Here is a 72,089-nt window from a genome sequence, read left to right as displayed (position 1 = left end):
ATTCAATACGAATCAATTCTCCAATCAACCACAATGTTCCCCTCCTGTCCAACCCTCATCGTCATCCTTGTTCTCTTTTTTAGAGAAAGGGACACACCGAGATTGAGAATAGGTTACTGAGACGGGGCCCCTCAGTTGTTCCTACCACGAGGTTTGACCTATTTCGTTGGGTCAAGGATCTCCACCTGTTTGCTCGGAAGCTTAAGTGGCATAAGCACTTTAGGCTAAAAGATCATAAAGAAAGCCGTGATCTGGGCATTCCGGTGGAGATCCTTGGTGATGTCCATTTACTGTACAACTTGGACACCATACCCCCCAACTCGAAAGGGAGAGGCCCTTTCACATATATTAAAAAGAAGAGCACTAAAATGCCTCCAGTGGGGGTGGTCTCATGCATAGATGTGTTTGTGAAACAAACCATAGCAGAACTCTACACACTGGAACCTTCCTCCACTAGATACAATTGCAGCAGAGAAGAGAGGGGTATAATTAAGTCACTTGAGGGGGACAAAAGTATAACTATCAAACCCTCAGACAAAGGAGGAAATATTGTCCTGATGGATACCTCAGCATATAAGGAGATATGCCTAGCTATCCTGAGTGATAGACAGGGTTACGAAATTCTGCCGAATAATCCAACCTTGAGATATCAAAGTGAACTACGTGCAATACTAATGAGTGCTAAGACCACCCAAATCATCAATGGCGAGGAGTTTGAATTTTTATACCCCTCCCATCCAGTGGTAGCAACTTTCTACTGTCTGCCAAAAGTCCACAAGGACACCCTACCTGTGAGGCGACGTCCCATTGTCTCAGGGGTGGGAAGCCTCTCGCAGAATGTGAGCATTTATGTGGACCGCGTCCTTAGTCCCTTTGTACAAGCCTTACCATCATATGTGAGGGATACAGGGGATTTATTAACTAAACTGGAGAACATCTGTGTGGAACCTGACTGGTTCCTGGCGTCAATTGATGTGGAGGCACTGTACTCCTCGATCCCCCATGACAAGGGCCTGGAGGCAGCTGCCCATTTCTTGAAAGCGAAGGGCTGCCAGTTCTCTGCACACAGTGACCTTGTCTTGGAGTTGCTACAATTTGTTCTCACCAAGAATTACTTTCTGTTTGATGGTCGTGTCTTCCACCAACTCAGGGGCACTGCCATGGGCAGTTTATGCGCGCCCTCGTATGCAAACTTGCTCCTGGGTTGGTGGGAGGAGACAGTGGTATTTGGGGACACGCCTAGCTGGTTTACTGGACATGTTGCCCTTTGGTCCCACTACATAGATGATATCTTCATTCTGTGGAACAGGACCGAAGGGCAGTTCGCTAGCTTGGTCCATGAGCTTACAATAACTCATTTGGTCTCAGATTCACTTCCATTATTATGAAGGATAATCTTCCCTTCCTGGATATCTCCATTTCCAGGGATAATGTTGGCGGTTTGCGGACAACCATCTACCGCAAGTCTACGGCAACAAACTCCTTGCTTAGGTGGGATAGTTGCCACCCTGCCCCACTTAAGCAGGGAATCCCCTTCGGGCAATATATACGTCTGAGACGTAATTGTTCTGAACAAAGTGAATTTAAGCATCAGGCGGATTTAATGAGGGTCAGGTTTCGGGAACGGGGATTCCCCGATATGACGCTTAGACAAGCCAACCAAAGGGCTTTTGGACGCACACGGACCACCCTCTTACAACCTTCGACTCAGCACCAACTCGAGTGAAGGGTATCTTGCGTCGCAATTAAGAGACTTTGCTAATGGACCCAGACCTGGCAGAAGTATTGAGCCCATACCCATCGGTGACATTTAGAAGGGGGACTAATTTAAGAGATAAACTTGCACATAGTCACTTTAGCCCCCTCACAAACCAAGGGACGTGGCTGGACAGAGTGACCACAGGCTGCTATAAGTGTGGCCGCTGTAGTTTCTGTGGGTGGCTGGTCCAGGCAAAATCCTTTGCGGTGGACCCGGTGGGCAATGCCTACATGATACGGCACTTCATCAATTGCCATAGCGTAGGGGTCATCTACCTCCTCACTTGTGAGTGCGGCAAGCGCTATGTGGCCAAAACCCGAAGGGAACTCTGCAAAAGGATGAGCGAACATATAGGAGATATTCGCAACGGGAGGGACACCCCAGTAGCTAGACATGTTCTCGCTGCACATGGAGGTCGTACATCAGCTATTAACTTTATGGGCATTGAGCGCATCACAAAGCCACTTCGGGGGGGCTGATTGGGATAGATGTATCCTCCAGCAGGAGTGTTGGTGGATCTTCAAACTCAACACCTCCCACCTCCATGGCCTGAATGAACAGTTACATTTTGGATGCTTTTTGTGACGTCAACACTCCCTCCATTGAAATAATCAGGTCATCCCCATCTGAACCATTGAGGACACGTTATCCCTCCCTAAGGTTATCTCCCTTTCGGAGCATTATGACATTATTCATTTCACTATAATTTGGGTCGATTGTTTTCCCTATCCTGGCAGGTATGTTTTGATCCCTGCCATAAATGTCCCTTCTTGTCTACATTAGGGGTTACTCTAATTGGTTTCCCCATCAAATTAGGGAGGGAGTGTAGTAGCCGTGGGTCCTGGAATCTAATTCATCCCAACCGCTCCACCTTCCCCTATATCAGCTCAGTGCCTCATAGGCAAAATATACTGTGGTTGTTTAAGCTGTTGTGTTTGTTTATATTCTCCCAGCAGCTCTTCAAACTACCTACTAGCCTGGCGTTCTTCAGTCAGCCCTGGCAGCGCAGTAACGCGTTTACGTCCTTGAGGCTGCGATCACCATGGGCAGACCGGGCATCTCCGGCCGCATGCGCAGTCCGGGCACCTCCGGCCGCAAGCGCAGACCGGGTACCTTCGGCCGTATGCGCCTGCACTCTTGTTCTGAACGCCACACCCCCAATGGAACGCCGCACCCCCGATGGCCTGATCATGTGATTTGGTCTGGTCACGTGGGCCGGCGTCATACAGAGCGCACGCGCACGGGCCAACTCTCCTCCCCTTCCCCCTTTCAAAATATAGCGCGCCTGTCAGTGTTTGTCAGGCAGGCCTGCACGTGTGATGGTGGCACAGGATACCCCTGTGTCCACGACCCTGGACATCTGCATTACGCCGCTCCAGGATATTTGTGAGTACCAGCCCTCACAGTGGGCATTGTGGGCACCTATATTCTAACGGGTCGTCCATTTGTTTGCATGTTTTGCAGGTGTATCAGACTACATGCCTCATTTGAATATCCATCTGCCTTGCACTACATTGAGGGGCTCTGTTTTAAGTATCCCTTCCTCCCTTTGATTTGTAGCAGGTAGATAGGTAGGAGCTATGTAATACCAAGCTCTGTGTCCCCTGACGATTCATGGGGTCGTATGGTTATAATTAGCAGCCTTAGGATATGTAATACCAATCCCCGTGTCCCCTGACGATTCATGGGGCCTTATGGTTATAATTAGCAGCCTGTTCTGCCCATTTTGTGCATAATAAATGTGTGTAATGTGCTGTAAAAAGTATACTAAAATGTTATGTTTGACGTTGCTGCCACTAGAGGTCAAAGTTAGTTTTCTACTTCGCCAGAACTTTACAGGAAGTGTATTGTCAGAGGCAGTAACCTTTAAACCTGGAACTGTATTTCCTCCATTTCATCACTGCTCCTGGATCTTGCAGGCTGCATGCAGAGGAGCTCTTGATCTATTCCTGGACTAATGATGGAATTGTCTGTTAGTAATCTTACTGATCGAGTGAGGCTGCTGTATTATGTGTAATGTATTGACACATATGTTTTGTTTATGTTTATATTGTAGTTTTACAAAGTTATTCAGAAAAAAGAATACATACAGATCTGATGTCTCACGTTTCTTGACTTCTGAATTATTGTTAAGCTGTCTGACTAGTGTTATACAACAGTTCAATAACGCGAAGCAGAACAGTAAAAAGACAACCCACGTGGCGGTCTGGAATAAACTGAGACGCCATTACTGCAGCATGAGTCTAAGATCAGGAACAAAGTACCAGGCTGATGCCACGCTACAGCCGACACAGCAAGGCAGGGAAAACATTCCCAGTGCCCAGCAAGACGATACACGGTCGCATGTGTCCAGAACTTCACGGGCTAGCAAGATGTCCTCAGCAAGTTCCTCAGCAATTAGAGCTCGTGCTAAGGCAGAAGCTGCCCGCGTCCAGCTACAGTACGCAGAAAAAGAAGCCATGATGATGCAGGAGTTAGCAGCAAAGAAAGCTGCCCTGGCACAAGAGACAGCTAGGGAAGCTGCCATAGCACAAGAGAAGGCAGCGAGGGAAGCTGCCCTAGCTCAAGAGAGAGCAGCTAGGCAAGCTGCCATAGCACAAGAAGAAGCGGTTTTAGAATCAAAATTGCTTATCCTGAAGCGACAGACTGCAGTTGCTGAAGCAGAGGCCGCTGCCTACATGGGAACAAGTCGGTCAGGAAGTGAAAAATCATATAAAGACTCAGAGGTTCCAGAAAAACCTCTATTCTCTGCAGATCGTACAAGTAAATACGTCCAGAACCTTACTGATGCGCATACAAAGGAACAGTCTCTTAAACCTGAAGCAAAGGAATTCAATCCGATATCAACATACCCCCTGAGCAGGCCCAATCAACCACATGAGGTCAGCGGTTGCCAGCAAACCAAGAAGGAAGCACCAGAAACCCCTAAGAACAAAAAACAAGTGTTCCCATCACCTCAACCTATAGATTACATACGCGAACAACAATGTGCAGTGGATGTCACCAAATATCTCATCCGCAAAGAAATGGTTAGCTCAGGCTTTCTCCAATTTGATGACTGTCCTGAAAACTATTGGGCATGGAAATCTTCCTTTCTGAATGCCACTGAAGGTCTGAACTTATCACCAGCAGAAATGCTTAATTTAATGATAAAATGGTTTGGCACCGAGTCAGCAGAGCATGCTAAGAGGATGAGAAGAGCAAACCTGTTCAACCCTGCAGCAGGACTCAACATGACCTGGAGAAGACTAGAAGAAACGTATGGATCCCCAGAGGTAATAGAAGGAGCACTGTTGAAAAAACTTGAAGTCTTTCCCAAGGTGGGCTACAGAGACAATGTGCGGCTACAAGAACTAAGTGATCTTCTACTAGAGATAGAATATGCCAAAGAGGATGGCTACTTGCAAGGACTTTCGTATCTAGATACAACTAGAGGCACTAATCCCATAGTAGAGAAACTACCCTCAAATCTGCAAGACAAGTGGATGTCTGTAGGAGGTAGATTCAAAGAAGATTATGGAGTCGCTTTTCCCCCTCTGTGTTTTCTAGGTTTGTCCGACAGCAAGCGAAAATCCAAAGTGATCCCAGTTTCGCCTTCACCACAAGCGGCAATCAATCACGCAGACCTGAGAGACCTCACAGACCTCACGGTAGGACCTATGTATCCACACACAAAACAGCTGTACCTTCAGAAGTCACAGACTGCCAAAGCACCCACAAGGTACACACCATAGAAAACCCTGATAGACATTGTCCAATACACAAAAAAAACACATTCACTAAAGAAATGCAAAGGCTTTAGAAGCAAACCCATTGCAGAGCGGATGTCCTTCCTTAAACAAAACGCTCTCCTCTGTAATGTCAAATTGCACAGAAGTATGTGGACAAGGCAAGAGTGCACGATCATGCTCTAAAATCTGTTTAGTGACTGTGTATCCCACTGGCAAGAGAGAAAGGGCAGTGAAAATGTATGCAGTGCTAGATGAACAGAGCAACAGATCCCTTGCAAAGTCAGATTTCTTTGATATCTTTAACATTAAGGCAAGTGCAGTTCCATACACTCTAAGGACATGTGCAGGGACAATTGAAACCACAGGGAGAAGAGCTACTGACTTTACCATTGAATCCTTCAATAAGAAAGTGCAGTTCCCACTTCCTACCCTAATAGAGTGTGGCATGATACCTGACGACAAAACTGAGATTCCATCTCCAGAAGTGGCTCATCACCACCCTCACCTCCGCTCAATTGCTCACCTTATCCCAGTCGTTGAGCCAGATGTTTCTATCCTTCTACTTCTTGGAAGAGATATCCTTCAGGTACACAAGGTACACCAGAAAATCAATGGACCTTATAATGCCCCCTATGCACAGAGACTGGACCTGGGGTGGGTCATTGTAGGAGAAGTTTGCCTGGGGACAGTGCACCAGCCTGACAACATTAGCACTTTGAAGACGTCTGTGTTAACAAATGGACGCACATCCCTTCTCAGTCCCTGTCACAACAACTTCATTGTCAAGGAAAGCTTTGGCAGGTCAACACAACACTCTGACTCTTCTACACTATATAGTGTGAGAGAAGGATTTATTGTTTTATCCATATATAATTAAAACATTCTATAGTACACATTTTTGTCCACTAGATGGCCGCAAACCATATGTATGAGAAGGTCAATAAGGGAGGGGGAAGAGGGGATTCTGAAACCACTCCTATCAGGTTAAGGAGCCAATAGTCTCTTCTTAAGGAACACCCCTTTTGTGATGTCATGTCTGCTATTTAAGTGAATGTACTGTGAATAAAAGGCGCTCTCGCCTGCTCTCTTCCACCAGGGCTCAAGGAAGATGAGAAGATGCTTTCATGAAACCACCTAGTGTCTGGTCTCATTATAAAGCAGTATGCTGTACACATACTTATTCTTCTAATTGATTTGGCACCACACAAAGAAGAAGGAGAGTCGCATAAATTGCGACGACAATAGTAAAGAAGAAGTCAATTACAACATTGAGGCAGACAATCTAGGGATAACAGTATTTCAGAAAACTAAAGATGATGATAACAGGCCCTCTCTATAAAGGATCAGATCTTCTTGCAGATTATGGATAAAGAGGCTTACCAAGATGACAATCACAGTTGGGTGGCTCCTCTCCCCTTTCGCACACCCAGACGTTTTCTGCCTAGTAACAGGGAGCAAGCCTTGAAGCGTTTGCATTCACTCAGCAAAACACTGCAGAGAAAGCCAGAAGTGAAAAGAGATTTCACTGAATTCATTAAGGCTACTTTCACACTAGCGTTGTTTTAATCCGGCGTTCAATTCCGACACCGGAATTGCCCGCCGGATCCGGAAAAATGTGTGAAAACGGATTACATTTGAATCCTGATCAGGATTTTGATCACAATGAAAAAATGCATTGGAAAAAACGGATCCGCCATTTATGGACTTTAACTTTTTTTTCACATTTTTCGGGTTTAACATGCAAAAGCCGGATCCGTTTTGACTGAACACACAGTGCCAGATCCGGCGTTAATGCAAGTCAATGGGAAAAAAGCCTGATCCGGCGTTCAGTCAAAGTGTTCAGGCTTTTTGGCCGGAGGTAAAAATACTGCATGCTACGTTTTTCTGAAAAGCCTGATCAGTCAAAAAGACTGAACTGGAGACATCCTGATGCATCCTGAAGGACTGACTCTCCATTCAGAATGCATGGGGATAAAACTGATCAGTTCTTTTCCGGATTTGAGCCCCTAGGACGGAACTCAGCGCCGGAAAAGAAAAACGCTAGTGTGAAAGTACCCTAAGGGGATGCTAGACAATGATCACGCTGAAGTTGCAGGACCACTTGAGACAGACAGGGAACACTGGTATCTACCAATTTTTGGTGTTTACCATCCGCACAAACCTAACCAAATCAGAATAGTTTTTGATTCCAGCGCAGAGTATAAAGGAGTGTCTTTAAAGGGAACCTGTCACCGGGATTTTGTGTATAGAGCTGAGGACATGGGTTGCTAGATGGCCACTAGCACATCCGCAATATCCAGTCCCCATAGTTCTGTGTGCTTTTATTGTGTAAAAAAAACGATTTGATACATATGCAAATTAACCTGAGATGAGTCCTGTCCCTGACTCATGTCACGTACAGGACACATCTCAGGTTAATTTGCATATGTATCAAATCGTTTTTTTGACACAATAAAAGCACACAGAGCTATGGGGACTGGGTATTGCGGATGTGCTAGCGGCCATCTAGCAACCCATGTCCTCAGCTCTATACACAAAATCCCGGTGACAGGTTCCCTTTAAATGACGTACTGTTGAGTGGCCCTGACCTAAACAATACTTTGATAGGTGTCCTCATGCGCTTAAGAAAAGAGCCCGTTGCTTTCACAGCAGATGTGCAACAAATGTTTTATTGCTTTCTTGTCAGAGAAGACCACAGAGACTTTCTATGTTTTCTCTGGTACAAAGACAATGACATAGACAAAGAAATTGTCGAGTACAGAATGAAAGTGCACGTATTTGGCAATAGCCCCTCTCCTGCCGTCGCTATATACTGCATGCAAAAGGCTGCCCAGAAAAATGCAGAGTGCTATGGACAAGAAGCCAAACACTTTGTATTGAGACATTTCTATGTAGATGATGCACTTGCTTCTGCTAGCACACCTGAAGATGCAATATCCATCCTTAGTAAAGCAAAACAAATGCTGGCAGAATCCAATCTGCGTCTTCATAAAATTGCTTCCAACAGCCAAAAAGTAATGGAAGCCTTCCCTGTAGCAGACAGAGCTAAGGACCTTAAAGATCTTTGCCTAGGTTCAGACACCCTTCCCTTGCAGAAAAGCCTAGGCCTAAGTTGGGATCTAGAAAATGATAGTTTTGCTTTCAGAGTTTCCTCAGAGGAAAAGCCTTTTACACGTAGAGGTATTCTATCCACCGTAAATAGCCTCTATGATCCCCTAGGGTTTGTATCACCTGTGACTATAAGAGGTAAGGCCTTAGTTCGTGAACTGTCATCTGGGAAAAGTGAATGGGATGCATTGCTTCCACAGGAGAGACTATGTGAGTGGGTTCAATGGACAGAATCCTTGCAAGCGTTAGAGCACCTAAAGATAGACAGATGCTATGTGCCCATATCTCTATCATCAGCTTGCAGGAAAGAACTATGCATATTCTCAGACGCATCCACCCCAGCTATAGGTGCAGTAGCTTACTTGAAAGTAATTCATGCAGAAAATGTGTGTCATGTTGGATTTGTCATGGGAAAGTCCAAATTAAGCCCAAAACCAGCCCACAATATTCCTCGTTTAGAGTTGTGTGCTGCCGTACTTGCAGTCGAAATGTCTGAGCTAATTACAGATCAACTAGACACTGATTTTGATGCTGTGAAATTCTTCACTGATAGCAAGACTGTCCTAGGGTACATTTTCAACACCACTAGGAGGTTCTATCTGTATGTCTCCAACAGAGTGAATAGAATCAGGCAGTCTACACACCCAGATCAGTGGTTCTATGTATCTACAGAGCAAAACCCTGCAGATTATGCCACTAGGCCTACTCAAGCAGCATGCCTTCAGAACTCTATATGGTTCTCAGGCCCATCATTTTTGTACCAACCACACTGTGAGGATATAGACACTGCTAATGTTTATCCATTCGTAGAGCCTGAAGCTGACCCTGAAATCAGATTTGAAATTACAAGCTTCAGTACTAGAGCTTATGAAGCCACACTTCACTCACATTGCTTTTTTAGATTTTCTTGCTGGAAGATATTAGTTAAGACCCTAGCCAGACTCATCCATGTCGCTAAAAACTTCCAGAGGGAAACCAGTAGCAATCAGGTCAGGAGGTGGGAAAGTTTCCATGAACAGGTCAATCTAGAAGAACTTGCTCAGGCAAAGTCTGTTATAATCTCTTCTGTTCAAAACAAACATTTCCAGAAGGAAATTGACTGCATCAAAAAACAAAAGACATTCCCAAAACTAAGCCGTCTTAGGAAGCTTAGCCCCTTTTTAGACGAAAATGGGTTGTTGAGAGTAGGTGGACGTTTGTCTCTTGCAGAACTTTCAGAGGAAGAGAAACAGCCTGTCATTATACCTTATGATCACCACATTGCGGCACTGCTTGTTAGGTACTATCATGAAAAAGTAGTTCACCAAGGGCGACACATCACAGAGGGTGCAATTAGATCCGCAGGTTTCTGGATTCTTGGTGGCAAACGCTTGGTATCAGCTGTTATACACAAATGCGTAATCTGTCGCAAGCTGCGAGGAAGGTTACAAAGTCAAAAGATGGCAGAGCTACCAGAGGACAGAGTAATTGCTCAACCACCTTTCACCAATGTGGGCTTAGATGTATTTGGTCCGTGGTCTGTTTTAACCCGCCGCACTAGAGGAGGCAGCGCGGACAGTAAACGATGGGCAGTCCTTTTCACTTGTTTGTCCACCCGAGCTGTTCACATAGAGCTATTTGAAACCATGTCAACATCAAGCTTTATTAATGCCTTGAGGAGATTCTTCTCAATTCGTGACCCAGGAAAACTGCTCCGTTCTGACAGAGGAACAAACTTTGTAGGAGCCTGCAAGGAACTTAACATTTGTGCCAGTGAATCACAATTGCAAGACTTTCTCCAAGACAGAGGATGTACATGGGTCTTTAATCCTCCATACTCCTCACACATGGGTGGTGTCTGGGAGAGACTTATAGGTATTGCCAGGCGAATCTTGGACGCTATGTTGCTACAAACCAAAACTGCTCACTTGACCCATGAGACTTTAAGCACCTTTATGGCAGAGGTTACAGCTATTATGAATGCCAGGCCTATAGTTCCTGTGTCCTCAGACCCAGATACACCTACAGGGAGTGCAGAATTATTAGGCAAGTTGTATTTTTGAGGATTCATTTTATTATTGAACAACAACCATGTTCTCAATGAACCCCAAAAACTCATTAATATCAAAGCTGAATATTTTTGGAAGTAGTTTTTAGTTTGTTTTTAGTTTTAGCTATTTTAGGGGGATATCTGTGTGTGCAGGTGACTATTACTGTGCATAATTATTAGGCAACTTAACAAAAAACAAATATATACCCATTTCAATTATTTATTTTTACCAGTGAAACCAATATAACATCTCAACATTCACAAATATACATTTCTGACATTCAAAAACAAAACAAAAACAAATCAGTGACCAATATAGCCACCTTTCTTTGCAAGGACACTCAAAAGCCTGCCATTGTCACGGCTGTATGTGAGCAACAATAGTATACACAGTAAAAGAGCTACTGACCGGACCCAAACTAGGGAGGATAAAGGGTGACCCCTGTCAGGCCCTCAAAGCTCTCCCTATTCTGCTAAAGCACATGCCCGGATCCAAATGGCGGAACGAGGCATGCCCACGTGCCTAAGACTGATGACCACTGTAACCCCTACAATAGTGGAAGGGGCACGGCCACCGGTGCCCTACTCAGTATATGGAGGGAACCGTGGCCACCTCAGATCCAGTCAGAAAATAATCAGGTACACAACAATGTCTGTACACTTAGCTGAAGGTGTTGCAGCCGCAGAGAAGACGGATCCAAGGACAGCTGGCAATATCCGGAGTGCTTGCTGCGGCAGAACACAGGTCCAGTGAACTGATAGCTACAAGTGAAGATACTAAAGCAAGAGCTACAACTGAAATGAGAACTATAATCCACGCCCTACAATAGGAGGAGGGGTGATATAAAGAGAGGGAAATCAAACGCATGAGGAACAGCTGGGAGGAAGGAAACCAAAAGTAAACAGAGCAGTGAGAACTCCTCCCAGCTCTAGTAGTGACATCACAGGGGTGGAGAAACAGAGCTGTGAGAACGTCCCAAAGCTCTGGTAGTGACAGTACCCCCCCCTCTACGGGTGGACTCCGGACACCCAGGACCCACCTTCTCAGGATGAGCCCTATGAAATGCCCTGATGAGGCGAGTGGCTTTAATGTCCGACACCGGAACCCACATCCTCTCCTCAGGACCATAACCCTTCCAATGAACGAGGTACTGAAGAGAACCGCGGACAATGCGAGAGTCCACAATTCTGGAAACCTCAAACTCCAGATTGCCATCAACCAAAATCGGAGGAGGAGGCAAAGAGGAGGGTACTGTGGGCTGGACATATGGTTTTAAGAGAGATCTGTGAAATACATTATGTATCTTCCAAACCCGTGGAAGATCAAGACGGAAGGCAACAGGATTGATGACTGACAAGATTTTATAAGGCCCAATAAACTTGGGACCCAATTTCCAGGAGGGAACCTTCAGTTTAATATTTCTTGTAGACAACCACACCAGATCACCCACATTCAGGTCCGGACCAGGCACACGTCTCTTATCAGCCACACGCCTATACCTCTCACTCATCTTTTTAAGATTACTCTGAATCTTTTGCCAAATGGTAGACAAAGAGGAGGAAAATCTCTCCTCCTCAGGTAAACCAGAAAGAGTCCCTCCCGAGAATGTCCCAAACTGCGGATGGAACCCATATGCACCAAAGAATGGTGACTTACCAGAAGATTCCTGACGACGGTTGTTCAGAGCAAACTCAGCAAGAGGGAGAAATGAACACCAATCCTCCTGGTTCTCTGCCACAAGACAGCGCAAATATGTCTCCAGATTCTGATTGAGGCGCTCAGTCTGACCATTCGACTGCGGGTGAAAAGCAGAAGAGAAGGACAGCCGAACCCCCAGGCGAGAACAGAAAGCCTTCCAGAACCTGGACACAAACTGCGTGCCTCTATCGGAAACAATATCAGAGGGAATGCTGTGCAATTTAACAATATGGTCGACAAAAGCTTGCGCCAACGTTTTAGCATTGGGTAAACCAGGGAAAGGTACGAAATTAGCCATCTTGCTAAAACGGTCCACCACCACCAGGATCACCGACTTCCCCGAGGAACGAGGAAGATCCGTGATAAAGTCCATGGACAGGTGTGTCCAAGGACGGGAAGGTATGGGTAACGGGAGAAGGGAACCTGAAGGCCGTGAACGAGGGACCTTAGCGTGAGCGCACGTCTCACAAGCAGCCACAAAACCCTCCACCGACTTACGAAGAGCCGGCCACCAAAATCTCCGAGCAATGAGATCTACCGTGGCTCTACTCCCGGGGTGACCAGCAAGAACCGTATCATGATGCTCCTTAAAGAGTTTGTGACGTAGCTCAGGATGCACGAATAACTTCCCAGAAGGACAACGGGCAGGTGCCTCAGTCTGGGCAGCCTGGACCTCGGCCTCCAAATCGGAATATAGAGCAGAAACAACTACCCCCTCCGCCAAAATGGGACCCGGGTCCTCGGAGTTTCCTCCTCCCGGAAAACAGCGAGAGAGAGCATCAGCCTTCACATTTTTTATCCCAGGTCGGAATGTAACAACAAAATTGAATCTGGAGAAGAACAGAGACCATCTGGCCTGTCTCGGATTCATACGCCTGGCGGACTCCAAGTATGCCAGATTCTTATGGTCGGTAAAAACGGTGATAGGGTGCCTGGCCCCCTCCAACCAATGGTGCCATTCCTCGAAAGCCAGCTTGATGGCCAACAACTCCCTATCTCCCACATCATAGTTTCTCTCTGCCGGGGAGAGTTTTTTAGAGAAAAAGGCACAGGGTCGCCATTTGGCAGGAGAAGGGCCCTGGGACAAAACCGCACCTACACCCACCTCGGAAGCATCCACCTCAACAATAAAAGGTAAGGAAACATCGGGATGCACCAAGACGGGAGCAGACGCAAAACTCTCTTTAATCTTAGAAAAGGCTGCAAGCGCCTCCTCCGACCAAGAGGAAAAATCCGCCCCCTTTTTTGTCATGTCAGTAAGGGGTTTGACAACAGAGGAATAATTCAAAATGAACTTTCTGTAATAGTTCGCAAAACCCAGAAAGCGCATCAATGCCTTCTGATTCTCAGGAAGCTCCCACTCAAGTACAGCACGGACCTTCTCCGGATCCATGCGAAAACCAGAAGCAGAGAGGAGAAAACCCAGAAATTGAATCTCCGATACCATAAAAAGACATTTCTCCAGCTTGGCGTACAATTTATTTTCCCGCAGAATCTGCAGAACCTGAAAAAGATGATCCTGATGGGTCTGAACATCAGGGGAAAAAATCAAAATATCATCAAGATACACCAATACAAATTTCCCCATTAAATGGTAGAAAATACTATTAACAAAATGCTGAAAGACGGCCGGAGCATTCATCAGGCCGAAAGGCATAACGAGATTCTCGAAATGCCCGTTAGGGGTATTAAAGGCCGTTTTCCATTCATCCCCCTCTCTGACCCTGACCAGGTTGTACGCGCCTCTCAAATCCAATTTGGAAAACACCTTGGCCCCAACAATTTGGTTGAAGAGGTCCGGGATCAGAGGAAGGGGATAGGGATCGCGAATCGTGATACGGTTCAGCTCCCTAAAATCTAGGCAAGGTCTCAGAGAGCCATCTTTTTTTTTAACAAAAAAAAAACCCGCGGCCACAGGTGACTTTGAGGGACGAATATGCCCCTTCTCGAGACTCTCGGAGATATAAGTTCGCATTGCGATTCTTTCCGGTTGTGAGAGATTGTAGAGGCGTGCTTTTGGCAGCTTGGCGCCGGGAATGAGGTTAATGGGACAGTCAAACACCCGGTGAGGAGGTAGCTCCTGAACACCGCTCTCGGAAAACACGTCCGACAAATCAGAGAGAAATGATGGCACAGTTTTAGTAGACACCTCTGCAAAAGTCGCTGTGAGACAATTCTCTCTACAAAAGTCACTCCACTCATTTATTTGCCTTCCTTGCCAATCAATAGTGGGGTTATGTCTAGTGAGCCAGGGTAACCCCAAAACTAGAGGAGAAGGCAATCCGTTAAGGACAAAACAAGATATATCCTCCACATGAGTGTCACCTACAGCTAGCCGGATATTGTGAACAATGCCCTTCAGAGATCTCTGTGAGAGTGGAGCAGAGTCAATAGAAAAAACAGGTATATCCTTTTCTAATATGCAAACCTGAAAACCATGCATGGCTACAAATTGAGTGTCAATAAGATTGACGGCCGCTCCACTATCGACAAAAATCTCACAAGAAATGACTTTGCTCTCCAGCGACACCCTGGCAGACAGGAGAAAACGGGAACTGCAGGTCAGAGGAAAAGCATCAATTCCTACATCAACTTTGCCCAAAGTAGCAGATGAAGCAGAATTTGATGATTTACCTTTTGAGGTTTTTCTCTTATTATCGCTCTTAGTACAGTTCAAGAATCTCCTAGAGGGACAAACATTTGCCAAATGACCTATGCCCCCACAACAAAAACACACCATACTCTGAGGACTAAATCCTCTTTAATCAGGGGCAAGTCGACCTAGCTGCATGGGCTCCTCCTCAGAGGGGAGCGAGACAGGATGAGGCCCCTGCACACTGAATGAGTCCACACCACTGCCCCTAGACTGACAATGGCTGGACAGAGAGGTCTCGTTTCTTTCTCTTAGACGCCTGTCAAGGCGTACCGCCAATGACATGGCAGACTCTAAGGACGTTGGTCTCTCATGGAAAGCAAACGCATCTTTCAATCTCTCTGAGAGACCATGACAGAACTGACTCCGGAGTGCAGCATCATTCCAACCCGAATCAGCTGCCCATCTCCGAAATTCAGAACAATAAAGCTCCGCAGACAGTTTGTTCTGGCATAAAACACGTAAGTTAGATTCGGCCAGAGCAACACGATCCGGGTCCTCATAAATCTGCCCCAGGGCCACAAAAAATCTTTCCACGGATCGAAGGGAGGGATCCCCTGATGGCAGCAAAAAAGCCCAAGTCTGAGCATTACCCCTGAGCAGGGAGATGACAATCCTCACCCTCTGCTCTTCCTTACCAGAGGAGTGGGGACACAAGCAAAAATGGAGTTTGCATGCCTCTCTGAAGCGAACAAAATTCTCACTGCCCCCGGAGAACGTTTCCGGAAGGGAGACATTTGGCTCGCAACAGACTCCATGAGCCGGCGCAGAGCCCAATGCTTGAAGCTGAGTCATAGATTGACGGAGATCCGCTACTTCCAGAGAAAGACCCTGCATGCGGTCAACCAGGCCAGAAAGCGGATCCATGTCAAAAAAGGACGGTTTTGGCGGATTATAATGTCACGGCTGTATGTGAGCAACAATAGTATACACAGTAAAAGAGCTACTGACCGGACCCAAACTAGGGAGGATAAAGGGTGACCCCTGTCAGGACCTCAAAGCTCTCCCTATTCTGCTAAAGCACATGCCCGGATCCAAATGGCGGAACGAGGCATGCCCACGTGCCTAAGACTGATGACCACTGTAACCCCTACAATAGTGGAAGGGGCACGGCCACCGGTGCCCTACTCAGTATATGGAGGGAACCGTGGCCACCTCAGATCCAGTCAGAAAATAATCAGGTACACAACAATGTCTGTACACTTAGCTGAAGGTGTTGCAGCCGCAGAGAAGACGGATCCAAGGACAGCTGGCAATATCCGGAGTGCTTGCTGCGGCAGAACACAGGTCCAGTGAACTGATAGCTACAAGTGATGATACTAAAGCAAGAGCTACAACTGAAATGAGAACTATAATCCACGCCCTACAATAGGAGGAGGGGTGATATAAAGAGAGGGAAATCAAACGCATGAGGAACAGCTGGGAGGAAGGAAACCAAAAGTAAACAGAGCAGTGAGAACTCCTCCCAGCTCTAGTAGTGACATCATCACAGGGGTGGAGAAACAGAGCTGTGAGAACGTCCCAAAGCTCTGGTAGTGACAGCCATCCATGGATTCTGTCAGTGTTTTGATCTGTTCACCATCAACATTGCATGCAGCAGCAACCACAGCCTCCCAGACACTGTTCAGAGAGGTGTACTGTTTTCCCTCCTTGTAAATCTCACATTTGATGATGGACCACAGTTTCTCAATGGGGTTCAGATCAGGTGAACAAGGAGGCCATGTCATTAGATTTTCTTCTTTTATACCCTTTCTTGCCAGCCACGCTGTGGAGTACTTGGACGCATGTGATGGAGCATTGTCCTGCATGAAAATCATGTTTTTCTTGAAGGATGCAGACTTCTTCCTGTACCACTGCTTGAAGAAGGTGTCTTCCAGAAACTGGCAGTAGGACTGGGAGTTGAGCTTGACTCCATCCTCAACCCGAAAAGGCCCCACAAGCTCATCTTTGATGATACCAGCCCAAACCAGTACTCCACCTCCACCTTGCTCATGTCTGAGTCGGACTGGAGCTCTCTGCCCTTTACCAATCCAGCCACGGGCCCATCCATCTGGCCCATCAAGACTCACTCTTATTTCATCAGTCCATAAAACCTTAGAAAAATCAGTCTTGAGATATTTCTTGGCCCAGTCTTGACGTTTCAGCTTGTGTGTCTTGTTCAGTGGTGGTCGTCTTTCAGCCTTTCTTACCTTGGCCATGTCTCTGAGTATTGCACACCTTGTGCTTTTGGGCACTCCAGTGATGTTGCAGCTCTGAAATATGGCCAAACTGGTGGCAAGTGGCATCTTGGCAGCTGCACGCTTGACTTTTCTCAGTTCATGGGCAGTTATTTTGCGCCTTGGTTTTTCCACACGCTTCTTGCGACCCTGTTGACTATTTTGAATGAAACGCTTGATTGTTCGATGATCACGCTTCAGAAGCTTTGCAATTTTAAGAGTGCTGCATCCCTCTGCAAGATATCTCACTATTTTTGACTTTTCTGAGCCTGTCAAGTCCTTCTTTTGACCCATTTTGCCAAAGGAAAGTAAGTTGCCTAATAATTATGCACACCTAATATAGGGTGTTGATGTCATTAGACCACACCCCTTCTCATTACAGAGATGCACATCACCTAATGTGCTTAATTGGTAGTAGGCTTTCGAGCCTATACAGCTTGGAGTAAGACAACATGCATAAAGAGGATGATGTGGTCAAAATACTCATTTGCCTAATAATTCTGCATGCAGTGTATAGTCCTTACCCCAGCAATGTTGTTGACTCAAAAAGTGAACTCTTTGTCTGCTCCATCCGGAACCATAAGTACAGCACAAGTCCATGCGAAACAATGGAAGCAAGTACAATGCTTGGCAGACACCTTTTGGAAAAGATGGAAGAGAGAGTATCTGTCAAATCTGCAACACCGTAGGAAATGGACTGAGGATCGCCCAAATGTAAAAGTGGGTGATGTTGTTCTGTTGAAAGACAGCCAAGAGAGCAGGAACGAGTGGCCTGTAGGACTTATTGTCAATGCTCTACCAAGCAGGGATGGCAAGGTTAGGAAGGTGGAGGTCAAGATTGCAAAGAATGGGACTTCCAAAATCTATCTTAGACCTATAACTGACATTATAGTTTTAGTTTCCGATTAGCTAGGATTCCATTTCCTGTTTATATGTTTTTCCTGCTTAGCAGTAGTTATTTAGGTAGTGACATAATTAATTATGCCAGACAGGGAGTGTTCTGCCCATTTTGTGCATAATAAATGTGTGTAATGTGCTGTAAAAATTATACTAAAATGTTATGTTTGACGTTGCTGCCATCTAGTGGTCAAAGTTAGTTTCTACTTCGGCAGAACTTTACAGGAAGTGTATTGTCAGAGGCAGTAACCTTTTAACCTTGAACTGTATTTCCTCCATTTCATCACTGCTCCTGGATCTTTCAGGCTGCATGCAGAGGAGCTCTTGAGCTATTCCTGGACTAATGATGGAATTGTCTGTTAGTAATCTCACTGATGGAGTGAGGCTGCTGTATTATGTGTAATGTATTGACACATATGTTTTGTTTATGTTTCTATTGTAGTTTTACAAAGTTATTCAGAAAAAAGAATACATACAGATCTGATGTCTCACGTTTCTTGACTTCTGAATTATTGTTAAGCTGTCTGACTAGTGTTATACAACAGTTCAATAACGCGAAGCAGAACACAGCCTTAGGATATGTTAGGCTGATGAAACGCGTTGGAACACACCTACATGACGGGGGTATTGGTTATACCCCGCTCGCTCCCCCTCTTTTACCCACTACCATCCCAAGCCACTCCCCACCCCACCCCGGCCCAGCCCTTAACCCGGGCTCGGCCCACTCTCAATAAAACACTGACACCTGGCTTGGATTAAATTGGCCACAGCAGCCATTTTATTACATAAATACATATAATAAATAACCTTTTAATCCCAAACTGTAACATATTCCTGAATCCGAACGGGGGAGGTCCTGGAAGCCCCAAACAGCATAAGTTTATTACCAGGTTGAGCCGCCTTGCCACCAGCCGTTAAATGCCAGCTCGGAGGCACCCCTGACGGCCCAGCCCCCAAAATTATCCACAACCGACCACCAACTATGGGAGTCCAGCCCCAACCGTGGAGCCCTCCCATCCTCATCCTTTAGAATCTCACCAACTTCAAGGACCTCCCACCGCCACAGCCGCCGTGACAATTTTAGCCCCCCCCCCCGCACCGCCACCCACCGCTCTCATCCGATTCTTCCAATTCCATACCCGGCATTGGATACTCCTAAAAGGAAGAAAAGAAGGGCGGGTGGGCGGGAGTTTTCACTGTACCCCAAAATGGCCACCACTCTCCTCCAGCCCTGGCTACTTAACCCCTCCAGTTCCACCCCCCAACTTAATCTAGCCAATCCCAATCCCCCCAGGGCTCGCTAAACCAACCCCCCGTCATGGTAGCCTCCCCCCAGGCTACGCCCCGAGTCCGGCTATTTCTTGACGGGGGTATTGGTTATACCCCGCTCGCTCCCCCTTTTACCCACTACCATCCCAAGCCACTCCCCACCCCACCCCGGGCCAGCCCTTACCCCAGGCTTGGCCCACTCCCAATAAAACACTGACACCTGGCTTGGATTAAATTGGCCACAGCAGCCATTTTATTACATAAATACATATAATAAATAACCTTTTAATCCCAAACTGTAACATATTCCTGAATCCCAACGGGGGAGGTCCTGGAAGCCCCAAACAGCATAAGTTTATTACCAGGTTGAGCCGCCTTGCCACCAGCCGTTAAACGCCAGCTCGGAGGCACCCCTGACGGCCCAGCCCCCAAAATTATCCACAACCGACCACCAACTATGGGAGTCCAGCCCCAACCGTGGAGCCCTCCCATCCTCATCCTTTAGAATCTCACCAACTTCAAGGACCTCCCACCGCCACAAACGCACGGGCTTGACCCCTTAAGCCCCGGGCGTCCCTCCACATACGCAGCGCCGTCTCGATCCCATCCTGCAAGGCCAAGCACCACATATCCAACCCCACAGCGTTTAAATGTACCCCATCCGCACGCCAAAACCCCCCAACACCCTGCTCCAGGTCCACATACCTCACAGCCACTGCCCCATTCCTTGCCATGAACCGGCCTATGGCCCGGTTAACCTTCACCCTTGCCTTGTTCACTCCCTCTACCGAACGCGCACCCCTCCACACTTTACGGGGAACTATGTCCGACCACACCGTCACAAGGCTCGGAAACAGGGACCACAACCTTAGGAGATCAAACTTGATATCTTTCACCAACTCCCTTAGCGGCCGCACCTCCAAATCATTGCCCCCCACGTGCAGAACCAACACATCCGGGGCCCTATCCAATCTAACAAACCTGTGCACCTCCGCCATTACGCCCCCCCCCCCCCCCCCCCACATCATTCCCCGCCGACCCAGCCATCTTACCACAGCTGTAGACCGTTCAAAACCTAACTGTTGACCATCGGGCCGAACCGCTGCCCGGATGGCTCCCCAAAAAAAGTACGAATGGCCTAAGATCCAAACTAAAGCCGGCTCAGAACCTGTAATGACAGAAATGAAAAACAATAGCAAAACGCATTCCACATGCAAAATTAACACACTCCGTGCTACAATCTTTCTGGACGGATATATGAACGAAACCGGACCGATTCCCACTTCCCTATCCGCTTAATCACCTCCTGCCCCAAACCCCACCGAGCTGCCTCCGTCGCCGCCCCAATTCTGAACGAATGACTTAAGTACCCCTCTAATTCCCTGCCCAACTGACCCAGGCACTTTCTAAAAACCGCTGTAAACTGAAAGCGCGAAAGGAAAGACCCATCCGCGTGCACCAGAAGAGGAGACACTGATCCTCGCCCTTCCGCCCCATACTCCCGCATACACTGGACCGGGCACATCAAACAACCCAAGACCTCAAACAAAACAACCTTGCGACCCCTGCCTTCCACATCCGTTTTCGATCTTCTAATGACGAACTCCACCCTATCTGCAAACAGGTCTACGTCATCCCAAAGCAACCCCCCTCCCCTACTAACCGACGGACTCACCAGCTCCCCCAACCTCAAAGCCCCAAAAAACGCCAGCGCAAAAGCCAACCGGAACAACCGCAACTCCCACAAGGAAACACAAACTTTTTCTAGCTGCTCACCCAACTGCAGGAGCAGGGAAAACGACACAGGCCTGCGACTGTCCTCCATCGCCCGCAAACGCCGCCAACCCTTCAGTGCCCTCACCACCAGGAAGGACTTAGTGACGTCCGGCAACTTCCGCAGCTTGAAACCAAAAGCTAGCCCAGCCATACAACCATTCAACCTCGAAGCAGACCACCCGTCCTCCCTACACTGACCTATAAATAACAGCAACGATATTTCTGACTCCTCATCCCCCATCCCCAATCTAGCCTTCCACTCCTCCCAACACTGCCATGCCCTGTGATATGTCACCCACGTACCGGGAGCTAATGAGGACTGTATGAGCCCCACTACGTTCCCATAGGCAGCTCGGGCAGTCCAGCCCGTCCTCCTCCTCTTCTGGAGCCAGCTGGCGAAAACGCTCCCACTGAGAACGAGAAAGAGCATCAGCAATACAGTTGTCAACCCCCGGTACGTGCACAGCCACCACCCACGCATTGATGGTCAAACACTCCAAAACGAATCTCTGTAACAACCGCACCACCAGAGGTGACGAGGCTGACAACCCGTTAATTGCCTGTACCACTCCCAAGTTATCACAGTGGAAACGGACCTTCTTATTCATAAATTTTTCCCTCCACAGTAGGACTGCTGCCACTATGGGGAAAAGCTCCAACAGTGCCAAATCCCTCACCCAGCCTCTACTCACCCAAGCGTCAGGCGACACCCCCGCACACCACTGCCCCGAACAATACGCCCCATAGCCACATCCCCCCGCCGCGTCAGAAAAAAGGTCAAAGTCAAATGCCTCCACAACATCCCCCATAAACATATCCCGGCCATTGTACTGACTCAGAAACGATGCCCACACCCGTAAGTCCTCCCTCAACTCCCTCCCTAACCTTATGTAATGATGAGGTGCCGTTACCCCCGCTGTCGCAGCCGCCAACCGCCTGCTAAAAATCCTCCCCATGGGCATTATACGGCAAGCAAAATTGAGCTTACCCAGGAGCGACTGCAGCTCCTTCAGTTGAAGTTTTGCTAATCGCTGCGCCCTCCCCACCTCCCTTTCCAAATCCTCCAGCTTGTCCCGGGGCAGTCTACATTCCATGCGCTCCAAATCGATCACTATACCCAGGAAGCTGAACTCCGTCGCGGGACCCACCGTTTTTTCTACCGCCAGGGGAACACCAAATGCAGCGAACAGCACCTCCAGTGAATGCAGCAATAAAGAACACACCTTTGAACCCGCGGGGCCAATACACAGAAAATCGCCTAAATAGTGAATGATAGATTCACATCCAGCCGAGTCCTTAACCGCCCATTCTAAAAACGAGCTAAACTTTTTAAAGTACGTGCACGATAGCGAACATCCCATCGGTAAACAACGATCAACGAAGAACCCCCCCATCCCAAAAACACCCCAACAAATGCAGGCTATCCGGATGAACCGGCAACAACCTGAACGCAGCCTCGATGTCTGTCTTCGCCATCAACGCCCCCCTCCCAAACTGCTTAACCCACTGCACTGCCGTGTCAAACGAGGTATAGACCACCGAACATAACGCTGGATCAATACAGTCGTTGACCGACGATCCCTTTGGGAAGGATAAATGATGAATGAGGCGAAATTTATTCGCCTCCTTCTTCGGAACCACCCCCAGAGGCGACAGGCGCAAATTCTCCATCGGGGGCTCCGAAAAAGGCCCATCCATCCTACCCAATCTCACCTCCTTCTCCAGCTTCTCAGCGACTACTCCTGGGTATTCCCTAGCCGAACGCAAATTTTTTCTGATCAACACCGGCCCCACCGGAACAAAAGGGATACGAAACCCCCAGAGGAAACCCTCCCGCAACAGTTCCGCGGCCTCTACGTCCGGGTACCTAGCGAGGAACGGTTCCATCTTTCCCAGACGGACCGGCGTCACCCCCTTTGCTAGCACCCTCGCCTCCCCTCTGCCTAACCCCCCTGAAACACTGTGTGGCTCCATGGGACCCCCCACAGCTAGAGCACTCGTGCTTGAACTTGCACTTATCCCCGAACTTGCACCCCCCTTCATTAAATAGGAAACACAGTCCCTTAGCTGACGCTGCTGAAAAGGCCGACTGCCCTCCGGCTCCCGACTCACCCCGAAACGACTGAGCTCCCGGTTTCCCCCGAAAGGACTGGACCGACCTAACCGGCGCCGTCACCTTCAACCACAAAGCTATATCTTTGTGGTCCCATCTAATACTCGGGCGCACCACCTTACGCTGCCTAAATTGTTCATCGTAGCGCAGCCACGTCTGCCCCCCATAAACACGATACGCTTCCCCAATGGAGTCCAGATAGCAAAACAGCACAGAGAAGCACTCTGGCGCCTTTTCCCCTACTACGCTGGCAAATATCGCAAACGCCTGCAACCAATTAGGGAACGTGCGCGGTATTAACCGGTACTGACGCTTCTCCTCTTCCTCCTTTTTACCCTCATCCTTCCTAGCCCTATCCAGGTTAAATTTCTCCAAGGGGAGCAAGAGAAAAAATCTCCACATACTCCCCTCGCCAAATTTTTTCCCTAACTTCTTGCTTCAAATGGGCCCCCAACGGCCCCTCAAAGCAAACGTATACCTCCCCCCTCGCCTTATCATCCAGCCGCACCCTATCCTCCTGCTCCGAACTACCCGCCTGCGTCTGCACTGATGCCGTGGCACTTTGCGGACCGAACACGGGCTGACCTATCACCCCCAACCCACCAGAACTTCCCCCCACCCCCCAGGCCGGTAACGGAGACGACCCTCCCGCACCCCAACCAGCCAGCAACCCCGCCAAACCCCCCAGCAACTGCCCTAACCCCCTACCCAACTCCCCTTGGGGCCCCCCTGCCGCCCCCCCAGAAGAACTAGCAATTAACTGCACTAAAGGTCCCCAGAGCGCCTCACCTGGCTGCCTGGGAGCTGTGATCCCATCAGCCGAAGATCCTGACTCCAGATGTTCCTCCCTCTGCGATGAAGCCGATGAAAAACGATCCTCCGACTGTCCCCTGGCCCGGCCGGGACCAGAGACGTGACATCCATGATCTTCACTCGACGCCCCGGAGACGGCGGAGCCTGGAGGGTCTTGCTGCAACCTCGCCGAGGGCCTGCTGCTCAGGTCCGCAGCTGCCCCGTGGTCCCCAAACACTTGCTCATGCCGAGGGGCCTCATCCACAATCCTCTCCTGGACAAGGCCCGTCGTACCTGGTCCTGAACACTGGAGGGTGCTGGTACATAGCTGGACAGACCTTCCAAGGCCTGCTCGAGGGCTCCGCCTGCTGGCCGCATTCCTCCCACGCCTGGGCCCACAAGCAGAAGCTGTACCTGCGGCCTGCCGGCGTGAAGGGTCCTTTGCAGGGCTCCGTTTGCGGCGCTGAGCCCGAGGGGAGGACAACTGTGGACTGAGGCGCTCCGGCGGCCGGACCCGCCGAGGCCGTGACAATGAAGGCTGAGGTGAAACAGGTGCCTCAGCCGCCCCTCTCAGCAGCTGCTGGACCTGCTCCTGAAGCCAGCCCGGTCCTCTACTCGCCGCCGCCGTCCTTAGCTCCGCAATCATGGCGTCCACCTCCATCTCGGTGCACGCGTCAGGTCAGTTTTCACTGTACCCCAAAATGGCCACCACTCTCCTCCAGCCCTGGCTACTTAACCCCTCCAGTTCCACCCCCAACTTAAACTAGCCAATCCCAATCCCCCCGAGGCTCACTAAACCAACCCTCTGTCATGGTAGCCTCCCCCTAGGCTACGCCCCCAGTCCGGCTATTTCTTATTGCGGTATGCGCCTACATATTGCAGTTATTTTTTCCTTGTCTTGTTAATATTACGAGTCCATTCTATGGTCACCCTGTTTTAGGGTTTCATAGGGATTCCTTATCAGGGCAAGGTTCCGGACGGGGCCACCCCTTGCGGGGCACGGACCCCGTGTTAGGTCACTAGGGCCAAATAGGTCAAGCAGGGCCGTACCAGGGAAAGTCTCTTTTTCTTTGAAGCCTCTTTACGTGACCACCTCCTTTACCAACTATACGTTGTGAACAAGTGAGGCCTCAACAAAAAAACGGTAAGACCATTCCGTTTTTTTAGCGTCCCCTTAGTTCCGGTACCCCTCATTTGGGACTGGGACATAGTGACTTCACTACTTGTCCTCTATGTGCCTATACTACTGAGTATTTAGGCCTAGGGAGTACCGCACCTAGCCTGGTGTGTTGCCAATTTTGGTATCACACCAATTTAGGTCCTACACATATGTGTCTATTTATGTTTATAAGGGGTTTATTATTCTCTGTCTAGGGAGAATCTATATACATTAAAAGTTAAGTTGTAATTTGTTACTGCTCCCCTTCCTTTAGTACTATTCTCTCCCTCACAGTAGCATCCTCTCCCTACATTAAGCACAGTAGACTGACTTGCAGCGCTACCTGACTCCAGCTTATATAGAGGCTGGGTCACATGCTGCACTGGCCAATCACAGCCATGCCATTACTAGGCATGGCTGTGATTGCTTCTAACGTCACACAGTTAAACGCTTGTTGATTGGCTGCTCTGCAGCCTTTCAAAAAGCGCCAAGAAATCTCAGAACACCGAACCCGAACTTTTACTGAAATGTTCGGGTACGGGTCCGCGGTCCAAAAATCCGAAAGTTTGGAACGAACCCGAACATTACAGTTTGGGTTCACTCAACCCTATTCATAATGTGTTTCACAAGTCATTGCTTAAAAGATATGTCGAACCTGCTGATTCGTCGTCCCTTCCACCCTCTCCCGTCATGGTGGATGGTAATCTTGAGTTTCAGATTGCCAGTAGAGTTGAGCGGACACCTGGATGTTCGGGTTCGACGGGTTTCAGCCGAACTTCATAAAAAAGTTTGAGTTCGGGACCCGAACTTGACCCCGAACCCCATTGAAGTCAATGGGGACTCGAACTTTTGAGCACTAAAATGGCTGTAAAAATGTCATGGAACGGGCTAGATTGCTGCAAATGGCATCAAAATGTGGTTAAGAGCATGGCAAGTGCTCTGCAAACAAATGTGGATAGGGAAATGACTTTAAATAACATAAAATACGTAAAAATTAAAAATAATAATCTTGATCTAGGAGGACGAGGTGGAAGCGGCGGTGGAGGAGGAGGAGGTAGCTTACACTGCTTTTTGGTTTCAAATTTATTTTTATTTTTTTAAATTAGGGTACACCCCAAAACATTGGGAAATATAACCTGTAATAACACCTTCCAGTCGTGCTAAACACACGTTCAGACAATACACTGGCTGCAGGGCAGGCCAGCACCTCCAAGGGGTAAAGTGCAAGCTTAGGCCATGTGCCCAAATTGGAGACCCAGAAGTTGCAGGGGCTGACAGCAGTCAGTTCGTGTAGGCGTGTGCACACTTACTGCCCCACCATGTGCACGTCCCCGTGATGTTCACGATTGAATTTGATATCTGCTCTATCAACTTTCGATGTTCTTTTATGCGCCTACCATGGTCATCACGGGTGGCGGGGAATCAGCGTTCCAGGCCGGAGAGGGAGCCTGAGAAAGGGATACCACATGCAAGGGAGGTCAATGGATGAAATTAAATGTAATCGAGCGGAAATGTGGGACAAAGTATTGAAGCATAAGCTTCCAAGTTAAGGAGGGGGCGCGCGGCAATTACCCACTCCCGACTCGGGGAGGTAGTGACGATAAATAACAATACAGGACTCTTAAGATGCACTGTTATTGGAATGATTAATAAAAAAATTCTCGGGAATGTCACTGTGGTATTTTTATTTTGTAAACGTTAGCCAGGAGAGGCCCTGCTGACGCTTTGTTGACTCTAGCTAACTTCTGCCTGATCGCACGTCCCTGTGACATCCACCATCCATTTGGATATCTTCTCTATCAACTTTCAATGTTCTTTTCTGAGCCTACCATGTTGATCACGGTTATCGGCGAATCAGGGTTCCCCGCCGGAGAGGGAGCATGCTGAAGAGAGACCACATCCAAGGGAGGATACATTTTTCAAGTTTAAAATTATAGAGCTGAAATATGGGACAAAGTATTAAAGCGTAAAAGTGGGACAACTTTTTAAAGTTTAATCATTGAATGAAAGGATGTGGCGCGCTTCAATTAATGAAGAATTTCTTAAATTTTAGTCCCTGTCAACTATGCAGAGCAGGAATTTCTATCCAGCAAAATTTCAAAAATGTCACCTGACAATGTAACAGACGATTTTTTATTTATTTATGTTCCTGTCACCTATGTAGAGGTCCCCCAGTGATATCCACCATCCATTTGGATATCTTCTCTATCAACTTTCGATGTTCTTTTCTGAGCCTACCATGTTGATCACGGTTATCTGCGAATCAGGGTTCCACGCCAGAGAGGGAGCGTGAGAAAGGGAGACCTCATCCAAGGGAGGTCAATGGCTGCAATGGGATGAAGTGGAATTGTGGGAGAAGCTATTGAGGCGCAAATGTGGGACAAATTACTGAAGCGCAAATGTGGGAAAAGTTATTGAGGCGCAAATGTGTGACACATTACTGAAGCGCAAATGTGGTAAAAGTTACTGAAGTGCAAATGTGGGAAAGGTTATTGAAGTGCAAATGTGGTACAACTTGTTAAAGTTTAAGCATTGAATGAAAGGAGGTGGCGCGCATCAATTAAAGAAGAATTTCTGAAATTTTATTCCCTGTCACCTAAGCAGAGCAGGGGTTTATTCACGTCTAAAATTGTAAAATGTCAACCCAAGAATTTGACAGAAAAATTACAGAAATGTATTAACCTGTCTACTTGGTAGAGCAGGGGTCTATGACAGAAAAAAATTGTTTGTCACCCGAAAATGAAAAATAAAAATTATTGAAATTTATTAAGCTGTCAACTAGGTAGTGAAAATTTGTGAATTTCACCCGAAAATATAACAGACAATTTTTTTTTTTTTTTTTTTACCTGTCTACCCGGTATAGCAGTGGTACATCACACTCAAAAATTGGTGAATTTCTCCAGAAAATGTAACTGACGATTTTATTTTATTTTTTTACCTGTCTACTAGGTATAGCAGTGGTGCATCACACCCAAAAATTGGTGAATTTCACCCAAAATGTAACTGACATTTTTTTTTTACATTTCTACTAGGTATAGCAGTGGTACTTTACACCTAAAAATTGGTGCATTTCACCAGAAAATGTAACTGACAATTGTTTTTTTTTTTACCTGTCTAGTAGGTATAGCAGTGGTACATCACACCCAAAAATTGGTGAATCTCACCCGAAAATATAACAGACCAAATTTTTTTTTAACCTGTCTACTAAGTATAGCAGTGGTACATCACACCCAAAAATTGGTGAATCTCACCCGAAAATATAACAGACCAAATTTTTTTTTTAACCTGTCTACTAAGTATAGCAGTGGTACATCACACCCAAAAATTGGTGAATTTCACCAGAAAATGTAACTGACAAAGTCGTAAAATGACAAAATAAAATACGTACAAATAAAAATAAAAATATTTGATTTATGAGGTGGCGTTCCATATGGAGTAGGAGTTTGAGGAGGCGGTGGACGTAGCGGTGTAGGTGGAAGCGACGGTGGAGGAGGACCAGGTAGCCAACACTGGTTTTTGGTTTTAATTATAATTTTTTTAATTAGGGTACACTCCAAAAGAGTGTGAAATATCCAAAATACAAGAAGGAGCAATTGCGCTGCAGTATAACAATGGCTGGTTAAGGCAGGTATGCATGTCTATTCTGCACAAGGTACGGACAAGTCCTGTGGGATCCATGCCTGGTTCATTTTAATGAACATGAGCTTGTCCACATTGGCTGTGGACAGGCGGCTGCGCTTGTCTGTGATAAAGCCCCCTGCCGTGCTAAACACACGATCAGATAATACACTGGCTGCAGGGCAGGCCAGCACCTCCAAGGTGTAAAGAGCAAGCTCAGACCATGTGTCCAATTTGGAGACACAGAAGTTGAAGGGAGCAGACCCATTATTCAGTACGTGTAGGCGTGTGCACACATACTGCTCCACCATGTTGGTGAAATGCTGCCTCCTGCTAAGACGTTCCATATCAGCTGGTGGTGCTGGTTGTTGTGGCGTGCTGACAAAGCTTTTCCACATTTCAGCCATGCTAACCCTGCCTTCTGAGGTGCTGGTGGTGCCCCAGCTGCGTTGGCGACCTCTTTCTCCTCCTCTGCCTTCGCCTTGTGCTTCCACTGTGCCCCCGCTATCAGGTGGGAATGCCACCAGCAGCGCATCTACCAGCGTGCGCTTGTACTCGCGCATCTTACGATCACGCTCCAGTGACGGAATTAAGGATGGTAAGTTGTCCTTGTAATGGAGATCCAGCAGCGTGGCCACCCAGTAATCAGCACAAGTTAAAATGTGGGCAACTCGGCGGTCGTTGCGGAGACACTGCAGCATGTAATCGCTCATGTGTGCCAGGCTGCCCAGAGGCAACAAAAAGCTGTCCTCTGTGGGAGGTGTATCGTCTGTGTCCTCTGTATCCCCCCAGCCACCCACCAGTGATCGCCATGAGCTGGTCTGGGTGCCACCCTGCTGTGAACAAGGTTCCTCCTCATCCTCCATCTCCTCCTCCTCATCCTCCACCTCCTCATCCTCCAGAACTGTGCCCTGGCTGGACAATAGTGTACCTGGCGTTTGTGGGTGCAGGAACCCATCCTCGGAGCCACTTGGGAATGACTGGTTGGAAACCCTACAAAATGATTCCTCTTCCTCCTCCTCCTCTTGTGCCACATCCTTTTCCATCATCGCCAGCAGCGGTTTTTCAAGGAGGCATAGAAGTGGGATAGTTACCCTGAGAATGGTGTTTTCGGCACTGGTCATGTTGGTGGAGTACTCGAAACAGCGCAACAAGGAACACAGGTCTCGCATGGAGGCCCAGTCATTGGTGGTGAAGTGGTGCTGTTCCGCAGAGCGACCTACCCGTGCATGCTGAAGCTGAAACTCTATCGCCTGCTGCTGCACAGTCTGGCCAGCATGTGCAAGGTGGAGTTCCACCTTGTGGGCACGTTGCATATGAGGCGGTGAGCGGGAAGGCCTAAGTAACACTGCAGCGCTGACAGGCGAGCAGCAGGGTGAGAACGCCGAAAGCGCGCACAGACGGCCTGCACTTTATGCAGCAGCTCTGACATATCGGGGTAATTTTTAAGGAATCTCTGCACCACCAAATTCAGCACATGCGCCAGGCAAGGGATGTGCGTCAAACCGGCTAGTCCCAGAGCTGCTAGGAGATTTCGCCCATTATCGCACACCACCAGGCTGGTCTTGAGGCTCACTGGCACCAACCGCTCATCGGTCTGTTGTTCAAGACCCGTCCACAGCTCCTGCGCGGTGTGGGGTTTGTCCCCAAACAGATAAGTTTTAAAACTGCCTGCTGTCGTTTACCCCTGGCTGTGCTGAAGTTGGTGGTGAAGGTGTTACGCTGACCGAAGAGGAGCCGGTAGAGGATGAGGAAGCGGAGTATGAGGAGGAAGAAATAGGAGGCAAACTGAAGCACTCTGCAATCCTCGGTGGTGGATGAACATGCGCCAAACTGCTATCCGCCTCAGGCCCAGCTGCCACTGCATTTACCCAGTGTGCTGTTATGGAGATATAACGTCCCTGACCGTGCTTACTGGTCCACGTATCCGTAGTGAGGTGCACCTTGAGACAGATGGCGTTGCGCAGTGCACACCTGATTTTGTCCCCTACTTGGTTGTGCAGGGAAGGGATGGCTCGCCTGGAAAAGTAGTGGCGACTGGGCACGACGTACTGTGGGACAGCCACTGCCATAAGGCCTTTAAAACTATCCGTCTCCACCAGACGAAATTACAGCATTTCAAAGGCCAGTAATTTAGAAATGCTGGCATTCATGGCTAGACATCGCGGGTTGGTAGGGGGGTACTTCCTCTCCAGTGTTTGGGAGATGGAGAGCTGAGCGCTTCCGTGGGACATTGTGGAGATGCTTGGTGACCCAGGTGGTGGTGTTGCTGGCAGATCCTTTGTTTGCGGGGTGGCAGGTGGCACTGTCACTCCAGAGTTGGATGAAGAGGCCGAGACTGCAGCAGAAGAGGAAGCAGGAGGAGCCAGAGACCTTTCTTGTTTTTTTAGGTGTCTACTCCACTGCAGCTCGTGCTTAGCACTTAAATGCCTGGTCATGCAGGTGGTGCTCAGGTTGAGAACGTTTATGCCTCGCTTCAGGTTCTGATTGCACAGCGTGCAAACCACTCGTGTCTTGTCGTCAGCACATTGTCTGAAGAACTGCCACCCCAGTGAACTCCTTGAAGCTGGCTTTGGTGTGCTCGGTCCCTTGCTGCAGTGGGCAGTAGCAGGTGTGCTGTCTAGAGGACGGCCGTTCCGCTTTTGCATCCTGCTCCCTCTTCTGCTGTGCTGGTGGCTCTGTGCGACCACCGCCTCTTCCTCCGAACTACATAGGTCACTCGCAAGACCTCGATTCCATGTGGACCTCATCGTCCTCCACATCATCTTCCACCCAGTCTTCACCCCTGCCCTTTCTTGTCGGTCTGCACACTTTCGAAAGCCCCAGCAGTTGGCACCTGTGTTTCGTCATCATCCGAGACATGCTGCGATGGTCATCCCATGTACTCATCTTGAAATATAAGTGGTTGGGCATCGGTGCACTCAATCTCTTCCACTTCTGGGGCAGGCCTAGGTGGATGGCCCTGGGAAACCCTGCTAACAGAGTCATCAAAAAGCAGAAGAGACTGTTGCATAACTTGGGGCTCAGGCTAATTGGCTGATTTGCAAGGGAATGAGGTGAAAGACTGATGTACATGTGCTGCAGGTGCCAACTCTGATCTTTCAGCAGGAGATTGGGTAGGAGACAATGTGAAGGAACTGGAGGCACTGTCAGCAACCCAATCTACTATCGCCTGTACTTGTTCTGGCCTCACCATTCTTAGAGCCGCATTAGGCCCGACCAAATACCGCTGCAGGTTCTGTCGCCTACTCGCACCTGAGGAAGGGGTTTCCCCTTCGCGTGTAGCTGCCACAGATCGACCATGTCCTCTCCCTGCAACAGGAGCTCCACCAGCAGCTCCGCGACCTGGGACACGTCCCTTATTAGATGCTCTACTCATATTTCTCAAATTTAGCATCTTGCCCATAATGGGTGTTTAATTAATAGCAGATTAGAACGACAGTATGTATAGGGTGTATCTCACACGCCCTGATCCAGACTAGGCCTCAATAAATGTGTTTGCCCAAAATGGCTGTATTTCAAATACCTGAATAGAACCACAGTATCTAAAGTGTGTATCTCACACGCCCTGACCCACACTAGGCCGCAATTAAAGATTTGTGCCCAAAATGGCTGTATTTCAGATAACTGAATATAACCCCTGTATATAAAGGGTGTATCTCACACGCCCTGACCCACACTAGGCCGCAATTAAAGATGTATTCCCAACATGGCTGTATTTCAAATAACTGAATATAACCCCTGTATATAAAGGGTGTATCTCACACGCCCTGATTCACACTAGGCCGCAATTAAAGATTTGTGCCCAAAATGGCTGTATTTCAGATAACTGAATATAACCCCTGTATATAAAGGGTGTATCTCACACGCCCTGACCCACACTAGGCCGCAATTAAAGATGTATTCCCAACATGGCTGTATTTCAAATAACTGAATATAACCCCTGTATATAAAGGGTGTATCTCACACGCCCTGATTCACACTAGGCCGCAATTAAAGATGTATGCCCAACATGGCTGTATTTCAAATAACTGAATATAACCCCTGTATATAAAGGGTGTATCTCACAAGCCCTGACCCACACTAGGCCGCAATTAAAGATTTATGCCCAAAATGGCTGTATTTCAAACAACTGAATATAACCCCTGTATATAAAGGGTGTATCTCACACGCCCTGACCCACACTAGGCCGCATATAAAGATTTGTGCCCAAAATGGCTGTAATTTAAATAACTGAATATAACCCCTGTATATAAAGGATGTATCTCACACGCCCTGACCCACACTAGGCCGCATATAAAGATTTGTGCCCAAAATGGCTGTATTTCAAATACCTGAATAGAACCACAGTATCTAAAGTGTGTATCTCACAATGACATATGCAGCAAAGGCTGCAAAATAAACTTTTTTCCCTAAATGGATGTTTGTTTAATTACTGAATATGACAGCAGTATATAACCCTGGAATTTCAAGCGTCTTGATGCTGCAAGGGCAGAAAAATTGTGTATTTTGCCCAAAAAAGGGTGTTTTATTAATAGAAGAATATAACCCCTGTATATAAAGGGTTGTATTTCACATGCCCTGACCCACACTAGGTTGCAATTAAAAATTTGTGCCCACAATGGCTGTATTTCAGATAACTGAATATAACCCCTGTATAAAAAGGGTGTATCTCACACGCCCTGACCCACACTAGGCCGCAATTAAAGATTTGCGCCCAAAATGGCTGTATTTCAAATAACTGAACATAACTCCTGTATATAAAGGGTTATATCTCACACGCCCTGACCCACACTAGGTTGCAATTAAAGATTTGTGCCCAAAATGTCTGTATTTCAAATAACTGAATACAACCCCTGTATATAAAGGGTGTATCTCAAACGCCCTGACCCACACTAGGCCGCAATTAAAGATTTGTGCCCAAAATGGCTGTGTTTCAAATACCTGAATAGAACCACAGTATCTAAAGTGTGTATCTCACAATGACATATGCAGCAAAGGCTGCAAAATAAACTTTTTTCCCCCAAACTGGCACTGTCACTGGGCTCAGGGCAGGGAAAAAAGATTGTGCCCTGCACCCACACAACTAAATGTATGTCGATCGCGGAATTAGATTCACGTTCTGAACAAAGATTCCATCCTATTCTCTCCCTGAAATCACCAGCAGCATCCTCTGCCAACACTAGTAACAGTTCGCTCAACCCTAATTGCCAGAAAAGTGAACTCACGTATTCTTCGTGGATCTCTTCAATATTTCGTGCACTGGAAGGGTTACGGTCCAGAGGAAAGAATGTGGGTTCCAGCGACCGACGTGAATGCCAGTCGCCTTGTGAAGGCCTTTCACAGGTCGCATCCTGATAAGGTCAAATTATAGAAGAAAAATTCAGCTCGGGTGGCACTCCACGTCATAGCAGGAAAACTTTATTCATGCGGTTAAAATCTTCAGATACAGGACAGTTTTGTCAGCGCGTTTCAGAACATTTAACAATTTCGATCCTTCATGACGTGAAATTTGCAAAAGGTTGTGCCATATGTGCTCTCTGATCAGCTGGCCGTGCAATCAACTATTTATGTTTGGTCTGGTGACCAACGCAGGCCCCATAGAAGTGAATGGGGTTGCGTGAAAATCGCAAGCATCCGCAAGCAAGTGCGGATGCGGTGCGATTTTCACGCATGGTTGCTAGGTGACAGTCTATAAACTGTATTATTTTCCCTTATAACATGGTTATAAGGGAAAATAATAGCATTCTGAATACAGAATGCATAGTAGGTGATCAATTGAGGGTTAAAAAAAAATTAACTCACCTTCTCCTCTTGTTCGCGTAGCTCCCGGTCTCTTCTTTACTTCTCAAAAGATGAACTATCGGCTAAAGGAACTTTGGTGACGTCAGATCACATGCTCCAATCACATGGTACATCACCGTGGTGATGGACCATGTGATTGGAGCATGTGATCTGACGTCACCACAGGTCCTAGCCGATAGTTCATCTTTTGAGAAGTAAAGAAGAGACCGGGAGCTACGCGAACAAGAGGAGAAGGTGAGTTAATTTTCTATTTATTTTTTTAACCCTCAATTGATCACCTACTATGCATTCTGTATTCAGAATGCTATTATTTCCCCTTATAACCATGTTATAAGGGAAAATAATACAATCTACAGAACACCGATACCAAGCCCGAACTTCTGTGAAGAAGTTCGGGTTTGGGTACCAAACATGCGTGATTTTTCTCACGCGAGTGCAAAACGCATTACAATGTTTTGCACTCGGGCGGAAAAATCGCAGGTGTTCCCGCAACGCACCCGCACATTTTCCTGCAACGCCCGTGTGAAAGAGGCCTAAATGTTTCAGATCTACTGCAAACAATAAAGAATATGATATAAAATCCTATTTGAATTGCAATACCAAATTTGCGGTATATCTGATTACATGTGACCTTTGTAACTTACAATATGTGGGATGTACTAGCAATGAAATTAAAACTATAGTCCGTAGGCATATATCTGATGTTCCCCACTACAAAAGTCGCAACATTTCAGCTGCGATTTTACATTTTGCAGTAGTACACGGGGGCGACACGTCTCATTTAGTAGTACAGGGGATTGAAAGAGTTGGTATTTTGGTAAGAGGGGGGGACCCTAGAAAAAAATTATTAAACAGAGAGGCATTTTGGATTTTTCAATTGGACTCACGACAACCAAGGGGTATGAATAAAAGGCACGATCTCATTTTACAGTATTGAGGGGATGTTTTGTTTTTGTTTTTTGTTTTATGTTTTTTGTACTTGCTTGTCCTTTTTCAGTAGGGCCATATGTGTTTTTATTTTTTATTTTTCATATGTTTAGTATTTTTTGCTTTTATGTTTTTTGTATAATTTTTGTATTATTTCATCACACTGAGTCTATGGCTTTTTAAGTGTTAACAGTGATTGTGCCGGGTGTGTTTTCTCTGGGCCATGTGACCTATTGATTGCATGGCCAGCTGATCAGGGAGCACGCAAGGCACAACCTTTTGCAAGTTTCACATGTCATGAAGAAGGACCGAAATTGTTACATGGTCTTAAACGCGTTGACGAAACTGTCCTGTATCTGAAGATTTTAACCGCATGAATAAAGTTTTCCTGCTACGTGGAGCTGGATTTTTCTTTTATAATTTGTCTCAACCGCAACCAGGTGCGGTATCCTTGCTCGTCTAGCATAGGAACATGTGAGAGCTGTCTTTACTATTACTGTAATCCTTATAAGGTCAGTCCTGGGTGTCTGGAGGTCATCCGTAGAATGGGGGTACTGCCACGGTCCCTCCTGTGACATAGGTGAAAAGATCAGATAGACTTGCTGCACATGAGGCTATCTGACAGGTCTCTCTGTTTTCCTCTTTGTATGTTGTTTGGCAGGATCTCACCTCTCCTCAGGTTCTGCTTGTTATCAGTGATGAGGCTCTATTTAGGTTCACCTCACACTGTTGACCTTGCGGTTGATATTTCCTCTTAGAGTTGCTAAAGCTTGTTTGTCTTGGATCTCCTGCTTCTCCATACATCTCAAAGCTAAGTACAAGTTGCCTGTTCTGTTTGTTGTTCTCTGGTGTGTTTTGGTTCTAGTCCTCAGGGAGACGCGTGTTTCTTCATCTGGGAATGAAACAACTGTCTTGTCTCCTGCTACCTATCCTAGGGCTCGTCCGTTTTAGCAGGGCATTGGTATCCGGCGTATGAGCATTACCACTATCAGGATCTACTCATACTGGCAGGAGTTAGGGAAAGGTCTAGGGATTACTAGGAGGTCACCATCACTCTTCCATAGCTTTTGAGGCCTAGACTGTTGTCTATTTCTTTTGTGTGTATCTGGTGTTTTCCCCTTCCCCATTACCCATGACAGCAGGGTTGTCTCCCCCTCTTCCACCGAAGTGACGGTCACCCCTACTGCTGGCCCTTCGGCCTCAGGTTCACAGGGTTCTGGCCGTCTCCCTAAACAAGGCCAATCTCCTGGGTTTATTCCTGTCTCAGGGGTATCCTTGAGCTCTTAAGGACACAGGACGTACAGGTACGCCCTGATGTCCTGATACTTAAGGACACAGGGCGCACCTGTAGGTCCTGTGTATTTCCGATCACTGCCGCGCGGCGGGTGGTGTACGGAACAAGGTGACTGCTCAAATCATTGAGCAGGCACCTTGGGTCAATGCGCGGGGGGGTCCGTGACCCCCCCATGTCGGCGATCGCCGCAAACCACAGGTAAATTCAGACCTGCGGTTTGCGGCTTTTACTGGAGGTTGCGGTGGTGGTCAGAGGAGCCATCGGGTCCCCGTGCGGCTGTAAGGGGGACCCGATGGCATGGAAGGCAGCGCAATGCCTTCCTTAGGCATCGGCGCTGCCTTCCGGTGATGAGATCCAGTCCCCTGGATCTCACAGGCAGAAAGCTGTATGAGTAATACACACTGTATTACTCATACAGCCAATGAATTCCAATACAGAAGTATTGGAATGCATTGTAAAGGGGGGATCAGACCCCAAAAATCTGAAGTCCCAAAGCGGGACAAAAAATAGGGTAAAAAAAAAAAAGTTAAAAAAATAAATTTTCCCCCACAAAAATTAAAAGTTTCAAGTAAATAAAAGACAAAAACGTAATTTCCCCGAAATAAAGTAAAAAAAATAGCCATATTAGGTATCGCTGCATCCATATCGACCGGCTCTATAAACATATCACATGACCTAACCCCTCAGATGAACACCATAAAAAATAAAAACGGTGCTAAATAAACCATTTTTTTGTCACCTTACATCACAAAAAGTACAAAAGTAAGCAATCAAAAAGGCGTATGCCCACCAAAATAGTACCAATCTAACCGTCATCTCATCCTGCAAAAAATGAGCTACTACCTACGACAATAGCCAAAAAATATAAATAAATGAAAAAAAAGCTGTTATGGTGTAAAACTTAAGTAAATTTAAAAAGTATACATATTAGGTATCACCGTGTCCGTAATAACCTGCTCTATAAAAATATCACATGACCTAACCCCTCAGGTAAAAAAAAAAAAAAACTGTAAAAAAAAGCCATTTTTTGTCATCTTACATCACAAAAAGTGTAATAGCAAGCGATCAAAAAGTCATACTTACCCCAAAATAGTGCCAAAATAGTGCCAATCAAACTGTCATCTCATCCCGCAAAAATCATACCCTACCCAAGATAATTGCCCAAAAACTGAAAAAACTATGGCTCTCAGACTATGGAAACAGTAAAACGTTATTTTTTTTGTTTCAAAAATGAAATCATTGTGTGAAACTTACATAAATAAAAAAATTAGTATACATATTAGGTATCGCCACGTCCATGACAACCTGCTCTATAAAAATAGCACATGATCTAACCTGTCAGATGAATGTTGTAAAGAACAAAAAAAAAACTGTGCCAAAGCTATTTCTTGTTACCTTGCCTCACAAAAAGTGTAATATAGAGCAACCAAAAATCATATGTACCCTAAACTAGTACCAACAAAAATGCCACCCTATCCCGTAGTTTATAAAATGGGGTAACTTTTTTGGAGTTTCTACTCTAGGGGTGCATCATGGGGGGCTTCAAATGGGACATGGTTTCAAAAAACCAGTCCAGCAAAATCTGCCTTCCAAAAACCGTATGGCATTCCTTTCCTTCTGTGCCCTGCCGTGTGCCCGTACAGCAGTTTACAACCAAATATGGGGTGTTTCTGTAAACTACAGAATACGAGCCATAAATATTGAGTTTTGTTTGGCTGTTAACTCTTGCTTTGTAACTGGAAAAAAAAAAAAAAAAATGGAAAATCTGCCAAAAAAGTGAAATTTGGAAATTGTATCTCTATTTTCCATTAATTCTTGTGGAACACCTAAAGGGTTAACAAAGTTTGTAAAATCAGTTTTGAATACCTTGATGTGTGTAGTTTCTAAAATGGGGTCACTTTTTGGAGTTTCTAGGGGGGGCTTCAAATGGGACATGGTGTCAAAAAAACAGTCCAGGGGGGCGGAGCTAGCGCCTGAGCGAGATAGCTACTTAACCTCGCTGCTATGATCTACAAATCACCCTACTAGCGTGTCACTACAGCCTGGATTAACCAAAATGGTCAATATTGGTGGCTCAAAAGCTGGGGAAGCCGCAGGCCAGCAAAGATCTAATCCAAGTGGCGGCGAGATGGACAAATTAATCAAAAAAGCAGCTGCTGCTGCCCGAGATCACAAAATGGCGCCGGACACCCCGAGCGCTTCAAGCCGCAGACAGGCGGAACAACCAGCTCAGGACTGGGAAAGCGGAAAAGAAACAGACAGCTTAACCTATCTCCCGATCTTTCTTGAAAGAGGCTTTGGCTTCCTCACTGGCCTCTGCGCTGGAACCGATCAGCACAGACCTCTCATATATCAAACAAGGCGTGAAGCAGATAGGGAGGAGAGTCGAGACCCTGGAAGAAACCCAGGCAAGTGTTATTCAACACCAACGAGCAATGACACACAGAGTCTCCTCGATTCAAAAGAATCTTAACATCTTTTTCAGCGCCATTGAAGATCAGGAGAACAGAGATAGGCGCAACAATCTTCGCTTTCGCAGCATACCAGAATCTGTAGTCGCAGGCGATCTTCCCTACACCATGGTGCAAATATGCCTCACTCTTTTGGGTCCTGATACGGCCCATGAGGTTATCCTGGAGAGGGCTCACAGAGCCTTAAAGCCGAAACCGGCTCCCTCTGACCCGCCCGGGGACGTGATCTGCAAATTTCTGGCATTTCCAGTAAAAGAAGCAATTATGTTTAAAGCGCGTTCCGACGGTCCAATCCAGTGGGTGGGCAACAAAATTCTCGTCTTCCAAGATCTAGCCCAGTCCACCTTGAGGAAACGAATATCACTTAAACCTCTAACTGACTGGCTCAGAGCCAACACGATAATATACAGATGGTCATTCCCTTTTGGCATTTCTTTTATGTTTGAAAGACGCAGACTGTCCATTACCTCATATCAAGACCTGGAACCACTGTATGACCTGCTAGGATGTGGTCCTTTAAATATCCAAAATTGGGATCCTGTCCAAGATCTATCAGACTTACCAGTACTACCACAAGTGGAGCCTTGGGAAAGACAACGTACACCAAAGTCCCAAAGAAACATCCACGGCCCGTCTCCAAGACGACTTCCAGTGGAAAAATGAAACTCTAGAGGATCATCTTCTGATATGTATTAGTAGAACCATACAGATACACTCTATCTTTACCTATCCTTCTACTTCAATGCTTTCCCCTGTCTACTTTTCACATCAGTACCTTAATATACCTACCCTGGATATTTATCCATAATACTTTAAATGGTTACCAATCATAACTTAGGGTGCTCTAACTAAAAACTAAGTTCTTTCTCCCCCCTCCCCCCCCCCTTGCTCTTCCTACCTGGCACCTCGGGGTTCTGTGATCTCTTACTACTTCCTTAATCTCTAAGGTATTATTGTTCCATTGTTTAGCAATGGCTAGGATACCAATCTTGGCTTATTGCTCACTTCTTTGTTACTGTTATTTTTGGTTCAAAGGGTTACTATGGTGAACAACTGATTTCTGATAAATGGGAAAGATCCAGTCATGTGAGAGTGGTTGGGGCGCTCCTGGAGGCTGGATACTTGGAATCCATACCCCACCCACGCCAATATTACATATTTGAAGTACTCCTGTATGTTAAGCTATAACGGACCTCCAAATCTCCTCATATAATGTCAAAGGCTTTAAGTCACCCTCCAAAAGATCCCAAACTTTCTCCCTACTAAAGAAAGAGGGCTGCTCTATCATTTTTCTTCAGGAAACACACTTTAAATTTGACCAATACCCTAACCTAACATTCTCTAATTTCCCGATTTGGTACCATTGTGGATCCGACTCTTCAGCCTCCAGGGGCGTCAGCATAGGCCTCAAAAGAGTTAGCCTATTCCAATATTTCTCTCACATCCAAGATCCTGATGGCCGATATATAATGTTGAAAGGTACTTTTGCGAATCAGATGTATACATTTATTAAAATATATGCCCCTAACACACACCAACATCAATGGTTTAAAACAATCTCCCAGATAGTGGAAAAGTTTAAAGAAGGCATAGTCATTATGGGTGGAGATTTCAATATTTCTTTAGAACCTATGTTAAACTCCTCCTCCCAAAAATCCACTCTCTCTCAAAATAATCTCAGGACCATTCGCAAACAATTCCACAACTTTCAGTTGGTAAATGCATGTAGACTCTTAAAACCACTAAGTAAAGACTACACCTTTTATTCCAATGTACATCATTCCTATCATAGACTTGATTACCTTTTTATTTCTAAAGAACCCCTCCAATATTGCACTAAAGCTAAAATAGGTTCCATACACCTCTCAGACCACTCCCCAATTTACATATCTATTACCATCCCTCAACAGGTGACTAAAGCATTCAAATGGAGATTAAACAAACAACTAATTACTATACCAGAATTCAAAACCCAGGTACAAAACCTTCTGGACGAGTATTTCCACCTGAACGCCATCCCTGAAACATCCCCTCATATGGTGTGGGATGCCCACAAAGCATTCATAAGAGGCCAATTCATTAAATTGGGAACTAACCTTAAAAAAAAAAAAAGAATAGCACAGATGGAATGGCTTCTCTCAGAAAAAAACACTGCTGGATTCAAACCTTGCCCAACCTAATGATCTTAGATCGGAATTGAAAAACCTTCTCAACACAAAATCAGCTAGATACTATCTACATTCCTAATTTAAATATTTTGCCCATGGCAATAAAGCTTCCAAATTAATGATGAGCTTCATAAAAAAGAGAAAAGTCCAAAACTATATAAGTAAAATCAATAAACAAGAAGGAGGTCTGGCCATAACTTCTAAAGAAATAGCTCTTTAATTTCAAAAATATTATCAAACTCTCTATAACATCCCACAACAAACTTTAGGGGACACAAACTCAACTCTCTGCGATTCCATCGAATCTTTCTTTGTCTCCATTGCCCTGCCCAGGTTGAGCGAGGCTCAAAAATTAGCCCTCAGCACCCCCTTCGACTCTGAAGAACTTAAAAAAATTATAAATAATCTCCCAAACGGTAAAGCTCCAGGCCCAGAAGGCCTCCCAACCCTCTATTATCGCTCCTTCAGCAATTCCCTAATCAGTCACCTGTTGCATATATGTAACAGCTCCCTCCTAGGCTCATCTTTATCAGCAGATATGACCAGGGCCCATATTACCATCCTTCCCAAGGAAGGTAAAGAACCAACCCAGTGCTCGAGCTACCGCCATATATCCCTGCTAAACTTAGATTTAAAACTTCTTGCAAAAATGCTAGCCAATCGCCTTGCTCCATACCTTCCTACTCTGATACATAGAGATTAGACAGGTTTTGTAAAGGGACGGGAGGGTAAAGACAATACCGCTAGGATCTTCAGCGCCATCTACCATGCAAAAAAGAAATCCATCCCCTTAGCACTACTAAGCACTGATGCAGAAAAGGCATTCGATAGGGTCAATTGGGAATTCATGCCTCATGCCATGATCAAGTTTGATCTCCCTAACCCATTCATAGATGCCACATTTGCCATGTATTCCAGTGACTCTGCATCAGTGCTGGTAAATGACATCATCTGCCCCATATTTGAAGTCCGCAATAGAACAAGACAGGGGTGTCCATTATCCCCCCTCTTGTTCACGATTACTATGGAACCACTCCTTCAGGCCATCAGACAAGAACCAGGAATAGCAGGGATCAAAATGGGAAAACAAGAACATAAGGCAGCGGCATTTGCCGACGACTTATTGATTCTAACCTCAAACTCCCAGTCCTCATTAGCCGTCATTTACAGAATATTAGGTTCAGCCCTCTATCCAACTTCAAAATAAATATGAGTAAATCTCAGGTTATGGGTATTGGCATACACCCGTCCACGACAATCTCCCTAAAAGCCAAATCACCCTTTAATTGGGATGCCCCATATATAACTTACCTGGGGATTAGAATAGGCCCCGATCCAAACAACCTTTTTAAACTTAACTACACCCAGTTACTCCAGTCTATATCGGACCAACTCACTCAAGTTTAGTCACCTCTCTAATTATTCCTAGACTTAACTATCTACAATCTGCCCAGAGGGTGAATGCAGGAAGATAAAGTCCAGCAAAAAGGAGATAATCCAGCTCAGTTCAGGTGAAGTAATATTGACTTTATTCCAGCGATTAAAATTTCCGTATAACAAGTGTACAGTGATGCGTTTCGGACCTCTCAAATATATGGGTCCTTCCTCATGACAAACACAAATGTGAAATGGGAGCACCTTCAGATATATCCCCTGCTAACCCCAGGTTGATGAATATCACCTTGGAGGAGGAGACATCAGGAGGCGGCCCCATACAAGCTTTAGTTAATTAAAATACCTGCAAGCCAAAAACTTTTTGTTCATATACTGCGCATCTGTGATTAAACGTGCATAGGTGACTGTGACATTTAGGCCCCAAATACGGCTATTAGGTTACTGTTGTGGTCATGGCTATGGCCAAGAGATATCCGAAGAACCCTAGGGAGAGAAACAACGGGAACAACCTAACCGAGCTAGGCGTGTCTTAGCTGACCTGTCTAAATGGCTTGTTGTGTGCCCTAAGCCATGATCGTGGGTAGGCCTGTAAGTGGGCATACCCTGTGGAAATGAGAAGATAAGGGAGGGAGGGTGGGGAACCTGAGAACCCACGCCTGTGAGTGAGGCTGTGGCTCGTATATGAAGAGCCTCCGCCCCTCCCACAAATGCAGGCTGACTAATCAGCCTTACCAACTTGTGGTCATGGCTACGGCCAAGAGATATCCGAAGAACCCTAGGGCGATAAAAAACGGGAACAACCTAACCGAGCTAGGCGTGTCTTAGCTGACCTGACTAAATGGCTTGTTGTGTGCCCTAAGCCATGATCGTGGGTAGGCCTGTAAGTGGGCAAAAACCAAGCCAAGTAGGGTAGAAAAGGAACTCTAATGGCATGTGCAAACTAATCCCCAAGCCAACTGCAAGGCGTCAGGGATCTAGAGCGAGAAATTCGGGGTGTATGAGGCAAGGCCAGAAGGAGACCTACAACCCATCTTGTGGATGACAAGGCCAGAGACATGATGCTCAATATTGCGGATACTGCCCCAAAGCGGAATGGAGGACCGGGAATACGTTGTGAAATGGATCATGAAAACCAACTGAACCTTGTAAAGTTTTGGTTCTAGGGAGTACTGGCAATGCCCTAGCCTCAGGAGATCGTGGGACTGAAACCTAACTGCCTAGACTATGCAGGAATGAGTGCCAAAAAGAACTATGTAGATAGGAAGAGAATCCTTGAATAGTTCCCCAGACAACAGCTATCTGCTAGCCGTGGGCCGCGCGTTGTTCTACTGTGTGCCCCTGAGAATTGTTTTAACGCTTGAGACGTGAAGACCGACCTACTATCTGAATCTTTTACTGTGAGGAAATGCTGAACCTTGTCCAAAACACGATTTAACGTGGTTGTAGAGAGTCTGAGGTTAGTGCGGCAAGAAGCTACGAAGCCATAATATACAAGATTCTGTCTATGACCTCCCATGAGTGAGGGAATGCAATTGCAATGAAGCTACCGGCGAAAATAAATTTTTCTACTCGTGGTAAAAAGGCAAAGACTTTGCGCGGGGACCTGGTTGACAAGATATGGTCGACTACGATCGGAGACTGAAATTCTAGATGGAATTACCCTACTTGTTCCTCCTTTGGCAGGACCTGAACGAAAGCATGAACAATTAAAGCAAGACGAAATATCTGTGTAAGACATGACAATGATGCTGTAGGGCGAACCGGACCAGTTTGCGGTCAAAACATAAAGTGAGCGATCAACATGGATTATTAGGAAATTAGGGAAACAGGTATGTGTGTGATACATACGAGCCAAATCAGCCCAGATTGCCTGGTTGGTTGTCTATCAGCCCAGCAGGACTGAAAACAGTCATCGGGCCCCCGAAGCCATGGGGCCGAAGCAGTCATCGGGCCCCCGAAGCCATGGGGCCGAAGCCATCATCAGGCCCCCCGAAGCCATGGGGCCGAAGCCGTCGTCGGGCCCCCGAAGCCATGGGGCCGAAGCCGTCGTCGGGCCCCCGAAGCCATGGGGCCGAAGCAGTCGTCGGGCCCCCGAAGCCATGGGGCCGAAGCAGTAGTCGGGCCCCCGAAGCCATGGGGCCAATGCCATCGTCGGGCCCCCGAAGCCATGGGGCCAAAGCAGTCATCGGGCCCCCGAAGCCATGGGGCCGAAGCAGTCATCGGGCCCCCGAAGCCATGGGGCCGAAGCAGTCATCGGGCCCCCGAAGCCATGGGGCAGAGTTTTATTTATTTTTTTTAAATCAAGAAATTATGACTATAATAAGTGACCTGAATAAGGTGCAGGTGAAATTAAACCATGAGCCTGACCGATGTGGTAGGCGATACCCAAGATAAACTACGTGGCATGAATAACATGCAAGGCGAAATATCGTTAGGAACGAGACCTGACCGACGTGGAAGGTGACCCCCAACATGAATTCAACTGCATGACCTGAAAAGACAAAGGGAAACGTGACAGAAAATGGAGATAATAACGGACATTAACTAAAATGAAACCTAAATAAGTTGGCAAGCAGATAAAGATGAGTCATTCAAAACCAAAAGCATAGCTGCACAGGTGGACAGACAACCATTGGTCGGACCCCTGAAACCATGGGGCCGAAGCAACCACCAGGGGCCCATGGGGCCGGGCTAATCTGTAAAATATAAATGAACAAAAGAAAACTTCTGAAAGGTGTGCCATGGAAAATAGTATCAGATGGCCGTATGACCTACCAATGTCGATGACAATTGTGAGATCCTCTAAGCCAAGAGCCACTCCAGCGAGTCCCTTATGGCGGGAGCCATGCGTGCGAGTCCCTTATGGCGGGAGCCATGCGTGCGAGTCCCTTATGGCGGGAGCCATGCGTGCGAGTCCCTTATGGCGGGAGCCATGCGTGCGAGTCTCATATGGCGGGAGCCATGCGTGCAAAACTCTTATGGCGGAAAAATGTATCAGATGGCCATGCGAACTACAAGTGTCAGTGCCAATCGTGAGGTCCTATAAGCGAACAGCCACTCGGGCGAGCCTCTTATGTTTTTTTTTTTTTAAACCACTTATGCAGCACTAGAATGCCTTGGGGACTCGCATAGCCAACCTGGGACACTAACCAGCCTACAACCATGTCGTACCCCTAACAAACAAAACAAAACATGAAAAACGGTCAAGGGGCCCCCGGAGCCATGAGGCCGGATCAATCATAGGGCCCCTGAAGCCAGAGGGATGACGTTGCAGTGACAATAAGTAATTAAAATGTAAGCCGGACCTGATAGGATATGCAGAGGCTTGAATGATTGGATTGGCTAGAATGTGGCCTAAGGAACATAACTGCCAACAGGCATTGAAAATATAGACATTAGAAATCCGAAGCATGTGCATACATAACACTAACCACCGCGAACCATAAACGTAAACTTGAAATTGAAACAGAGATGGGAGAAAAACAAGAGCCTGAGGCATTGCAAGTTCGCTAAGAGAAGTCTCTTATCGTGACAAACAAATGAACAGCTTGTGAAAACATAGCAGGAAACTTACTCCTATTGGCCGACTGACCTCCGCTAAGGAGCTGTTTGGTGAACTGGGGCAGGAGACCAATCTAAGTAAATATAAACCAGAAGTAAAAGGAGACCAGTCTGAGTGAATATGAACCATGATTAAAGAACCAGACCGGTGGGTGCAGACTGCCCCGGTGAGACTATTGAGTAAAACCATGACGTAGCAATGAACAGGAGAATGCAGCTTTGAGTGGAAGCAGAGTACAACACATGATGTAACAACAAATGGGTGAATGGAGCTTTGGATGTGAGTGGTACCTAAAAAACATGGTATGGGCGCAGCTCCGAGTATGGGTAGCGCATGAAAAGCATGGTATAAGCAGACGTATGAATACAATTTTAAAGTGAGCAGAGTATTGACGTGATGCGAAAGCAGACACGTGAACGCAGCTCTAGTAGTGAATGGAGTATAGGACAAGATGTAAAAGCAGACATGCGGACGCAGCTTTGGATGTGCACGGAATATTAACTTGATGTGACAGCAGACATGGAAAGCGGCTTTGGTGAGTGGGGTATACGACCTGGTGTAGCAGTATAAGTGTGAACACAACTCTGGGTATAAGCAGAGCATGACATTTGGTTCATCTGGTTGTGAACGGAGCATAACATAGATGTAACAGCGACATGAATGCAGTTCTTGAAATGGGCCTGGAAAGAACCTGTAGTAGTATAGGACGTGTGAACGCAGCTCTGGGTGCGAGTAGAGTAAACCCGATATACCAATAGAGTGGGGTATGGCAGAGACTTATTCTAACAACAAAACATGACATATATAGCGTAGTATCAGCAGCGGCTGAACCTGACGATCCAGTTGTCACCCAACATTTAGCTTGTCCTGGGCGATCCAGGTAACAAGACAAATGACATAGCATGGTATCTGCAGTAGCTGAACCTGGGCGATCCAGGTGACATACAACATTAAAAAATTATAAACACTTCTACTTACCTTCATGTCAGCGATGCGATGCAGCCTCTTTCTGTGTCCCGCCCTATATGTCCATATAAGGAGTCAGTGCTTGTATTTCAGAAAAGTTGCTGCTGACTGAAAAAATATGAGACTTCTACTGTTATAGCTGGCTAAGTCTACATCTATACACATGACAGCTGCTCATATATAGAGATATAGCAGAGCTGAGTGTGCTGGGACAGCTGTCATATAGAGCTATAGCAGTGCTGGGGGTGTTGGGGCAGCTGTCATGTGTATAGATGTACACTTAGCCAGCTATAACAGTAGAAGTCTCATATTTTTTTCAATCAGTTGTAATGCAGCCTTTATGGCTGTGAGGGTAAATGCTTTGCCACTGATACATTGGAGGTTGTGGGTTCGAATCCCAGACACATCAGGAGACTTTAGGAGACAGTAAGATTAGATCACATTCTGTGAAGGGGCCCTGAGAATCGATATTTAACTAACTTGAAAATAAACTGTCACACACGCTGCCGGGGCGCCGGGCCCCCTTGGCAGCCCGGGCCCCGAAGCAGCTGCTTCCCCGATAGTTACGCCACTGGTTCTCCAAAGCGGCCGCATTACTCGCCCAATTCCAGCATACCGTTGATTGGGCAGTGATGGACACTGAGCTGTTCTGTCGAAACTTCGCCGGGCTCAAATCACTGGCATGTATCAATTGCGGGTCTTATTCCCATTATGAAGAATGGTGGACCAACGCCAGCGCGCGGGCAGACTTTCCCATCCCTAAAAACCCTCCGGATTCATATCAGTCCAAAACAATCACTGGGGTGGACAAGTTAGGGCGGCCCATTAGATATTTGGGGAAGTCGCAGAGCTGCTTCTATAATCAGTGCCGCCTATTGCATCTTTGCGCAAATTGCTTCAGGGCACACCCCCGCATCGCTTGCCCACGGAAAGGGCACAACCCCGCATGACTAAGCGTTGTTAATATTGACATTCTCGTACGTCAGGTCATCCAGACACGGCATGGGTCAACTTTGTGATATCAGGATGTTCATCAGGTTTTCACACAGGACAGGTTGCTATTCCCCAGGTTTCCTTTGAATGTAGGAATTTACAATCTGCCTTAAACAACCCAGAGGTGGTATCACAGCTGATTCAGGCCGAGATAGGGAAGGGATACCTCATCGGACCGTTCACAAAACCCCCGTTTGAATCCTTTAGGATCAACCCCATAGGGGTAGTGACCAGGAAGTTTTCAAATAAAAAAAGACTGATTTATGACTTGTCAGCGCCCCATTCTTTATCCACGCGTAGTCTCAACTCGCTCATTCCAGCCGAGGAATTTTCAATGAAATATTCCTCCATAGACAAAGCCATCCAGGTCATACTGTCCTTAGGTAAACAGGCATGGCTCTCCAAAGCTGACATCACGGATGCCTTCACCCTACTCCTCCCTATCTTACCTCAGTTATGGCAATGGCACGGAGTCAAATGGGAGGGTAGTTATTATTTCGCCAACAAGTTAACATTTTGGTCCAGATCTAGTCCATGGCTTTTCGATCAATTCGCCAAGTGCCTGCACTGGATCTTGCAGCACAAATTCAACGCATGCCACGTCATACATTACTTAGATGATTTCCTGCTGATTGAACCCCCTTCCCGATCGCCAATTGACCTCAATACTCTGATGCGGGTTTTCAGGGAACTCCACGTACCCATCGCTGATAATAAAACAGACGGGCCCGGCACCAGGATTACCTTTTTATGAATCCAGTTAGACACTGCTACAAGTCAGGCCAGTCTACCTGAAGACAAGTTGTCAAGAATCAGAGCTGCAGTGCGCACCTTGATCCAAGGGGGGGTCACGTCCAGAGTCGGTTTGCAAAGTGTCTTAGGGATGCTCAATTTTGCTATGAGGATCATCCCCCAGGGTAGATCATTCATCTCCAGACTCCTTCGCTTGTTGCCCGAGGCGACAGATCAAGATTCTCTCATCTATCTCGATCACCAGGCCAGGGCAGATCTGGTGATGTGGGATCAGTTTTTGACACACTGGAATGGAGTCTCGTTATTCATACCCATGGTCTCCAACAACTCACCCGTCATACACACAGACGCCTCATCATCAGTAGGGTTTGCGGCAATTTATGGTGGGCACTGGATAGCTAGCGCATGGCCGGCAGAGGTATCCAGCATCCCAGGGTTTTCCGGGTCATCGCCACTGTTTGAGATTTACCCCATAGTCGCAGCGGCGCAGGCTTGGGGTAGTCACTGGTTCAACAAGACGGTGCTCTTCATTTCAGATAACATGGTAGTGGTCGATCTGGTCAACAAAGGAAGATCAGCATCCGGGCAGATCATGGCGTTTTTAAGGCGCTTCGTGTGGTTGGCATTACAATATCATTTTAACTATGAAGTCGCGCACATTGCCGGGAAGGCAAATTTGGCCGCAGATGCCTTGTCAAGACTTAACATGCAGTCTTTCTTCCAGGTTTCTCCAGACGCAGACCCATTCCCGACTCCAACACCAGCTTACAACCTCCTCCACATGGATTGAGGCACCACTTGGAAGTGGCTAGGTCCCTCATTAATCAGTCATTCTCCAAAAACACACAGAGGAATTACAACACGGCCTGGGGACACTTCATCACGTTCCAACGCTTATTTCCGCAATCGGATTTAGACCATGTTTCTTATATACTAGCGTTCATAGCATACTGCCACAAGACTCTCCAACTATCCCATAGCACGATCAAATTATATTTAACCGGCATCCAGCATTTCTGGTACAGCATATATCCCGACAGACCATCGTTATTTTTGGCACACCCCATCAAAGCCATCTTAAAGGGGATACTATGTACTACAGTGAGACCTAAGGCGTCACGGGAACCCATCACAGGGGAAATGTTCAAATCCCTGTCTCATATGTTAGACAACGAGCCTTTCGGGCACCATACCAGTCTACTCATCAAGACAGCGATATATCTCAGCTTCTACGGTTTATTACGCCCAGGTGAATTCACCTGCCCAGGCTCCTCCCCCGGTTCCCTCCAGAAGGGACATCTCATCCAGGTTGGTTCCCTGTTCTCACTCTCATTACAGCATTCAAAAATGGCACGGCCGGGGGAAACCGTACAAGTGAGATATTTTCCCACCGGGAATGCCTGGTGCCCGGTAGCGGTCCTACGGGAATGGTCTGACACCATCAAACAGGCCCCTGCACAGTCTCCACTGCTAGCCCTTGGCTCCGTTCCCCTCAGCATTCAAGTTTTCTTGAAACATGTACGGATCCTCCTCTCCAAGCTGATGGTAAATCCACGGTCGATTACGGGGCATTCATTTAGGATAGGTGCGGCTTCCGCAGCATCTAAAAATGGTACCCCGGCGCACATCATCAAGAAACTAGGTCGATGGCAGTCCTCATGTTATACCAGGTACATTCCCAATCCGCGCTCCGAAATGTCTAGTGCTTTCCAGAAATTATTGCTGTAAGTCTGTAACATGAGTCCTTTGTACCATCCGGGTCTTGTGTCTCCTTTTTGGCCCCTTTAGGCTATCCTCACGTAAGCAGTTCCGCCACACCTCCACTGCTAAGGTTAGGGGTCATTATCTGCTAGCCGATCCGATCACAAGTATAGGCGCGGTAGACTCCGCATTTGTGTGAGGGGAGGCGTCAGCTGCGGCTACAAAAGGTGGGAGCTGTGAGCTCCTGAGCGATGCGGTTCACAGCTCATCACACCCTCCCACCCATGGCCCTCAGCTCTCATATCCTCCTTCCTAAGGTAGCCCCCTTTAGGCTATCCTCATGTAAGCAGTTCAGCCACACCTCCACTGCTAAGGTTAGGGGTCATTATCTGCTAGCCGATCCGATCACAAATAAGGCTTTTAGGATACTGTGGTGAAAAAAAAATGGGTTCATATACTGCACATCTGTGATTAAACTTGCATAGGTGACTGTGACATTTAGGCCACAAATAAGGCTTTTAGGATACTGTGGTGAAAAAAAAATGGGTTCATATACTGCACATCTGTGATTAAACGTGCATAGGTGACTGTCACATTTAGGCCACAAATATGGCTATTAGGATACTGTGGTGAAAAAAAACCTTTTGTTCATATACTGTACATCTGTGATTAAACATGCATAAGTGACTGTGACATTTAGGCCCCAAATACGGCTATTAGGTTACTGTTGTTAAAAAACAACAACTTTTTTTTTCATATACTGCACATCTGTGATTACACGTGCATAGGTGACTGTCACATTTAGGCCACAAATATGGCTATTAGGTTACTGTGGTGAAAAAAAACCTTTTGTTCATATACTGCACATCTGTGATTAAACGTGCATAGGTGACTGTGACATTTAGGCCACAAATAAGGCTTTTAGGGTACTGTGGTGAAAAAAATACTTTTGTTCATATACTGCACATCTGTGATTACACGTGCATAGGAGACTGTGACATTTAGGCCACAAATAAGGCTTTTAGGATACTGTGGTGAAAAAAATACTTTTGTTCATATACTGCACATCTGGGATTACACGTGCATAGGTGACTGTGACATTTAGGCCACAAATAAGGCTTTTAGGATACTGTGGTGAAAAAAATACTTTTGTTCATATACTGCACATCTGGGATTACACGTGCATAGGTGACTGTGACATTTAGGCCACAAATAAGGCTTTTAGGATACTGTGGTGAAAAAAAACTTTTTGTTCATATACTGCACATCTGTGATTAAACGTGCATAGGTGACTGTGACATTTAGGCGCCAAATACGGCTATTAGGGTACTGTTGTTAAAAAATTTCTTTTTTCTCATATGCTGCACATCTGTGATTACACGTGCATAGGTGACTGTCACATTTAGGCCACAAATACCGCTGTCATATACAGACATCCCAACCTGCAAAAACTCATTTCAGGGAGGTTTTCTTTTTTTTTTCTTTCACAAACTTTTTATTACATTTTTCAAACATATGCAGTATCTGCACACTTTGCTCTATGGTGTGGAGGACGGGGCTCATTACCCTGCCCCAAATTATCATATTTATGTATATGATTAAAGGGATTCTGTCACCACCTATAAGCCCTGTGAGCTAAACATCTGCTCATGTCCAGGGTAGCATTCTGATTTCTATGGTGGCCTTATAAAAGCCATTTGTGGCTTTATTCTGCGGAAAAACAGGTTTTACTAACCTGTCAATCATTGAATTAAGGTGCCCAAGCAGGGGAGGTCTGTGGATGCATGGTGCCCGGCCGCACGCATCGCCGTTCGTGCCCAGCGCCACCATCTACTCCTCAGTGCCGCCTCTCCCTCCCTCCCCCTCCTCCCGCTTTGAGATCCCGCGCGTGCGCACAGGCTCAGCCTGATGCGCCGTTGCGGACTGCTGGCATCGGCTTCTTCTTGCACTGTGCGCACGAGCCGAGAAGGGGACACTGCTACAGGTTGCCGGAAAGGTTTACTGCGAGTAAACTAGAGATGGGAAGTTCGGATCTTTCACATGAATCGGTTCATTCGCTGAGCTGACAAGAAGCAAGTGAACCGAAGCTTAGGTTGCGCAATGCGCAATGCGCATGCGCGGATGCTTCCATTCACTTGCTGAGTCGGCTCTTGGTCTGAGTCAGGAAGTTTATTCTTTAAAACCCTGTGTGTAATTATCTACCCCACTGTAGGAAAAAACAAGCATCCAGGGGGGGTGAATTTAACACTGGGGTAAATAATATAATTAAAATGGAGGGTTAAATGTGTAAATGTATTTTTTTTAAAAATACATCTCTCTCAATAGTTCTAGAGCTACTGAATGAGACAGAAGAAGGGATGCCTTTAACATATATATCTCCTTGAGAATCCAATTTGACCCTAAAGGGTTAATTCAACCTGTAATCTAAACTCTGTGTCATCTGTCACTTCTCTTATCTCTCTGCTCTGCTATCAGTAAACCTTTCAGGGATATATTGTTTCACATGTGGGGTGTCAGGGAGCCGCTATCTAATAGCGGGAGACTCCCTGAACCTCCGGGAGACTTAAGATCCCTGCATATAGAGTTAAAAAAAAAAAAATAGAGTGCAATACCCTACATCAGGGTTTATATTGGCGGTTAATTATTTTTAACATACTTAACCACTTTTTACTTTGCTTTGTGAACGCTAACTATGAGGCAAACATCTAATAAGGGACGCGGTCATGGTCGTGGTGGTTGTGTTGGTGGAGCCTGTGGTGAAGGGAGAGGACGTGGCCGTTCTGCCACAGCTACACGTCCTACTGAACCTACTACCTCAGGTCCCAGTAGCCGCCAGAATCTACAGCGATATTTGGTCGGGCCTAATGCCGTTCTAAGGATGGTAAAGCCTGAGCAAGTACAGGTGCTAGTCAATTGGGTGGCCGACAGTGGATCCAGCACGTTCACATTATCTCCCACCCAGTCTTCTGCAGAAAGCGCACAGGTGGCGCCTGAAACCCATGCCCATCAGTCTGTCACATCACCCTCGTGCATATCGGGGAACCTGTCTGAGCCTCAAGTCATGCAGCAGTCTCTTATGCTCTTTGAAGACTCTGCTGGCAGGGTTTCCGAAGGGCATCCACCTAGCCCTTCCCCAGGGGTGGAAGACATAGAATGCACAACCACTTATGTTTCCTGATGAGGACATGGGAATACCACCTCAGCACGTCTCTGATGATGACGAAACACAGGTGCCAACTGCTGCGTCTTTCTGCAGTGTGCAGACCGAAAAGGAGGTCAGGGAGGAAGACTGGGTGGAAGACAATGCAGGGGACGATGAGGTCCTAGACCATACATGGAATGAAGGTCGTGTCACAGACTTTTAGAGTTCGGAGGAAGAGACAGTGGTGAGACCGAGCCAACAGTGTAGCAAAAGCAGTAGCAGGGTGCAAAAGCAGAGCAGCCGTCACCAAAACAGTTTGCCTGCTACTGGCCACCGTCCCCTGGGACCGAGCACACCAAAGGCAGCTTCAAGGGGTTCCCTGGCATGGCACTTCTTTACACAATGTGCTGACGACAAGACCCGAGTGGTTTGCACGCTGTGCCATCAGAGCCTGAAGCGAGGCATTAAAGTTCTGAACCTTAGCACAACCTGCATGACCAGGCATCTACATGCAAGACACGGGCTGCAGTGGAGTAAGCACCTTCAAAACCAAGAAAGGGCTCAGGCCCCTCCTGGTCCCTCTTCTGCTGCTGCCTCGGCCTCTTCCTTGGCCTCTGGAGGAACGTTGGCACCTGCCGCCCTGCAAACAGAGGATGTGCCACCAACAACACCACCTCCGTAACCAAGCATCTCCACCATGTCACACGGAATCGTTCAGCTCTCCATCTCATAAACCTTTGAGAGAAAGTGGAAATTCCCACCTAGCCACCCTTGATCCCTGGCCCTTAATGCCAGCATTTCTAAACTACTGGCCTTTGAAATGCTGTCATTCAGGCTGGTGGAGACGGACAGCTTCAAACAGCTCATGTTGCTTGCTGTCTCACAGTACGTCGTTCCCAGCCGCCACTACTTCTCCAGGTACTGCTGCCCTCCCTGCACAACCAAGTATCGGATAAAATCAAGTGTGCACTGCGGAACGCCATCTGTGGCAAGGTAAGCACGGCCAGGGACGCTATATCTGTGGCAAGTTAAGAGAATGCCAAGAGTGTGCAAAGCAGTAATCAAAGCAAAAGGTGGCTACTTTGAAGAACCTAGAATATGACATATTTTCAGTTGTTTTACACTTGTTTGTTATGTATATAATTCCACATGTGTTAATTCATAGTTTTGATGCCTTCAGTGTGAATCTACAATTTTCATAGTCATGAAAATAAAGAAAACTCTTTGAATGAGAAGGTGTGTCCAAACTTTTGGTCTGTACTGTATATCCTGACCCACTGCATCATTGGCCACCGTACCAGTGTCCTGCTCATTGCATTAGCATGGCCGACATGTGGAAAAGCTTTGTCACAACCGGCCCCAACTGCTGATATGGAGCGTGTTAGCAGGAGGCAGCATTTGAACAACATGGTGGAACAGTACCTGTGCACATGACTACACGTACTGACTGATGGTTCTGCCCCATTCAACTTCTGGGTCTCCAAATTGTCCACATGGCCAGAGCTTGCCCTGTATGCCTTGGAGGTGCTGGCCTGCCCTGCAGCCAGTGTACTCTCTGAACGTGAATTTAGCACGGCAGGAGGCGTCATTACAGACAGACGCAGCCGCCTGTCCACAGCCAACGTGGACAAGCTCACGTTCATTAAAATAAACAAGGCTTGGATCCCACAAGACTTCTCTGTACCTTGTGCAGAATAGACATTTATACCACCATCAAACATACATTCTTGTACTCAAGTCAAGTGCAATGATTCTTTGTTTTGTCCCAATATTTGGGGGCTACCTACCCCAATAAAAAAAAACAAAAAAAAACATTGTTGACTGCCTCCTCCTCCTCTATTGCTGCCTCCACCTACAACACCATATTCATCGCCTCCACAAACTCCGACTCCATATCCACCTCCTTCTCTGAGTTGCGGGTTAATAATTTGTTATTTTATTTTATTTTAAGTTATTTCCCTATCCACATTTGTTTGCAGAGCAGTTGCCATGCTCTTAAGCACATTTTACTGCCTTTTACATCCCTCTAGCCTTTTCAAGGACTATTTTAGAGCCATTTTAATGCAAAAAAGTGCCAATTTTAGTGCCCTAAATTGAAAAAATTCTTGTTTTCAATTGTCGGGTGACATTTTACCATTTTTGGCGTAAACAAACCCCTGTTGTGCCTGGGTGACAGGGGCCTAAATCTATCAAAATATTCTGTTCTATTTGCTGGGTGACATGAACGCCCTTTTGCCGTGAATGAACCCCTGCTATCAGGGGCGTAACTAGAAGTGACTGGGCCCCACAGCAAATTTTTGTATGGGGCCCCCTCCCCCCCAAGAAAACTACTGATCGTTACACAAAAACAAGCCCTCACATAGACCGAAATATAGAAAAGTAATTTTTTAAAGTAATTACACCAAATAAAAACTATACAAGTTTTGTATTGTATTGAGCCGCAGAATAAAGACGTCATTTTTAGTGAACGCCGTGATGTCAAAACCTCAAAAGCCTTGGCGGAATTGTGTGTGTTTTTTGTTTTATTTTTTTTAACCCACAAATAATTTTTTTTTTTCCTGCTTTCTGATACAAGACATGGTAAATTAAGTGGCGACATTTAAAAAATGCATCTTGTCCCACACAAAAAAAGCCCTCATATGACTATGTGAATGGAAAAATAAAAAGGTTATGGCTAATGTAAAAATGAAAACGGGCCCGGTCTTTAAGGGGTAAAAGGTATCAAACTACAATGTTTTATATTGCTTGCTTTTTTTGAGAGCATCAGGGTTTTTGCACATTTTACATACACAGCTCTGCTACACACACAGCTCTGAGTGGCACATTATATATCACTGTGTTGCACATTTTACATACACAGCTCTGCTACACACACAGCTCTGAGTGGCACATTATACACTCACCTAAAGAATTATTAGGAACACCATAATAATACGGTGTTGGACCCCCTTTTGCCTTCAGAACTGCCTTAATTCTACGTGGCATTGATTCAACAAGGTGCTGATAGTATTCTTTAGAAATGTTGGCCCATATTGATAGGATAGCATCTTGCAGTTGATGGAGATTTGAGGGATGCACATCCAGGGCACGAAGGTCCCGTTCCACCACATCCCAAAGATGCTCTATTGGGTTGAGATCTGGTGACTGTGGGGGCCATTTTAGTACAGTGAACTCATTGTCATGTCCAAGAAACCAATTTGAAATGATTCGAGCTTTGTGACATGGTGCATTATCCTGCTGGAAGTAGCCATCAGAGGATGGATACATGTTCTCATTCTGTTTACGCCAAATTCGGACTCTACCATTTGAATGTTTCAACAGAAATCGAGACTCATCAGACCAGGCAACATTTTTCCAGTCTTCAACAGTCCAATTTTGGTGAGCTCGTGCAAATTGTAGCCTCTTTTTCCTATTTGTAGTGGAGATAAGTGGTACCCAGTGGGGTCTTCTGCTGTTGTGGCCCATCCGCCTCAAGGTTGTGCGTGTTGTGGCTTCACAAATGCTTTGCTGCATACCTCGGTTGTAACGAGTGGTTATTTGAGTCAACGTTGCTCTTCTATCAGCTTGAATCAGTCGGCCCATTCTCCTCTGACCTCTAGCATCCACAAGGCATTTTTGCCCACAGGACTGCCGCATACTGGATGTTTTTCCCTTTTCACACCATTCTTTGTAAACCCTAGAAATGGTTGTGCGTGAAAATCCCAATAACTGAGCAGATTGTGAAATACTCAGACCGGCCCGTCTGGCACCAACAACCATGCCGCGCTCAAAATTGCTTAAATCACCTTTCTTTCCCATTCGGACATTCAGTTTGGAGTTCAGGAGATTGTCTTGAACAGGACCACACCCCTAAATGCATTGAAGCAACTGCCATGTGATTGGTTGACTAGAGAATTGCATTAATGAGAAATAGAACAGGTGTTCCTAATAATTCTTTAGGTGAGTGTATATCACTGTGTTGCACATTTTACATACACAGCTCTGCTGTGCACATTATACATCCCTGTGTCGCATACAGCTCTGCTACATACACCACACACACTACTGTGCTGGATTCACACTATACACCTATCCAGGGCCGGTAGCGAATCTACATTTGGGCAAATTTAACATTTCTGCCCCTCATGATTTGTCCATTTCTTGCCCCCCCCCCTATGTGCCAATATCATAGTGCCATCCTCTCCCCCTGCCCCCTAATGTGCCAGTATCAAGTGCCTCTCTCCTCCCCCCTCCATGTGCCAGTATCATAGTGCCATCCTCACCCCCTAATGTGCCAGTATCAAGTGCCTCTCTCCCCCCCATGTGCCAATATCATAGTGCCATCCTCCCCCCCCATGTGCCAATATCATAGTGCCATCCTCTCCCCCTGCCCCCTAATGTGCCAGTATCAAGTGCCCCTCTTCTCCCCCCCTCCATGTGCCAGTATCATAGTGCCATCCTCTCCCCCTTCCCCCTCCATGTGCCAGTATCATGACGCCAATAGCCCCCTCCCCCGTGGCAGTAAAGTAACAGTCCGGTATTTAAAAAAAAAAAAAAACTTTTCTACTTACCTCCATGTCAGCGATGCGATGCAGGCCTCTTCCTCTTCCTGTGTTCCCAGCAGCCTCTAGTGTTGAAGATTTGGTGCTCGTGTTCCTATTTAGCCTGTCTTTCAGAAAAGTTTAAGATGGGATTCGAACCCATGGCCTTCCCTATTAGAGGCAAAGCACCTAACCACACAGCTATGACAGCTGTACAGCTAGTTACTTAAAAAAAAAATATATATATAAGACTACTGTAGATAACTTTGATACCTAGTGTACAACCATACACATGACAGTTGCCCCAACACACCCAGCTCTGCTACATCCATACACAGCGTGCTGGGGCAGCTGTCATGTGTATGTACACTAGGTATCAAAGTTACCTACAGTAGAAGTCATATATATATATTTTTAAGTAACTGGTAATACAGCTGTCATAGCTGTGTGGGTAAATGCCTTGCCTCTGATGTGAAAGGTTGAGAGTTTTGAATCCCAGGAGAAACTTTTCTGAAAGACAAGCTAAATGAGATTTAAATACAAGGGTCTCGTAGCTCAGAGTGTGTGCCTCAGCTGTCAGCAGGGATAGACAGTACACGCTGTCGGGTGCTGGGAGCCGGGCCCCCTGTCAGCCCGGGCCCCGAAGCAGTCGCTTCCCCAGTAGTTACGCCACTGCCTGCTATGCCAGGGTGACCGGGGCCTAAATCTCTCAAAATCGTCTGTTCTATTGCTGGGTGACATGAACCCCCTTTTGCCATGAATGAACAGCTGCTGTGCCTGGGTGACAGGGGCCTAAATCTATCAAAATTGTCTGTTCTATTGCTGGGTGACATGAACCCCCTTTTGCCGTGAATGAACAGCTGCTGTGCCTGGGTGACAGGGGCCTAAATCTATCAAAATCGTCTGTTCTGTTGCTGGGTGACATGAACCCCCTTTTGCCGTGAATGAACTCCTGCTTTGCCTGGATGACAGGGGCCTAAATCTATCAAAATCGTCTGTTCTATTGCTGGGTGACATGAACCCCCTTTTGCCGTGAATGAACCCATGCTGTGCCTGAGTGAAAGGGGCCTAAATCTCTCAAAATCGTCTGTTCTATTGCTGGGTGACATGAACCCCCTTTTGCCGTGAATGAACCCATGCTGTGCCTGGGTGACAGGTAGAGATGTCGCGAACAGGCCAGGCACACGTCTCTTATCTGCCACACGCTTATATCTCTCACTCATGCTCTTTAGATTATCCTGAATCTTTTGCCAAATAGATGACAAAGACGAGGAGAATCTGTCCTCATCAGGTAAACCAGAAGAGCCCTCTCCCGAGAAAGTCCCAAACTGAGGATGAAACCCATATGCACCAAAAAATGGTGACTTATCAGAGGACTCCTGACGACGGTTATTTAAAGCAAACTCAGCAAGGGACAAAAAAGAACACCAATCCTCCTGATTCTCCGCCACAAAACAGCGCAGATATGTCTCCAGATTCTGATTGACGCGCTCTGTCTGGCCATTCGACTGCGGGTGGAAAGCAGAAGAGAACAACAACCGAACCCCCAAGCGAGAACAGAAAGCCTTCCAGAATCTGGAAACAAACTGCGTGCCCCTATCAGAGACTATGTCTGAAGGAATACCATGCAATTTGACAATGTGGTCAATAAATGCCTGCGCCAGCGTCTTAGCATTGGGCAAACCAGGAAAAGGGATGAAATGCACCATTTTGCTAAAACGGTCCACCACCACCAGAATCACAGTCTTCCCCGAGGAAGGAGGCAAGTCCGTTATGAAGTCCATGGACAGATGTGTCCAAGGACGGGAAGGAATGGGTAAGGGAAGGAGAGGACCTGATGGCCGTGAATGAGGGACTTTGGCACGAGCGCAAGTCTCGAAAGCTGCCACAAAACCCTCAACCGACTTACGAAGCGCAGGCCACCAGAATCTCCGAGCGATGAGATCCAGTGTGGCTCTTGCCCCCGGGTGCCCAGCAAGGACCGTATCGTGGTGTTCCTTAAAAATCTTGTGTCTCAAAGCGAGAGGCACAAACAACCTCCCAGGAGGACAAAGATCAGGAGCCTCTGACTGGGCTGCCTGCACCTCTGCCTCCAATTCAGGAAAAAGAGCAGAGACCACCACACCTTCAGCCAAAATGGGACCCGGGTCTTCACAATTCCCACCTCCCGGAAAACAACGTGACAGGGCATCTGCCTTCACATTCTTAACCCCAGGGCGGAACGTGACAACAAAATTAAACCTTGAAAAGAACAAAGACCATCTGGCCTGTCTCGGGTTCAGACGCTTGGCTGACTCCAAGTAGGCCAGATTTTTATGGTCAGTAAACACAGTAATAAGGTGTCTGGCTCCCTCTAGCCAATGGCGCCATTCCTCAAAAGCCAACTTGATGGCCAACAATTCCTTATCTCCCACATCATAATTTCTCTCTGCGGAGGAGAGTTTCTTCAAGAAAAAGGCACATGGTTGCCATTTGGCAGGAGAGGAACCCTGAGACAAGACCGCACCCACCCCTACCTCAGAAGCATCAACCTCAACTATGAAGGGTAACGAAATATCAGGTTGTACCAGGATGGGAGCGGAAGCAAAACTCTCCTTGATATTAGAAAAGGCCTTACGCGCCTCTACCGACCAGGAAGAAAAATCTACCCCCTTTCTGGTCATATCAGTGAGTGGTTTAACAACAGAGGAATAATTCAAAATAAATTTCCTGTAATAATTGGCAAAGCCCAAAAAACGCATCAGCGCCTTTTGATTCTCAGGAAGCTCCCACTCAAGCACAGCGCGGACCTTCTCGGGGTCCATGCGAAAACCAGAAGCAGAGAGAAGAAACCCCAGAAATTGAATTTCTGGAACCGCAAACACACATTTTTCCAGTTTCGCGTATAATTTATTCTCCCGCAGGAGGAGCAAGACCTGACGTAAATGTTCCTTATGAGTCTTGAAATCAGGAGAAAAAATCAAAATGTCATCCAAATACACTAATACAAATTTTCCCATTAAATGATAAAAAATGCTGTTCACGAAATGCTGAAAAACGGCTGGGGCATTCATCAAACCAAAAGGCATAACCAAATTCTCAAAATGGCCCTCAGGGGTATTGAAAGCCGTCTTCCATTCGTCTCCTTCTCTGACCCTGACCAGGTTGTATGCCCCTCTTAGGTCTAATTTGGAAAAGACTTTAGCCCCAACAACCTGGTTAAACAGGTCCGGGATCAGAGGAAGCGGATAAGGGTCACGAATAGTGATACTGTTCAGCTCCCTGAAATCCAGACAAGGTCTTAAAGAACCATCTTTTTTCTTAACAAAGAAAAAACCAGCGGCAACAGGTGACTTCGAGGGTCGTATGTGTCCTTTTCTCAGACTCTCAGAGATATAAGCACGCATAGCGACCCTCTCAGGTTGGGAAAGATTGTATAAACGAGATTTAGGCAGCTTGGCGCCTGGGATGAGATTAATAGGGCAATCGTACTCCCTGTGCGGGGGCAAATCCTGAACTCCACTCTCAGAGAAGACATCTGAAAATTCAGAGAGGAAAGGTGGTACAGTCTTAGTAGAAACCTCAGAAACAGATGTCATGAGGCAATTCTCTCTGCAAAAGTCACTCCAACCATTTATTTGCCTCGCTTGCCAATCAATGGTGGGGTTATGTTTAGTGAGCCAGGGTAGCCCCAACACTAGAGGAGTAGGCAAACCGCTAAGGTCGAAACATGACACATCCTCAACATGAGCGTCACTCACAATTAAACGGATATTGTGAACTATGCCCTTTAATGATTTCTGAGAAAGTGGAGCGGAATCAATAGCAAAAACAGGAATATCCTTTCCCAAAGTGCATACCTGGAAACCATGAGTTATTGCAAATTGATTATCAATGAGATTGACAGCTGCTCCACTATCCACAAAAATCTCACAAAAAATGCTCTTGCTCTCTAGCGCCACCCTAGCAGGCAGGACAAAACGGGAACTACAAGCAAAGGGAAAACCTTCAATTTCCGCCTCAACCCTGCCAATAGTAACCGACGGAACATTTTTAAAAGATTTTTTCCTTTTTGTTTCTTTATTACTCCCAGAAGACTGCCTGAATCTCCTAGAGGGACAAACATTTGCCAAATGATTTATACCTCCACAACAAAAACAAACCCTCCCACGCGGGCTGAATCTTCTATTGTCAGAGGCAATCAACCCCAGCTGCATGGGCTCCTGCTCAGAAGGGGCTGACAGCGACTGAGACCCCTGCGCACAGAAAGAGACCGCTGCACTGTCCCGGGACTGAGTATGACAGGAAGGAGAGATCTCTCCTCTCTCTCTAAGACGCCTGTCAATACGAACGGCCTGAGACATAGCAGAATCCAAGGAGGTAGGTCTCTCATGAAAGGCAAATGCATCTTTCAATCACTCTGAAAGACCATGGCAAAATTGACTTCGGAGTGCAGCATCATTCCAACCAGTATCAGCTGCCCATCTCCGAAATTCTGAGCAGTATATCTCTGCGGATTGTTTACCCTGGCATAACAGACGTAGTCTAGACTCAGCCAGAGCAATACGATCCGGATCATCATATATCTGACCCAGGGCTAAAAAGAATTCATCCACTGAGCAGAGGGGCCGTGCCCCCTCCGGTAGCGAAAAGGCCCAAGACTGAGCGTTACCCCTGAGCAGCGATACAATGATCCCCACCCTCCGTTCTTCATCACCAGAGGAATGGGGAAGAAGGCGAAAATGGAGTTTGCAAGCCTCTTTAAAACGCACAAAAATTCTCACTACCCCAAGAGAACGTATCCGGGAGCGAGATCTTAGGCTCAGCACAAACTCCATGAACGCAAGCTGAACCGGTCACTTGAAACTGAGAAAAAAATCCTACGGAGATCAGCTACCTCCAATGAAAGACCCTGGAGGCGTTCAGCCAAAAGTGAAACCGGATCCATGCTTGAGACGGTTTTGGCGGCTTATAATGTCACGGATGGTGTACAGGAAACAAGACAATACAATATAAACAATGACTCACTGGATCCACAACTAAGGAACAAAAGGGAGACCCCTGCATGAGACCTGCCGCTCTCCCTTATTGCTCAGCCTATGCGACCACCCCAAAGGTGGATGGGCGCATATCCACGTACCTCGACTATCTTACACCTGAAGACCCTACAATAGTGAGGGGACGCGACCACCGGCTCCCTACACAGACACGGAGGGAGTCAGGGTCACCTGGATCCAGAAAACAGAAAATCATTATCACGGTCGGCGTGGCTATCACATACGTGACACAGAGGGAGGGAACGAGGAAGGCCCTGCCCAAGTGAGAGGGAAGATGGTGACCCCTGACTCACCTGGCGGCTGGCACCTGGCTGCCCTGACGTCCCTAGACGGGTTCCTCACCCGTACGCCGATCACGTGCCTAAAGCCCTGGCTTTCCCTGAGCTGAGCCCTAGGTAGTGAACAGGGCGATGGGAATACTAGTCCGCACCACTAACTCTAAGGGAAAACACCAAGGGGAGGACAGACAACACAGACTCAACATATATTCCCAGGTGGGCGACAACAGGAGACAACAATAAGCCAAACAGGGATCCGGAGGGTAGCACACAGGAACAACAACCAGGATTAACCACTCCAGTGGGTCAGTATAGATGTCCAGGCAGGAAGCTCTATAACTGGCAACTAGAGAAGTGTGAGGGGAGAATATAAGGAGGTAGGGAGTGGCAGACACGAAACAGCTGAGGAGGAGAAGCTACGGATCCCTGAGAGAGACAAAAAGGATAGCAAGGCAAACACAGAAAACAATAACTAAGAAACACCATGATCTTTAGATATAGAGCGCGCAGCCACCCGCTGCGACTTCCTGACCCCGGGTATAACGGAGTCAGACGTGGCTCTTGATACCCTCGTGACAGTACCCCCCCTTTCACGAGGGGCCTCCGGACACTCAGGACCAGGTCTCTCCGGATGAGAGGCATGGAAAGTCTGAATTAACCTGTTGGCGTTTACCTCTGACGCTGGAACCCACATTCTTTCCTCGGGACCGTAACCCCTCCAATGCACAAGATACTGAAGAGAGCGGCGGACCCGACGAGAATCAACAATTCTGGCTATTTGAAACTCCAGATTACCATCCACAATAACAGGAGGAGGTGGCAGCGGCGATGGTTCTAGAGGTGGAACATACTTCTTGAGTAACGATTTATGGAAGACGTTATGGATCTTAAAAGTCTGAGGTAGCTCCAGGCGAAAAGCCACAGGGTTAATGACGGCTACTATTTTATAGGGACCAATGAACCTAGGACCCAGTTTCCAAGAAGGAACCTTCAACTTAATATTCCTAGTAGACAACCACACATAGTCATTCACTCCTAGGTCCGGACCTGGCGACCGTTTCTTATCGGCCATGCATTTATATTTACCACTCATCTTTTTCAAGTTAACTTGCACCTTCTGCCATACCGATGAAAGAGATGAAGAAAACCTTTCCTCTTCGGGAACCCCAGAAGACCCCCCCTCTTTGAAAGTACAAAATTGGGGATGAAAACCGTATGCACCAAGGAATGGTGACTTGCCAGTGGACTCCTGATAATGATTATTTATGGCAAACTCAGCTAACGGTAAGTATGATGACCACAACTCTTGGTTTTCAGACACAAAACACCTTAAATATGTTTCTAGGTTTTGGTTGGTACGCTCAGTCTGTCCATTCGACTGAGGATGGAAAGCTGAGGAAAAGGACAAGTGAACCCCCAAACGGGAACAAAAAGCTTTCCAAAACGTAGAAATAAACTGGGTTCCCCGATCCGAAACCACATCGGAAGGGACCCCGTGAAGCTTCACGATTTCACTGATAAACACCTGAGCGAGAGTTTTAGCATTAGGAAGTGCGGGTAGCGCAATAAAGTGTACCATTTTGCTAAACCTGTCTACTACTACCAAGATAACTGTTTTACCCGCCGACAACGGTAAGTCAGTGATGAAATCCATAGACAGATGTGTCCATAGCCTATTGGGAATGAAAAGTGGCAATAAAGACCCTGCTGGACGTGTATGAGAGACTTTCGCGCGTGCACAAGTAGAACAAGTAGACACGAAATCCATTACATCCTGACGCAACCTTGGCCACCAAAAACGACGAGATAAAAGCTCCAAGGTTGCTTTACTACCCGGGTGTCCAGCAAGTGCCGAATTATGATGTTCTTTTAATAATTCAAGACGCAGGTTTAACGGTACAAACAATTTCTCTGAGGGGCAAGAGGCCGGGGCGTCCCCCTGAGCCTCTAACACCTTTCCCTCTAGAACAGAGTGTACAGCAGAGACAACCACTCCTCTTTGTAAAATAGGTACCGGATCACAAACATTACCCCCTCCAGGGAAACTACGAGATAATGCGTCTGCCTTGGTATTTTTTGCCCCAGGACGATAGGTGATTACAAAGTTAAATCTGGTAAAGAATAGCGACCACCTAGCTTGTCTAGGGGTGAGACGTTTAGCCGATTCTAGGTACAGAAGGTTCTTGTGATCCGTAATCACCGTGACGGGGTGGATTGCTCCCTCTAAGAAGTGACGCCACTCTTCAAGCGCCAGTTTAATCGCCAACAGTTCCCTATTTCCAATATCATAATTCTTCTCTGCAGAAGATAATTTTTTGGAAAAGAAAGCGCAAGGACGCCATTTGCCAGGAGACGGACCCTGAGACAATACAGCTCCCACTCCCACCTCTGACGCATCTACCTCGACAATAAAAGGCTGGGAGACATCAGGTTGAATTAGAACAGGTGCCGAGGTAAACCTCTCCTTTAGAGAGAAAAATGCATCTTTAGCGGCGTCAGACCATTTGGAAAAATCCGTCCCCTTCCTAGTCATGTCGGTAAGGGGTTTAACGATCACTGAATAATTTTTAATGAACTTTCTATAGAAATTAGCGAAACCCAAAAACCGTTGTAGGGCTTTAAGGTTCTCAGGAAGATCCCAATCTAAAATTGCCTGGACCTTCCCAGGATCCATGCGGAAACCTGAAGCAGATAATAGATATCCCAGGAACTGTAATTCCTGAACAGCGAAGACACATTTTTCAATTTTCGCATATAATTTATTCGTCCGTAGGACCTGCAGTACTTGCCTTACATGCACCTCATGTGTTTTCAGATCAGCCGAATAAATTAAGATATCATCTAGGTATATGACTACAAACCTGCCGATGAGATGACTAAAAATATCATTAACGAAATGTTGGAAGACAGCAGGGGCATTGGTCAGACCGAAAGGCATAACAAGATTTTCATAATGCCCCTCAGGGGTGTTAAAAGCTGTCTTCCACTCATCCCCTTCCCTGATACGAATCAGATTGTAGGCCCCCCTAAGATCAAGTTTGGAGAACCACTTAGCACCCGCAATCTGATTAAAAAGGTCAGGAATGAGAGGAAGAGGGTATGGGTCACGGATGGTTATCTGGTTTAACTCACGGAAATCTAAGCAAGGACGCAGGCCCCCATCTTTCTTTTTAACAAAGAAAAACCCTGCAGCCACGGGTGAAGAAGAGGGTCTGATGTGTCCCTTAGCCAGACTCTCGGAGATATAATCTTTCATGGCTTGTCTCTCGGGACCCGAAAGATTATACAACCTGGACTTGGGTAATTTTGCCCCGGGAATCAGGTTAACCGGGCAATCATAAGGACGATGAGGTGGTAGTTTCTGACAACCCTTTTCAGAAAAAACGTCCTCAAAGTCCGAAATAAATGTAGGTAGGGAAGCTATGGAGGCGATTAAGCAATTGTTATTTAAGCAATTCTCTCTGCAATGCTCACTCCACTCCAATATCTCCCTGGCCTGCCAATCCACCACTGGATTGTGCGCTACCAACCAGGGAAGACCCAATACCACCGGAGAGGGAAGGCCCTCCAGAACGTAACATGAAAGACACTCATTATGGTGGTCCCCTACCCGAAGGTGTAAATTACGAACAATGTGGGTGAGGTTTCTCTGAGACAGAGGAGCAGAATCTATAGCGAATACGGGAATAGGTCTCTGCAGCGTACAGAGAGACAAACCCATAGTGCGGGCAAAATGGGCATCAATCAAGTTTACCCCTGCTCCACTGTCTAGAAAAACAGAAATAGACTCCGTCTTAACACCAAAAACAATGACCGCTGGTAACACAAATTGAGATGTTCGTATGGAGGAAACGTATACCCCCCGGGCTGACATCCTCCGCACAGCCCGGGGTTAGTAGTTTTCCGACGGTCTTTTGTTTTTGAGAAAGGAGGGACAGACATTAATGAAATGACCCCTCCCCCCACAGAAAAAACAAGCCCCCCCCTACGGCGAATCTCGGGAGGACGGACCTGACGAGAAGTTCCGCCTAGCTGCATAGGCTTATCTAAGTCAGTACAGGCTGACTGTTGCTTGGGAGAGGTAACCAATTGCTCCGGAATTTTCGATCTCTCCCTAAGACGTCTATCTATTCTGATAGAGAGGGACATAACAGCATCAAGGGAAAGGGGGGTCTCATACAGCGCCAGTGCATCCTTAACCCTTTCAGATAACCCAGAGCAGAACTGACTCCTGAGAGCCGGGTCGTTCCACTGAGTATCCGTAGCCCACCTACGGAACTCTGAGCAATATTCCTCTGCTGACCGATCTCCCTGTAGGAGTCTCCGTAACTTCGACTCAGCCAGGGCGACTCAGTCAGGGTCATCATATATGAGACCCAAAGCCCCAAAAAATCCCTCCACTGACCGAAGAGCCTGAGAACCAGGGGGTAACGAGAACGCCCAGGATTGCGGATCCCCCTGAAGCAGGGAAATGACAATCCCAACCCGCTGTTCTTCATGACCTGAGGAGTAAGGGCGCAACTTAAAATATAATTTGCAGGCCTCACGGAACGTTGCAAATTTGTCCCTTCCCCCAGAAAATCTGTCGGGAAGAGCAACCTTGGGTTCAGTGACAACCTGGTTACCCATAGCAACCGCTGGGGGTGCGGTCTGCTGCATTTGCTGCTGTTGTTGGAGAACAGACGCCTTCAATCCTGCCACCTCCAAAGACAGGCTTTGAAGCTGTTCTGCCAAGGCATCAATAGGATCCATATTGGATTCTAAGTAGAGAGAGAAAAAAAAACAACAAACAAAAAAATTTTTAAAAAAATTATTATTTTTTTTTCTCAAAAAGTAAGGGCCAGTTATAATATCACGGTCGGCGTGGCTATCACATACGTGACACAGAGGGAGGGAACGAGGAAGGCCCTGCCCAAGTGAGAGGGAAGATGGTGACCCCTGACTCACCTGGCGGCTGGCACCTGGCTGCCCTGACGTCCCTAGACGGGTTCCTCACCCGTACGCCGATCACGTGCCTAAAGCCCTGGCTTTCCCTGAGCTGAGCCCTAGGTAGTGAACAGGGCGATGGGAACACTAGTCCGCACCACTAACTCTAAGGGAAAACACCAAGGGGAGGACAGACAACACAGACTCAACATATATTCCCAGGTGGGCGACAACAGGAGACAACAATAAGCCAAACAGGGATCCGGAGGGTAGCACACAGGAACAACAACCAGGATTAACCACTTCAGTGGGTCAGTATAGATGTCCAGGCAGGAAGCTCTATAACTAACAACTAGAGAAGTGTGAGGGGAGAATATAAGGAGGTAGGGAGTGGCAGACATGAAACAGCTGAGGAGGAGAAGCTACGGATCCCTGAGAGAGACAAAAAGGATAGCAAGGCAAACACAGAAAACAATAACTAAGAAACACCATGATCTTTAGATATAGAGCGCGCAGCCACCCGCTGCGACTTCCTGACCCCGGGTATAACGGAGTCAGACGTGGCTCTTGATACCCTCGTGACAATCATAAATACATAAATAGCACTTATCTTGCAGACGACTGGGGACTGTGGACTGGGAACTAGGAACAACCTGCACACACACTCCAGGAAGTTGTATAAGCCGCACACTACTGCATTCTGGGGAGGAACTTAAAGGGCAGCAATCAGTCCAACTGCATGACAGCTGAGATAGACTAACGAGATGAGGAACTTAACCAAACAAAGAAACTCAAGGAGGAGGATCTGGAAAGCTCCTGTCAGAGCTTCTCAACTGTCTGGTTGTGACACACAGTGACAGACCAAACTCCCCGTTTAACGCACCGCAAACAACCTCAAACAGTCCATTTGCACAACCGCTAACTCCCCATTTGCACAAGGTTGGATACCAAGCTAGCCATGTCCCGTTGCTTGTCCTCACTGACGTCATTGAAGGTCTCTTCCTCCACCCAGCCACGTACAACACCAAGGGTCCCCGAAAGGTGACAACAAGCCTCCTGGGACGCCTGCTGTGGTTGGTCTTCCACCTCCTCAAAGCCACCTTCCTCCTCTGACTCCTCCTCTTCAGACTCCTCTCTCTGTGTTGCTGCAGGTCCAGCAATCGACGACGACAAGGCTGCTTCTGGTGGTGATGGTGACCACAACTCTTCCTCTTCATGCTCATCTACGGCCTGATCTAGCACTCTTTGCAGGGCACGCTCCAGAAAAAACGCATATGGGATGAGGTCAATGATGTTGCCTTGGGTTTGACTGACCAGGTTTGTCACCTCCGCAAAAGGATGCATGAGCCTACAGCCATTGTGCATGAGCGTTCAGTAACGCGGCCAAAAAATACCCAGCTCCGCAGAGGCTGTCCTCTTTTTTTTTTATTAAAAAAAATCTGTTCTTTCCAGTTTAATCTCTGTTTTGTCCCCTATTAGGGGCCGGTGTATGGAATAGTATTTAGGAACCGGGAGATGGAAAAAAAATGCTTGGTCGGTCCTCTTACTTCCAATTTCGGGCACGGCGCATTGCGCCGTGCAATGTACTGTGCCACCCTATATGAGTGGTGTGTTAAGTAGTACTATTCCTATCAGTTTAATCCCTGTTACGTCCCCTATCAGGGGCCGGTGTATTGAATAGGTTTTAGGAACCGGGAGATGGAAAAAGATGCTTGGTCGGTCCTCTTACTTCCAATTTGGGGCACTGCGCGTGCGCCGTGCAATGTACTGTGCTACTGTCACGGCAGACGGAGAACTCAGACACACAGATAAACCAACAACCAGGCTCTAGGCGAGAAGCAGGGGAAGGGTTACCTCCTAGCTAAACCCTGACCTCTTTCCCTGCACTGCTCAGCCCACATTCAGACCTTGAAGGTAGGAATGATGTGTCCTCGTGCCTAGGCTAAAACACCCTAGATTCCCTGAGATGGTGAAAAGGGGAAAAGGAGCAGCCCGCTCGCACAGAACCTGGATGGGAAAGATGACACAAACACAACCTAGACAGCAATCAACAAAAACTGAAACCACACTTATCTTTTCTGAGCTCGAACAGACAACCTTCCTTCCAAGGCCAGACTGATTTCTATAACCCGCCCAGAACACTAGACTAGAGTGATATTTAAACCAGTGACCCCACCCAGTGCACCTGATGGGAGGCGGGTTCAGCACGACTCCAAAACAAAACTAAACACGTGCTGCTATTCTGGCCGACCTCCGCACATAGTCAGAGCAGGGCATGACAGTACCCCTCCGGACACCCCGGACCAACCTTATCCGGATGGGATCTATGAAAAGCCTTTACCAATCGGCTGGCACTGACATCCAGCGCCGGAACCCACGTCCTCTCCTCAGGGCTGTATCCCCTCCAGTGTACCAGGTACTGAAGGGAACCCCGAAGAACTCTAGAGTCGAGAACCCTGGAGATCTCGAACTCCAAATCTCCATCGACCAGAACGGGAGGAGGAGGCAATGGCGATGGTTCCACCGGTTTCACGTATTTTTTTAGTAAAGACCTGTGGAACACATCATGGATCCTCCAAGTCTGCGGAAGATCCAGCCGAAACGCTACTGGATTGATCACCGCAGATATTTTGTACGGACCGATAAATCTTGGACCCAGTTTCCAAGATGGCACTCTCAATTTAATATTTTTAGTGGACAACCACACCAGATCACCCACACACAGGTCCGGACCAGTCACACGTCTCTTGTCAGCAATTCGCTTATACCTCTCACCCATCTTCTCCAAATTCCCTTGGATACTCCGCCAGATAGAGGACAAGGCAGAAGAAAATCTCTCCTCCTCTGGCATCCCAGAGGAACCAGTCCGAGAAAAGGTACCAAACTGAGGATGAAAACCGTATGCACCAAAAAATGGCGACTTACCCGTGGACTCCTGCCTACGGTTATTCAAAGCAAATTCGCTAAGGGACAAGAATGAGGACCAGTCCTCCTGATTCTCAGCCACAAAGCACCTCAAGTAGGTCTCCAGGTTTTGATTAGTACGCTCTGTCTGTCCATTCGACTGCGGATGAAAAGCCAAAGAGAACGAAAGTTGAATGCCCAGCCGAGAGCAGAACGCCCTCCAAAACCTGGAGACAAACCACGTGCCCCTATCAGAGACCACATCCGAAGGAATACCATGCAATCTCACAATATTATCCACAAAAATCTGCGCAAGAGTCTTGGCGTTAGGCAGACTAGTTAAAGATATAAAGTGAGACATTTTACTGAAACGGTCAACTACCACCAAAATTACTGTTCTCCCGGAGGAACTCGGCTGATCCGTAATAA

Source organism: Bufo bufo, chromosome 3 (assembly GCF_905171765.1).
Source record: "Bufo bufo chromosome 3, aBufBuf1.1, whole genome shotgun sequence".
NCBI classification, from domain to species: domain Eukaryota; kingdom Metazoa; phylum Chordata; class Amphibia; order Anura; family Bufonidae; genus Bufo; species Bufo bufo.
Note: the sequence above shows the minus strand (reverse complement) of the source record.